The 62,510-nt window shown below is 38.4% G+C and overlaps 2 protein-coding genes and 1 long non-coding RNA gene across 5 annotated transcripts in view; 1 reads left to right on the forward strand and 2 right to left on the reverse strand.

Annotated features, from left to right (window-relative positions):
* Positions 1 to 302: 302 nt before the first annotated feature.
* On the reverse strand, positions 303 to 27,721 carry LOC133872951 (protein EMBRYO SAC DEVELOPMENT ARREST 30). Of its 3 annotated transcripts, XM_062310635.1 has the most exons (11): positions 27,470 to 27,721; positions 26,826 to 27,080; positions 26,603 to 26,684; positions 24,220 to 24,290; positions 24,054 to 24,142; positions 23,710 to 23,953; positions 11,644 to 11,756; positions 11,155 to 11,245; positions 9,128 to 9,256; positions 2,039 to 2,592; positions 303 to 1,240 (listed from the first exon to the last, which is right to left on the reverse strand). In XM_062310635.1, the coding sequence occupies exons 2-11, from the start codon at positions 26,991 to 26,993 to the stop codon at positions 787 to 789; spliced, it is 1,995 nt and encodes a 664-aa protein (XP_062166619.1). In that variant the 5' UTR covers positions 26,994 to 27,080; positions 27,470 to 27,721; the 3' UTR covers positions 303 to 786. The 3 variants fall into 3 exon arrangements, with proteins under 3 accessions (XP_062166619.1, XP_062166620.1, XP_062166621.1); XM_062310636.1 differs by lacking the exons at positions 26,826 to 27,080; positions 27,470 to 27,721 and having other exon boundaries at positions 24,246 to 24,290; positions 26,603 to 26,685; XM_062310637.1 differs by lacking the exons at positions 26,603 to 26,684; positions 26,826 to 27,080; positions 27,470 to 27,721 and having other exon boundaries at positions 24,054 to 24,116; positions 24,220 to 24,287.
* Positions 27,722 to 36,120: 8,399 nt separating this feature from the next.
* Positions 36,121 to 42,156, reverse strand: LOC133874373 (probable glycosyltransferase At5g03795). The gene is made up of 3 exons (XM_062312275.1): positions 41,728 to 42,156; positions 39,028 to 39,595; positions 36,121 to 36,707 (listed from the first exon to the last, which is right to left on the reverse strand). The coding sequence occupies exons 1-3, from the start codon at positions 42,077 to 42,079 to the stop codon at positions 36,182 to 36,184; spliced, it is 1,446 nt and encodes a 481-aa protein (XP_062168259.1). The 5' UTR covers positions 42,080 to 42,156; the 3' UTR covers positions 36,121 to 36,181.
* Positions 42,157 to 61,665: 19,509 nt separating this feature from the next.
* LOC133872477 (uncharacterized) overlaps positions 61,666 to 62,510 on the forward strand; it is a 33,296-nt gene continuing 32,451 nt past the window's right edge. The window contains exon 1 of the long non-coding RNA XR_009901040.1: positions 61,666 to 61,758. This is a non-coding gene — a long non-coding RNA (uncharacterized LOC133872477). The remainder of the gene's footprint in view (positions 61,759 to 62,510) is intronic.

Genomic DNA, 62,510 nt, shown 5'->3' on the forward strand with positions numbered 1-62,510 from the left:
GGGGTCATGTTTTTAGGAATTTTGACATGTTACCCTACCCCGACCCGCTAAAAAGTGTTTCAGTAATCTCAAACATCAATTTCAGTGATAATCAGTTAATTGAAAAGAAAATAATCCCTTTTTGACATAATTTTCTTAATCATTTAATATTTTTACCTTATTAATATTTTTTGCATGCATTGGATTTAGAATCGATTATATCCATATGGAACTGGCTGCACACAGTCCCATCAATACAACTCTGTGTGTGTGTGTGTGTGTGTGTGTGTGTGAGAGAGAGAGAGAGAGAGAGAGAGAGAAACTGGAATCAAAATTTCAGTATGTAACTAATTTCGTTGGTTGCTGTTCTGTATTGCAAAATTACAAGAACGTGACCCGAGAACTTGGAATAAAATTGCAGTATGTAGTTTTTTCTTGTCAGTTTTGCACTAGGAAAAAATATAACGTACCCCAAAAACCTTTGAACTTTCCCCACGAGGAATCTTCAACTTGTTGTCAGCTTGCCTTAACTATATATGTCGATCTTTCTCCCAGTAATCACGTTAGAAAAATGTTTGATGTATGACGGGTTACATATATTTCTGTTTTCCTTTTGTAGGAGGATCCAATGAATATGCATAAAGAACAAATCTGAGTGCTGACATCCCTCGAGAGGCTTAGTTGGAACTGTGAAATGAAAAAATATCCCTCTACCTCCAAAATTTTTCACTCCAGAAGAAATTGTTGGAAAATGAATGCCGCTTTAAATGGTAAGAAGGAAGCAGTGTATTATCTGCAGACCCAATTCTAATCATTTGGGTCCATTTCCTCATCCTGATCCCAGACCAGAGTCACGTTAGTTTTACCACCACTGTCCAAAGATTCTGGTAGTTGTACTATATCATTTTCATATTCCTGGAATTCATTTTCATCCACTTTACCCCCTTCTTCTCCAGTTGACTCGAAGGCAACAGCTTTTTCACCATGTTGCATCCACTCAGGGCACTCATCTTCCCCTCCATATACGGTACGGCCATCGTTGCCTTTTACCTGAGTAGGAGGCTCAGCAGAAGATACTCTACAAGAGCATTCAGGGAGTGGGTGTGAAAGGAATGAAGATGGTTTAGAAAAGAGGGACTGCCGTATGAGGCCTTCCTCTCCCAAGCTTTTGTTAAGATGTTCCTGCACTAAGAGTGTCCAATTATGCTTGGGATGGAACATATTGTCACGGGTAATGTTGGAAAGTTCTGCAAGAATTTTCCTGTTTGAAAAAACCAGATAGTGTCAGAAAATAAATATCGATAAAAGCATGCACAAATTTAAGCACTTTTCTGGTAGTGAAATATACAAGTCATTAAAAGAAAGATACGAAAGCAATAGCAAAAATGGTTTACTCAAAAGTAGTAACTAAAGATTGGTCAAAGGGAAACACAACTCTTTCATATTTATAGAAAGTTTAGGTTAAAAATGCTAAGCCTTTTCTTTGAGAAGGCAGATACCTAATACTTCTGCTCAGACAAAAAAAAAAAATGATAGCAATACTATCTCCATTCCAATCTGAAGAGAAAAATCGATTAACAGAGAAGTCCAACAGATGGAGAGCCAAACACTTAGTATCATGATTGGATAAAATAGTAAGCGCAGATAGCCATGAAATTTGATGCCAACAAAAAATTCAATGTCCATGTCTATGTGCGCACACAAATGTAGATGTGGATACAGTACAAATGCTACAAATAGAAGCACAAGCTTTGGCAATAACTTTATTATCACATAATAAAAACATATTGTAAAAGAGGTTCCATATATGCAAACAGAAAAACACAATTGCCGTTTTTTCTTGTTAAAATTGGTGGCCCCAAAGCATTGAAGACCAAGAAAAAGCAACCTATAGAGTATTTCATTGTCCCTTAAATTTTAAACAAGTCAATTTTGTTTCATTAGCTTGGGCTTATTTTTTTTTTCTTTTCAGATGCTATTTAGAATACACTATTGACTATTTTAGTTCCCACGGAACATCTTTAACCACTTCATGATATTACTTGCATGCACATCTTACCTGTCTGGTCTGTATGTTCTAGAAGAAGCAGTCTCGTACAAACGCTGTCCCATGACCAAGTTTGAGAAATCTGGCCATCCACTGCCATCATTGTTAAAACCGGAAAAGAATGCATCTGCTTCCACAGAGACAATATAATCTAGAGCATCCCATAGTAACCTGTGTGCTTGCATCCTCAAATCCAGGGGTGAAGGGTCTGGTTCTGTGTCAGTCTCTGTAATCCAACCATACCAGCCTTCTTTTTCATGTCGATAGATAGGTCTATCAGGAGGTGGAGGAAGAGGCCGAGGCCGAGGACCAGCTTTTTTCCATTCTTCTTTAAGTTGTTCATCTCTTTTGGCAGGAGGCATTTGGAAAAGATCTAGAGGAAGTGGTGTTTCAGGTCCAACCAAGTCGGAAAACTCTTTGTTGCTGCACAGGGAAGTGCGATCCACCAAGTTGGCAAACATGCCACGCAGAGGGATCAGAACACGCTGACCACCAAAAGTTTCAGAACCTGCTAGGTATATTATTGTCTTAGGAGGATAGCCCATTGCTCGAAGGAGAACTCCAACCTGCAAAGGTTTTGTCAACAACAAATTAATGCACTTCAAACTAACCGTGCTAAAATTGTGATCAGCATAGAAAAGAGGCATGTTTTCAATAACATTGGGAGAATTGTTCCACAAATACTCCATTATTTTCACAAAAGTGAATACCAATGAAAAGCCACAATGTATGCATAATAAAGATTTGTTGTACCACACCAATAGGCATAACCCAGGCCAACCCAATAGGGCTGAAGAAGGCATTTCATAGGGCACTAGCCATCTCACAATTTAGTAAAAGGTGGTCCACAAACTCCCCACTCTTCTCATATAGCACCAATCAACCACAATGACATGCCACTTTCTAAGATTATCCATGGTTAAAATCTTCTCTAAGGCAGCCAACTAAGCAAAGAATGCCACTTTCAAGGGAACCTTATTCCGCCAAATACTCCAAGGGAAAGGAGTGCTAGCATGGGGAACAAGGAAATTGTAGTTAAGAGTGATGAAGGTGGCATTGAAGCTTCTTTCGAACAAACCTCTAGCGTGAAAACGGAAAACACTCATGATATCTACTTTAAGAAGATCCCAATAAGTTTGGAAGAACGTCATAGTAAAATCGCCAGGGCCTGGCGCCTTATAACCATTCAAGGCTTTCACCACCTCAAATACCTCATCTTCCTCAAAAGGTCTCTCCAACCACATGGCCTCATCCTCCCCAATGGAAACAAAAGAAAGGCCAACCAACCTAGGCCTCCAATTGTGTCCTCGATGAACAAGCTATCATAGAACTACAATGTGATTACTTATCTCATATTGATCTGAAGAGACTGTACCATTTACCTCCAATTGATCAATAGGGTTATTCCTCCTTCGAGCTGTCCACTCGATGGAAGGACTTTGTGCACTGTCTCCCTCTCTTACAGACAACACCCTCGATTTCTGCCTCCACCCACCTCCCCCAAAAGAGGATTCCTCTCCAAATCATTAATCCATGTAAACTTCCTCATTTTCTCCTTCCTCGCTTGGACCTCTCCCTTCTTCCAAGCCCTCAAGAACCCGTAAATCCTCCATAAGAAGCTTTTTCTCTCTCTACATTACCAAACACTTCCTCATTCCAGGCATTTAAGTAAACTTTCAAAGCCTTAAATTTGCGGGCTAAAATATAAATCAGAGAACCTTGAAAATGATAGGAAGTCCACCACTGTTTCACCCTAACTACGAAACCCTCTAATTTTAACCACATGTTCTCAAACTTGGAATATCTTCTACCTCCATGAAGACCTCCGCAATCAAGGAGGATGGAGAAATAATTTGAACGCTGTCTTGGTAACCTCTTCTGGGCCAAGTAGGGAAACCGGGATCTAACTCGGGGGAAACAAGAAATCTATCAATTCTAGACCAAGGGATTTGACCACGTAAAAGAACCTCCTACCAGAGGAATATCTATAAGCTCCTGCTCAAAAATGAAGTCTAAAAGCTCCATAGCTGGACTAAAGCCGGCATCACCTGATCTCTTAATAGGAAAGCGAGAAAGAAATGTTGAAGTCCCCCCCCCCCCCCACCCCCCCCCCCCCCAAAAAAAAAAAAAAACACCTGGACAAGTTTCACCAATTAATAAAACCAACCAATTTATCCCAAAAAAGCCTTCTATTACTATCATTATTAGGGCCATAAACACTCGGGAAAGCCCAAGAAAATTAATCATCGACGTTTCTGAAAGAACAACCAAGAACTTCCCCACACACTCTTCGCCGTATTCCACCACCCTCCAATCCCACATGATCAAAATACCTCTGGAAGCCCCCTTTGAGCTCAAACAACACCGATATACATTAATGCAACCCCATATAATACTACACGGCATAAACTCCAATTTAGTCTCCTCTAGACAAATGCCTTCCATTCTTTGAGAAATTTTTTAACTTTAAGGCGCTTCTCCCCCTCATTTAACCCTCTAACATTCCAGGATAACAACAGAGGCACCCCCTTGACCCTGCTTTTGCTAGAACTTCCACCCACTGAATCATAATTAATGGAACAAGCCAATCTTTTTAATTCCCTTTGTCCTTTGTTGGCTGATTTGGAGATGGAAGCCCACTTCCCCCAGTAATGACTCATTTCAATAGTTGTTAACAACGCCATGAATTCCCCTTCAAAACTATCACAAGATAATCCTACACAGTGACCAATATCCTCCACCTTCTACCAGACCCAACTAAAGGTTATTGACCGTGAACAATCAGGACTGACAAACACACTAGGAGGACAGCAATACAAGGGCTCACGCACAACAGGTTCCTAACGAGAGCATAACATCAATTCTGAGCAAGGACTACTACTTTCTACACAACATCCAGCAAACGCAGCCAACGAACCAGACTCTTTATCACCCACAAGCTCAATTTCCATATAGAATTGGAGCTTACCTTCTCAACGGACTGATCCTCAAAAGCTAACTCACTGCCCACACTCAATAAGTTTCCCAGACCTGGAAAATCAGCAACAAAAACCATGCCCAAAGGCCAGGAGCTACGATCTGGCTTCACTATATGACCGCCAGCAAGTTCTGAGATTGGGGATGGGACAGAAGATTGCGCCTGAGTATCCACTGACGAAGACAAAACACCATCAGATACAAGGTTGCCACCATTGACCTCCGACGAAGGCAAAATGTCGTTGGCAACAATATTGCCACCAACATCCTCCGAGAACCCCATCAACTGCTCCTTGGCTGGTTCAGAACCTATCAGAAAAATCCTCAAAGACCCATCAGTATGACTGCGGCTCGGGCCTGCACCTGCACAGCCCACGCTAGTGCCCAAGCCCATCCCCATAGTAACACTAGCCCTCGCCCATGACTTCAGCCCTCCACTTAAGGATGGGTTTGAACCTGGCCCGCGTTGACCAAAAAACCCGAGCTACCATCTGAGCCCTTGCCTAAGACTCCCCACATCTTTTTTTCAACCCAACCTCAAAGACTTGGGTTTAAGGGCATCAGATGGGCCCAATTTCGGCCCCAACTCACCATTATCCACTGGACTAATTGTACGCCCTACAACGGGAAACCCAAGACTGTCCTCCCTTGTACCTTCCCCACTGCTAACCTACTGAACCAGCGACCCGGTAAAGTCATGGTTGGCTTTCCTCGACCGAATCAATGCCTCCTTGTACAAATTTCTACGCACCTCTACCCCTGATACGAGCTTTTTCTAATTTGGCAGTTGCACCACCATGCTTGACAAAGCATGGCCACAAGAAACCGAGTGAGATACTCCATACCCACCGCCGAATGATGGCTAGGCAAAATTAACACCTCTTCAACCACCACCGGAGGACTCCTCAAAAAAAGTTGCAACCTTTCACAGCTCAAGGACACATCTTTTCTATCCCTGCCCTTCTTGGCCCTCTGGTAGAACAATGAAGCCACGCCATTGACCACCACCATACTCCGCCAACCTCAAGTACCAACCATGTCAGTTCGAACACCTCTGCACTATGAAACCAGTACTGCCAACCCTCCAAGACTTCACAAACTACCCCAGCCCTCCTACGCGAATCAAAGCCTCAACCATCTCCGACAACCAAGCCACACTAGCCTTTCCCAAATGCACAGCATGAGAGACACCCAACTCCATTCGACGAAACTTAACACCGAACGTCCTTCCTATGCCGAAAGCACATACATCTTGGATTTAACAAAAAAATGACTCGAGTACCCCATCACACAACAATCAAAACTGAGAGTTGGAGATAGCGCCAGAACCGGCAACCCAACTTACACGACAATACACACGGGCACACCTAACGTGATGGAGAGAGAGAGAGAGAGAGAGAGAGAGAGAGTATGATTATTCCTACTAGCAAAGAGGGGGGGAGGGGGGGGGGGGGGGGGGTAGAGAGAAAATTAAGAACTCCTTTCTCTATGCTTTCAATTGTAAAAATCATATGATGACTATAACTCTACTCCCAAAATTGATGGAACACAATGAAATGCACCTAAGTCTGGTTAGATCGTGAAGGGGTTTTGGTTGGCGGGTTTTGTGACCGGGTGATTTTCTTCTCTGGCAATGGTACAAGTTTCTTATGGGTTGGCCGTCTGAGTTTGGGTATGGAGAAGGCGAAATCTTTCACCTTATTTGTGGATACAGGTACGACGAAGCTCCGGCTACAAGAAAGGAGGAAAAGCTATGTTGGAGCTGTCTCTTCGGGCCCGAGGTGTGTGGCTTGGCTGATAGAGACGATGGAAGAGGTGCTGAGGCATATCGGTGTCGAGGAATTCGTGAGATCTACTCGAGAGGCTTCAAATGTCGTCACAGTCAAGAGGGGAGGTAATAGGGCCGGTCATTTTTTGGAGGTGGTGGTACAAGGTGAGGGGGGGACGGAGAGGGTTTATCATGCTACCGAAAGGTCGTGAAGGGCGAGGAAGGGGTAGATTCTCCGGGGAGCTGAGCAAGGTTTTGGCTTTTTTTGGAAGTCATGAAAGGTTCTCCCTTTTTCGGCCCTGGTCCTAGGGTGGAGCTGTCTTCTGAACCTCCGGCCTCCTTCACATAACACGCCTCAACAGTTGGGTGTAGTCGACTGAGAGGGAAACAGCCATGCTGCAGCTATTCCTTCAGCTATTGAGGAAGGGGGTAGGGTGGTTCAAAGCAAGAAGAAGACACTGCTTCCTCTCATGTGGGTGTGGAAGGGAAAATTCAAGAAGGTTTTAGGGGAATTGGACCGGACCATGGCTTCATTTTGGCCTGGCCTGGCCTGGTTTGGGTTGCAGTTTGGGCTAGGTCGCACGGGCAGGCCCGTTACCATCCGCAAGCCTTGTTGGACTGTTTCCAAACGGACTTGTATGCCCAATCCCAACTTTAGGGATGGGTCTGAGCCGAAAGAGTTGTCGGAGTCACCAGAGCTTTCAGATCAGGTTCTGAGAACAGCGAAGACGGTAACAGAGGATCTTCTGGAGGTGTCTCTAATGATAGGTGTAGCTCCAGTAAATCTAGAGGAGACTTCGAATGGGTCTGGTCCGTTGAGGTTAGATGGTGTCAATGGAGCCACCTCGTCGGCGGTTTTCATCCAAACAACGCCAAAACTCAAAACTCGGTCTATCCTTCCATAGTGACGGCGAGACTCAGTGACGGGGGAGATACACAAACCGGTTGTAAGTACTTTCCAATGAGGCTTTCATAATTCTTGAAAGCTGATAGTTTTGGGTAAAGCTCCAATTATGGCTTCTTCCCCCTCTATCCACTCAAACGTTTCTAGGTTGGTTCCAGAAGGTACGGACCCAAGCAAGTCTATAAAAACAGCTTCCATCTGTAGTTGGGAACACAGTGCAAGCGGAGGCTGTGTACCCCTCGAAAGGTAAAGGGTAAACCGGAGATTCAAAACTTGGAGTCTCCATTAACTATGATACAAAGGGCGCATCCAATAGGCAGGGGAAAGGTAAATTTCAAGCTGTTTAGCATTGAGGGCTTTGGGGGTTTATTCGTTTCATGGGGTTTGGGTTTGAGGGTTTGTCGGGTTTTAGGTTTGTGGGCCTTGGGTGGGAGGGCTTGGGTTTTCTACTCGTTTTGAAGCCTCCTGTGTATATTGCTTGTGTATTCACTATTCAAGGCACCTTTTGCTTTTAATAAATTATTATTCATCAAAAAAAAAATGCACCTAAATTAACAACTCCACGAAATTTAACATAATACTATTATATATAGAAAATGTTTTTGTCCAAAATGTGGAGAAAGATTGAGAACCAACTCCCATAACATCAGTACCTCCTCAATCTTGCCACATGTTGACATTCTCTCTTTCATTTTCCAATGCTTTTTGGGGCAATGATGAGGCAAAAAGGTGATATAATAAAGATCGAATCTCTATTTGTCAAGTTCTTTTAGGTAAATTACTTCTCCACAAGTTTCTTAGTTCCACTGGATGCATGCAAGCACAACGACATTGTAACATAAATTTTCTCAAGGTTTGTCATTACTTGAAGGGACATATGGACCTTCCATCGAAATATAAGTGTTGAAATACATTTTATATAACATTTAATAGATAATGTTTGTTAATCTCAACATAAATGAGGACATTAAGTACTTCAACAAGTAACTCATACCAGCTTAACTACTTTAAAATTTTGATTATGGGGTTGATTACTCGATTCTACTCTTTTATTTCCCTTCATGTCAAAATGCTTTGTGAAGTGCCTTTGGATTATTTCATTTTCATAAACATCCAAACACCCTTAATTGGTTACCATAAATGAATGTCTAAAAGCTGATCCATTGCATTTTGCATATAAAACACCTATTGTTTCAAGTTTTCAACTATGGAATTTTCTTCGGTTAGTATACTAAAGGATACTGATACTTGGGAACAACTTAAGTCCAGTTACTAATTTAAAACGAATGAAACATTGTGTGTGGTACCAGGAATCCTCAATAAAGACAAAAAAAAATGATATTTCTGGAATTTACCACCGCAATCAAGACAAACTTAACACCAATCTGGGGTAAATGAAGTACAACGCTTATGTTAACATAATTTGGAAGTGAACTTTTAATATTGAGCATACCTCTTCAGGCATGAGGGGGCACGAACCATTTTCTCTACGCAAGTGAGAGTCCACACTTAGTTCCTCACTAACAATTCCTCGCTTGATCATCTGTGCCCTCCGATATTGTATGAGTTCAGTGTGAACATCCTACCAAAGTAACAGAATTAACAAGATAACTGAGGAAAAATAGACAAGTGAATAAATAAATTGTTTAGTTTTTCTGAGTTATAATTGAGGTAGAGATGCATGGCAAATACATAAAAAAAAAAAATTTTTTTTTTTTTTTTGGATGAATGAAACACTTTATAAAGCTCAAACACAACAATACAACCTCTCCAGTAAACACTGGAACCAACAACTACAAAGGGACATATCCCCTAAGCAGACAAACCCAACCTACCCCTGCTGAACAGATTGAAACAGCAAAAAGAAACACAGGAACACACAGAACAACCAAAGACAGGAACAGCCTCAACTTGGAACAACAAACCAACCAAAACAACACAACCACAGCCAGCTGGAAACTTCAAACAAAAGCCATTAAACCCGGATCAGAGTTTGGAGATTCCAGAGATGAACAAGACCAATTTTATCCCCTATCAGTTTCACAGATCCTTTAGCAAGCAACCTTGCTCGGACTTGCCATTTAATCTGCAGAACTATAGTGTCTTCTGATCTAGCAGGATTGCCATGGAGAAGATCGTTTCTCTGCTTCCAGAGATGATACACTGCCGCCCCTAAACTCAGCCTACAAAGAACTGATTTCAAGCTTTTGTTATTCATTCCCCCTTTAAACCAGTTAACCACATCATTCCAGGAGACAGGAGGATCAACAACTCCACAATCTGTCAAAATCACCCTCCAAATTCTTCGGCCGAAACTGCAGCTAAAGAAAAGATGATCCCTGGTCTCTATGTGTCCATGACAGAAAAGACAGACCATAGAACCAGTATATCCCCACAAGCTCATCCTATACTTGGTAGTTAAACCATCCCTAAAAGCCAGCCAAAGAATAAAAGAGTGCCTTGGAATGGCTAAGGGAAACCAAACAAGATTGTACCAATCCACCTTCGGGAACTTCACCCTCAACTGGTTCCAAGTTTCAGAGCAAGAATACTTACCAGTACTGGACTTCCAAATAGGTGTATCCTCATTTCCAATAGAAATATCAGGAAGCCTGCACTGAATTTCCACCAAACTTTCCGAACGAGCAGATTTCCAATGCCATTCTCCATTTTTTATAATAGAAGATAGCATGGGTCCAATGTTATGTCCTGCAGCATAAGTAGTTCTTAATCCATATTTCTCAATTAGACAACCAGCAGGGTGCCAAGAGTCATACCACATGAAGATCCGACTGTCAGTGCCAATCTTGAAACTAAGAAAATAACTAGCAAGGGGCCTAAGCTTCAAGATCTTCCTCCAACTCCAAGAGCAAGTTTGTGGTATAGGGACTTGCCAAAAGCTTTTCCCTCTCAACCACATTGTTTCCACCCAAGCAACCCAAATGGAACCGGCCTTGGCAAACAAATTCCAGATATGAACCATCATTGAAGCTTGGTTCCAAATTTCCAACTTCTTGATACCTAACCCCCCTTCTCTCTTAGGAGCACAAACCCTCTCCCAAGCCACTTTAGCCCTAGCTTTAACATCTAGCCCACACCAAAGAAACCGATTGAATTTTTGTTCAATCAATTTGATAACCTTCTTTGGAAGTATAAAGATACGGGACCAATACACTTGAAGGCTATAGAGGACTGAAGAAATGAGCTGAAGACAACCAGCAAAAGATAATTTTCTAACAAGCCAAGAGTCAATACGAGCTGTGATCTTAGAAACCAGCATCTCACAATTTTTTTTTTTCCTTTAAAGAAAGTCCAAACAATGGATTTTTTATTAAATTTAGAGGCAACAACAACAAAGAATAATTTAAACAACACATGACAGGCTTTGACTTAGGAGTACTTAGATGGACACCTTGATTCTCGACAATGATACATAAAAGAAGACCCAATAGACAAGAGAAATGGGCTCAAACAGCTTACCTGAAATAGTTCTGCACAACCATGATATGCCAAGGTATCTCTCAATAAGCCAGGATGAAAAGCAAGGAAAGGTTGGCCCCACCCTTGTAACCTGTGGAGAAGTACAAAACTCATACTCATGAAGTGCGGGAAAGTTTCTGAGACTTGTGGACTTATAAGGATAGATAACAGTAATTTATTTTAGCAAATGATTTTTTTATTATTATTTTAGCAACCTTTCATTGAAAACCCTCTGTTGGCAAGCTAATGCTCTTTCCACACTCAAAACATTATCATGTTATTGCCCCCACGAAAGCAAAGGCTAGCACAAATTTTAATGCAGAACAAAAAAAAAATTGCAGTCTTCTTTTTCTTTCTTAAAAAAAAAAAATCGAAATATCATTAAAAAGTGAAAGGCGCAACCCGGGTACCAATTGCAGTCTTCTATACATCAATATTTGATCCATTGTATAAAAGTCATTGCAGTACGGAAGGTGGCGTGATTCATACCTCTCCACCATCCGGCGCCCAAGAATCTGAATATCTGTCCGGAATTGAAGTGCATGGAAGGCAACCCTGCATCTAAGCCTCTGAAACTCAGCCATGCTAGGTGGAAGGATGGACTGAAAAGAAGATGATAATTGCTTGAAGTGGATTATTACAGTTTAATACGGTAGAGATTTAAATAAATGACAACATAGCAATGTAACTCAATGGAAGCATGCTCTTAGAAACCCAAGAAAAAAAAAACAAAAAAAGGCATGCATACTTGACCTCCCAACCACAAATTGGCTGACATATTACAAATTGAAACCAGTGCAAATGATGGAAATGATAACTTTGAGAACTAAAATAAATGGAACTTGAGGGCCACTAGCGCCTAAACAGCAAATAGAGGTAAAATGATAAATCATTGAAACATGATTATGATGAAGCATTTAATCCAACATCCCCAAAATCCACTAAAGTAGACTGTTCCTGCACATTATTTTTCACACATAACATATATCTTTCTTTTTCACCCAGAGCTGTATGCAACAGAGTGATTATAACTAATAAAGTTGATTACTGGCAATTGCCCAAAAATGATGTGTGTGTGTGTGTGTGTGTGTGTGTGTGAGAGAGAGAGAGAGAGAGAGAGAGAGAGAGAGAGGAAAGTGTTGAAACTTATGATGATCAATTTCATCTTAAATAATGAAATAATTCCATAGTCTATCCTTTCCATAATATCAACCAAGAGGAGCATATAAAGATCTAAAAAAACATTCGTACAAAAGCCTATTGTATAAGCAAAAAGAAGAGAAAGGCCAAGAAAAGTCGATTTTTCTGTTTTCCTCCTTTCACAATCCATAGCAAAGACTAAATCATTATGCTCCTTTGAAATGTTTGTTCCCTATCTATGCAAAAACATATGAACGATTGTCATTAAATGCTGGAAAATTGACACAGTAAAGAGTCATCCAAAAGTCTGGGAGGAGTCCAAAAGTGATCTGACAATTAGTATCGATGGAAGCAACTCAAGCAATCCAAAAAAAAAAAAAAAAAGATTTTATGATGACCACAAGATAGAAATAGCATCTACAGAGGAACCACCAATTCAGAAGCACCCAATCATAGTTATTAAGCAATTGAATAACATGATCAAATCACCCGGGGAGCCAGGGTAATATACCATGTTCCTTTTTATAATACTGATTTTGGAAATATTTAGCCAAAATATTAAAGCAGTTATTGCTTTGTTTAATTTAGTAATCAACGAAGACTTAAGGAAACTAACAATAACAAGGAGGCGTGGAAATTTAAACTTCCGCACAGACGCAAATTTTTATCAGGGAAGTAACGTAACAGAATAAATCAGCAACACAAGACTATCTATCAAAAAAATTCTGCAATGGTCAAACCTAGGCCCAAATTGAACTGGAGGCTCTATTTTAGGCCAAATTTCATTCTCATGCTTTAAAGAAAATATTTCGCCTTTTGGTTCTCCCTATAAAAACCATCCTTAAAAAAGGAGCTTAAAGAGCACGTAGGAAAACCGTCCTTTTAGACTATTAAAGACACATCAAAGTGGAGAAAACTGCCAACTCACAGGCAACCCCTTTTTTATCAGAGCCATTAGGCAAACCTGTAAACAAATCCAGGATTGGGAGTTGGATATGGTCCTTTCTTTCTTCGATCGTATATACTCCAGTTCGGCTCGACATGGGGAGGGTGATAGGTTAGTGTGGAATCCTTCTAAAAAAGGTTTATTTGAGGTGAGATCCTTCTATAAAGAGCTTATTAGGAAAGATGGCCCTTTTGTCCCATGTTTCCCTTGGAAGAATATTTGGCGTGTTAAGGCTCCAACTAGGGTGGCCTTCTTCGTTTGGTCAGCTGCTTTGGGTAAAATATTGACGCATGATAACTTACATAAGAGGAAAGTGATAGTAATTGAGTGGTGTTGTTTATGTAAGAAGAGTGGGGAGTCTATTGATCACTTGTTGCTTCACTGCGAGGTCGCTCAGGCTTTTTGGAGCTATGTCCTTACTTTATTTGGGGTTGAGTGGGTTATGCCACGTACGGTGTTGGAGTTGCTGAATAGTTGGGGAGCGACACTTGGGGGTGGTCATGCTATAGAGGCTTGGCGGTTAGCTCCTTTATGCTTGCTGTGGTGTATTTGGAGGGAGCGGAATGCTAGGCTGTTTGAAGATGTAGAGACATCCATGGTAGAACTACGGAAGCGGTTGCTCAATACTTTATATTTTTGGATAGCGCCCCATCATTGTTTGAGCTCTTTTACTTATGTTGAATTTTTAAATTTATTTTCTGTTCGTCCCTGTTAGGGGTTCTCTTGTATACTTCCCGTGTATAAGGGTTGCGCCCCTTTGCGCTTTTTTATATTATTGCAATTACTTATCAAAAAAAAAAACCTGTAAACTTCACACTATGGAGACTTGAGTCTTTAAATATGCAGAATTTGTTTGAAGTTATCTTAATTGCTTTCGCATCATCAAATCCAATTTTGATATCCTTGACTCATTGGTGGATAGGAGAAAAAGATAAATGCCAAACAAGAGGGCTCCTCTCAGGATTCACCAAGAAAAGCTATGAGCTGCACAACTCATCAAAGCTAACTAATTTTTTTTTTTTTGATAAGTAAGAACTTTATTAAAGAAAACGTAAAGCGCCCCTAAGTACACAGGAAGTATACACAAGGAAAACCAAAGGTAACCCAAAAAAACCCACAACACCAAGGCCCAGAACACAAAAGAACCAAAACAAGCTACAAAAGAACCCAACTAAGAACAATACTACCCACTACCCGTCAAGGCACAACAAACCTACAACATGTGTGCCTTGCCTTTCCTATGCCTAGAGGGGTAGTTCGCGTCACCATAGTTGATGGAACTATGCAAATTTAGAAGCTCCCCTTTCCCTTTAGACTTCTGGCGCGCAAAAAACTGGAACTCCTCTTCCATGGCATCGCGAATAGCCAAAGCCTCCTCCCCAAAATCCCCATCCATCGCCCAATCTAAGGGCAAACCATCCCAATAATCATCTCCATCCTCCTCCCACACCACAATCTCCCCATTATGATCAAAACCAACTGACCAATTCTGAGATTGGGAGACACCATTAAAGCAACCACTCGAAGGGGACGAAGGACCTACCACCCCGCCATTGTTGACCTCCTGAAGCGCCACGGGAGGGACTGAAATCGGGGGAAGGTTAAGAAACCCCTTCCTAAAAAGGCCCTGATGCACTGGCGTCACTGACTTCTTCATTACAGGAGGCTTTGCCGCCTTCTCAGCTGGCGGCTCTGCACCTGTAACCCTCTTATCAACGTAGCCAATTGACATCTTCACGGCTTCCAAAGAATCAGAAAGTAGCCCATCATTCCACTTCACAGACTGCCCTTCCCTCAATTTTTTCGCCCTCCTGTAGTAACACTGAAAAGGCTTAGAAACCACCACAGGGAGGGGAGAACGCAGCTCATCAAAGCTAACTAATTGCCAGACCTTTGTCCTAATACTCTTAACCGTTTTGAAATTAGTAAGCCTGTGAAGAAATTTCCATCTCATTGTTAAATGAAGTCCCTTTTAAACCATTACTCTAGCATATTACCATTTTATTCTTCACCACCTTTGTACCACAGAAATTAATGGGGTTTTGTGGTATTACAAATTTGTATCTTCCTTCTTCTCTTCCTCCTCCGGCACTGTAATGATATCTTTAACTATTATTCACAATTGTTATTGTAGAAAACAACAATTTTATTTTTTTGATAAGTAATAAGCCAATCTCATTAAAAGCAAAAGGCGCCTCTTAGTACACTGAGAGTATACTAAAGGAAATGCCTAGCTAGAGAAACGAGTAAGGAAATCAAGAAAGCTAAAAGATAAGGGGAACACATAAGCCGTAGTCCAAAGATACAAAGTGTGATAGAAGGAGGATAAAAGTTCCTCGAGGGTCTTCTCCATGTCCTCGAAGCTCCAATTATTTCTTTCCCTCCATAAGCACCAAAATAGGCAAGTGGGCGCCATTTTCCAGCACTCCTCGACTGGCCCAAAGACCACCAACAAGCAAGCAGATCGATAACCCATCATGGCATAATCCAAGACAACCCAAAGCGACTGAAAAGAGAATACCACAAGGCAGAAGCCACATCGCAATGGAGAAGAAGATGGTCAACGGACTCCTCCGTCTTCTTGCACATGTAGCATCTGTTTAGCACAATAACATGACGCTTCATGAAATTGTCCAAGGTGAGGATCTTCCCAAGAGCCGCCGACCACGAAAAGAAGGCCGCCCTTGAGGGGGATTGGGTCCGCCACACACACTTGCAAGGAAAGCGAGTACTTATAGGACAAGTCAAGGAGCAGAAGAAAGACTTGACCTTGAAAGGGCCTTTTTTGGAAGGGATCCACCAAAGTTTGTCTTCGATACCTCTTCTAACTATAACTGAATGCAGCATCTGGAAGAAAGAAGCAAAAATATTCACCTCCCAACTATGCGCTTCTCTAGCAAAGCTCACGTTCCACTGATTGGAACCACCCGATAACTCTAGGTTATTTGCAACAGAGGCATCCTTCGCAGTGGCTTTACCAAAAAGAGATGGAAAAGCTGCCTTGAGAGTCATATTCCCAGCCCACAGATCGTGCCAAAAGCTAATCACGGTCCCATCCCCAACTTCGAATCTGGTGTAGCCTGAAAAAGTCTTCCAACCTTTTCTAACATTCTTCCATAATCCCACCCCGAAAGCTCCTGTGGGAACATGGGAGCACCATCTGCCCCGTAACTAGCCAAATTTGGATTTCACCACAGTTCTCCACTAAGCATCTCTCTCAATACCAAACTGCCACAGCCATTTACCTAGAAGAGCGTGGTTGAACATTCTTAAGTTACGGATACCCAACCCTCCCTCAGAGATCAAGGAGCAAACCTTAGCCCAGCTAACAAGGTGATATTTAAATTCTTCACCAATCCCTCCCCATAGAAAGTCTCGTTGGAGCTTCTCAATGTGATTAGCCACGCTAGCACGGTTGGGGAGGAAGGACAAAAAGTACATAGGTAGGTTGGAAAGTGTGCTCTTAATAAGGATGATCCTGCCGCCTTTGGAAAGATACATTTGTTTCCAACTGGCCAACCGAGGCTCCATCTTTTACACAATGACATCCCAAATAGACTTTGCCTTGTAAGAAGCCCTTAGCAGAAGGCCAAGATACTTCAGGGGTAGAGAGGAGGTCCCACAACCTAAAATGCCAGTCAACTCACCCATGTTGTCCACATTACCCACAGGAACCAAAACAGACTTAGCCAGAATAACCTTTAAACCAGAAACAGCTTTGAAAAATAAGAGAACTCAAAGATGACGGAGATGATTAGTGTTGGCCCCACAAAAAACCAAAGTATCATCTGCGAACAAGTGTGAGATATTTACGGCTGGAGGCCTAGAACCCACAAAGAAGCCTGAGAGAAAACCTCTATCAACAATAGCAATGATCATTTTGCTCAAAGCCTCCATGACTATAACAAAGAGAAAATGAGATAGTGGGTCACCCTACATCAACCCACGAGAGCTACTGAAAAAGCCAGCTGGAGAGCCATTTACCAAAACGGAGAAGCAAACCGAAGATATGCAATGCACTATCCAAGAGCACCATTTCTCCCTGAAACCACACCTCCTCATCATGTACAAGAGGAAATTCCAATTGACATGGTTAAAAGCCTTTGCAATATCCAGCTTGCAAAGTAACCTAGGATTGTCAGACTTGAAACGACTGTCCAAACATTCGCTAGCTATGAGGACCAAATCCAGAATTCGACTACCTTTAACAAAAGCGTTACGAGGCTTAGATATAATCTTTTCCATAATTAAACTCATTCTATTAGCAAGGACTTTAGCGATGATCTTATAAGCCCCACTAATAAGACTAATAGGCCGAAAGTCAGAGATACTGATCACCCCAGCTTTCTTTAGAATTAAAGCAATGAAGGAGACATTAAGGCTTTTCTCGAAATAGCTATGAGCATGGAAATCTAGGAAAACCTTCATGAGACCAGATTTGTTTACATCCCAGCAGTCTTAAAAAAAAGCCATAAAGAAGCCATCAGGGCTTGGGGCCTTATCTTTATTCATACTTTCACCACCTTTAAAACCTCCCTCTCGACAAACGGGAGCTCTAGCCCAGAGGTCTCCACCTCTAGAGAGTCGAAAGCAAAATTATCCAATCTAGGCCTCCAGTTGTGATATTCAGAAAATAAAGAGTCATAAAACTAAACAATGTGATCTTTGATAACTGAAGGATCGAAAGTAGCTAAGCCGTTGACAGAAAGCGACTCTATAGAATTGAATCTCCGATTCGAGTTAGCAAGCCGATGGAAAAACTTTGTGCATTTATCGCCTTCTTTAAGCCAAAGAACCCTTGATTTTTGCCTCCAACTAATTTATTCTTGAAGAGTAATTTTTCCAGGTCACTGGAGATCAAACTTTTACTCAACTTCTCTTCGGGGTCTAGTGCTCTTTCTGTCTCCAGTCTATCAAAAGTGTGCAGTTCCTCATGGCAAGCTTGTTTAAGGGAATCGATATTACCAAAAACCTGAGTGTTCCACCTTATAAGATCAAACTTTAAAGCCTTCAGTTTCTAAGCCAGAATGAAGCTAGGAGAGCCTTAAAAACTATAAGACGACCACCATTGCCTAACCCTATCCACAAAACCAGTTTTTTTCAGCCACATATTCTCATATTTGAAAGGTTTTTTGCCCTCTTAAATACCACCGCAGTCAAGGAGAATAGGAAAATGATCCAAGCACAGTCTGGGAACCCTTTTCTGAAGGAGCCTAGGATAATTAGTTTCCCAATCCGGAGAGACAAGAAACCAATCAAGTCTGGACCAAGAAGAATTGTTGGACCACGTAGACAGCCCCCCAGAAAGGGAAGATCCATGAGACCAGCTCAGAAATAAAGTCTGAAAATTCCATCATCACGGGGCGAAAACGAGCTTCCCTCGATCTTTCGCAAGGGAAACGAGGGACATTGAAGTCGCCTCCAATGCACCAAGGCAAATCCCACCAACTAAGAAGTCCAGCCAACTCCTCCCAAAGAGACCTGATGAGTGCCAAATATTGTATATTTTGACCCCTTGATTTACACTAGTTAGACCTTTGGCCTTGTTATTTTCTGATGTTTTGACTAGTTTTTGTGTTTTTGTGTTTTGTAGGACATTAAGAGAAATGGCAAATTTCAAGTAAAAATACATGGAATTTGGAAATTTTAGAAAGTCGATCGATCGCAAATAAAGTCGATCGAGCGCATTTCGCTCGGAGCGCATTTTTGCCCGAGTTCGATCAATCGACCTTTAAATCGATTGATCGAATTTTTCCAGAACTAACATTCGCAGACGCGCACCAGAACACCCAATCAAGGGCTTCTCCATGACAAAAAGCATTTCTCCCTCTGATTTTCGCAGTAGAACACGCTGGTTTCGTGACTTTGGTTATTTCTTGCTAAAGAGGAACCCTAGAGAAGGATAGAGGTGTCATTTTACATGGGTTTCTAACCCTAATTTCCTTCTATAAAGCCATAGTCATGCCTCCTTGTTGGAGAGCGATTTTAGAGCAGCAGCTAGGTTTATTTTCGTGCATTTTACAGCTTAGTTCAGTAGCTCTTTTCCTTTAGATACTTCTCTTTTGTAAAGCTTTCTTCTAATTTCATGATTGTTCTTCAAATTCTTGTGGTGTTTTTAGTCATGGGAGGATAGAACTCTCAACTAAGGTTGAGGATGAAACCTCACCATTGATAACACTCACACTTTTGTTATACTATTTGTACATTTAATGCTCTATCTTTATATTATTCAAGTTACATTCACTTTAATGCTTTATCTTTTGGAATGAATGTGTTTGGTAGAAGTAGAACATTTAATGTGTTTCAACCGATGGATACATCGATTTATCGGTTTGAAAGAGAATATCCATTGTGATTTGTTCTTTGAATGGGTACAATGGATGATTTGATTTCAAATGAGTATTCTTTGTGATTTATCTTTGAGTTGGATTCATTAAATGGTTCTAACATTTGTAGTTAAGAACTTGAATGACAATTTAAGCTTAAATGTTCTTTGGGTGTTTGAATAGAAAACAAGTGTGTTGTTGGATTTGGTTTGATGGATTCTTTAGCCTTAGTTCTTTTTACATATTTTGTTTCATCATCTTTAACTTAGTGTTGTTTTGCATGTTTAAACCTCAATATTTGGAACTAGGTTAAAATAAGGTTAGTTAAACAAAACACTAATTTTTGATCATTTCCCTGTGGATTCGACCTCGCACTTGCACACACTATATTGCAAATGACTCGTGCACTTATAAGTACTCTTTTAAACTCACAACAAGACCTTTTACGACTGTAGATATTTGGACCATAGACCCCCGCAAAAACCCAAGTGAAATCATCTGCAATATTTCTAAAGGAGCAGGCCACAACATACTCCCCCACATACACTTCAATCTTCTCTACAACCCTCTTGTCCCATAAAAGAAGAATACCACTGGACGCCCCGCTAGAAGGAAGCACCAGCCTGCATGAAGACAACCCCACAAGTTTCGCACAGTGTTGATGGAAATAAACCCAAGTTTAGTTTCCTATAAGCAAATAATCTCTGCCTTCCACTACTTAAAAGATTTCTGACTTTCAGCCACTTGCCAACTTCGTTTAGCTCTCTCACGTTCCATGAAAGCAGTTTATGCTTCATAAAAATCTATTTGGGCCCTCACCTTTTTCCTACCATGTGAAGCATTGCCTCTATGTGTATCATAATTTATAAAGCAGAACAAATTATTCACTTCTCCCGAAATTCTTTTTCCCGCCTTCGAGGAAGAGCCCATTCCTTGTTTAGCATTACTGGCAATAATGGCCGTAAACAAGGCCGATAACTGTTCCTCAAAACCATCGCACGAGAGTCCCACGATGTGCCCGAGCTATTCTACTAACTGAAGAATCCATTTAGAGTGCGGCAGCCCAATATACCCCTTAAGATTGACTACTGGGTAACATAATAATGGGGTGGGCTCCGCCTCCACGTAGATATCCACCTCCAAGCCAGGACAAACTAAACCTAGCTCCTTTCCATTCCCTCCAAGAGGCTAGGGAGAAGTGAAGACAACCATCCTGGACAGAGAATGATTCAGAGCTAAGGAGATTGAGTTGTCAACCACAACAGATTGTTGTGGACAAGTCTCTAGCTGGGTAGGAGAAGAAGGCTCAGTGGTGCACTCAGCCCCCGCGATGAAGACAAGGGAGGCTAGTTGTGGATCTGGATCCATGCCCTCAAGAGACAGCAACTCCAGTGTCGTCTGAAAAGAAGCTGTGGGAACCCACCCCAAGCGTGTACTCTAGCTCCGGCTCTGGTGTGGTCAGATTCATAGGAGGAAGATCCATCCCAGGGCTAGGAAAAGAAGGGCTCACTGAAGGAGAGCACATCGGCATGACCCATGGAAGCGTAGCAACGCTGGAGACTTCAGAAGTCACTGGAGGGCACTGGGAGGGGCTTATCAACATGGAATCCAGAGGGGGCCCAAGGATGCGAGACTATGAAGAGGGGCTCAGTGGTCACCGGAGCAGACTAGACCACGCTCAATGACGGCATCGGGTTAGACGGGGTAGGGTTCCAGTGAAAACGAGCGGAAAGTGGTTTTCGGGTTAGGGGAGTCAGGCCCTAACTGATGAGGGTTTGGGTTCAGCCTAGAGAAGGATTGGGTCGGGTAGGAGCAAACTTTGGCTTTCCCTTTCTCAGCACGCGAGAAATGCCTCTTGGGCAGGACCTTGGGCTGGACTGCTAGGCGTTGAAGAGGCCTGGGTTTGCAACCTAAGGGCTTGTTCGTACAAGAAAAGCAGAGGCCTTAGCTCTAATTCTTCAGGCAATTTTCAACATCTATTTTGATGCATTCAAACGACTCTCTAAGAGATGCCACCTCAGAGTTTTCACCAAAGAGGAAAGACGTGCAACCACCATTCCCTGATACTGTGTTAGAGAGAACTTGTCCAATCGGAGCAGAGTTAGCTGGACGTTGTTGGAAGGGGAAGTTCTCTACTAGAGCCATCGCTTGAGCTGTCAACGTCCGAGGCGCCTTTGCCTAAACGACCGTCTTCACCAGTATCTTCTGTTTCTTCGAGCCCATCACCAGAGGATTTTGTGCTGCTGGCTTCTTCGAAGCCATGGAGGATTTGGCCAGAGCTTAGGACGAGTTGCTGTGGGATTTTGCTAGAACTCAGGACGTGATCTTAGAGGAGTCTCGCAACCAGCTCGGAATTCTTACGAACGGCGCCAAATGAGTCCCAAAAAGCTCCTCCAACGAAGGAAGCATCTCCGCTAGGACCGCTGCATAGGATCCTTTCCGTCACTGATATAGCCTTGGGCTCTTTCCTGCAATCTCCAACCTGTCAGAACGGAGGAAATTCTTGGTTGAATGAAGCTCATAGGCAAAACGAGTCCAACCTTCACCATGTCTCCCTTCCGGCACGAGTACCGAACCAATCCTTCTCCCACCTTCAAATTCCTCGAACACCAGAAAGTGATCGTGTCTGTTTGAGCGTCTCTAGGCTAGGATCCTGGGAAAACCAAGAATGGATTAGTTCCAGAAGACCCTCGAGTCTCTGACTACCATCAGATTCTCAAAGGAGTCATGCAGCCATATTTTTTCGTCTCTCTTGAGGAGAATGGACCTCGTCGAGCCGTGACATTTTTCACGAATCCTCAAGCCTGCAGCGCATACAAGCATATGACTTGGCTAGTCTGGTAGAATCCTCTTGAGGAGAATGGACCTCCCCCTACCTCCATTTCGAAATCCTTTGACTCTACAGACCACCTACGCAAAAACCTCCTGTTCGCCTCCATGTCCGTGAGAGACAACAATTAGTGCCATTATAGCCTTGGTCCCTCCTCTAAACACAAACACACAAGCACAAATATGTTTTAAGGTGTTTTCTCTTGCATACTTCATATTTACCTGGATGCACATTATGCTTTAATGATATTTCAATTACTTATCTAAAAAAAAAAAAAAAACCTCAAAGTGATTCAAATAGTTGACCTGCTTTAGCCTTCTTTCTCTGTTCCTTTTCATTGGTGAATCAAGTTGCCAAATGAAAAGGCAGGCTCCACTCTAACCTCCCTGCAGTTTATCATCATACCAAACAAGAAATGGCAAGAAAACAAAGTTTACCCTATTTAGCTGTCAATTAACAGTTATACTTGCACATCAAGCATACAAGCATACAAGCATATGACTTGTCTGGTCTGGTACACATATCTTGGCAGATCAAGACAACTAAAGAAAGGTGGGAAGAAAGAACGGTAAAGATAAAATCAAGTTTAGGTTCAATAAATGATATTCAAACCTCAAGGTAGGCTCATGATATTATAGAAACCGCAAGTGAGGTTAGCTATATTCAAAACCTTCGGGTCAAAGTCTCTGGTATCTAACCATGACATAAAAACATGAAATAACTATCACTTTTTCAACAAATTAACCCAATACTAAAAGCAACACAACTGCAAAACTGGAATCCCAAACTAACAGAGCGTCAAGATATGTCAGTTCCCAAAATCAGAAGAAATGAATTAGAATTTTTTTGATAAGGATTTCCTCCGTTCTGGAGATCATTCAGCCAAGGATTTTTTACCAAACTAGAATGATTCGACCATATACTTAAGGGAAAAAAAATCGAGAACAAGAAAAAAGACCCTGAATAATAGAACAGGCAGACCCTTAAGAGGAGCTTCTTGACCACTTTTTCTTATGATGGCCATGTTTCCCAATAAAAATGGACCCATCGTATCTCCATACTTAGCAAGCACAATGACGAAGAAAAAGTTAGCAGTTCATTCTTCTTCTTTTTTTCTGAGCAAGTTAGTAGTTCATTCCATCAGTATAAAAGCAATGACAGATCAAAAAGTGATAGAAGAAGTGAAATCAACAATACAAGCACCAAGGAATTTCCATGGAGATTCATTCATGGAACTAACCAACGTAACTAGATATAAATTTTCTAGAGATCTTTTTTGTAGAAAACTGGTTTCCACATAAGAAAATATTCACCTGCAGGCATCCACCATCAGTAAGAATCAACCCAATAACCTTGGCTTTCTTTAACTTTGGTAGAATTTCTTCAATATAATATTTAGGAGAAGCTGAACTTTTGGGCCTAAAGGTAGGAAATTCACTCCTCCTCCTTCCTGCCTTCAGATTTTCAGGCAGGCTCTTCACAATGATGACATCATTTTTTAGTGACACTATAAACTGTTCCTCTTCGTAGAGATAGGAAAAACTCTTGAATTTAAAACTGAAGGACAAATAAAAAGTGTTAGAGCAAAAACCTACATGATGAATTGCATAAAAAATCCATTTCAAAATAACTGATCAAGAAAGAGAGCAAAAAATACCTAATTCCTTTTGAACGAGTACTTTCTTGAATCTCTGGAATGACAAGAGTAGCATTTAGAAGCCTGGATATGGCAACCAGATCACATATCTAGAAAATAACAAAACTGTTATGAACTCCTTATAGAAGATTAAATTAGATGAATTTTACACATTGATGAATCATACCGAAGATCTAATATTTGCAAACCCACCAAAAATTTTTGCATAAATGAAACCATTGCTCTGTTCATTTGGAACTGCAACGAAAGAAAGATGGTTGAAGCTCATGAAATCCTCGATAAACAAAAGAAGAGAAGATTGAATAAAGGGGAAATATCAAATCCAATTAAAAGCCAGTTTGCAAAAGATTAATCTCTATTTAACATAATCTGTTAAAAATAAGATCTTAATCAACTTATGATATTTTAGTTCAAAGAATTTGTACATATGATAGATAGAAGCCTCAAAACTAGCATTTCTATAGCTAAAAGAAACAAACCCACCAGAGCTGTTCATTTCACTTTTTCTATATATACGGCTAAGTAAAAGTACGAAAAGAAAATGAATAAAAATAGATATGCTATAAGGCCAAAATTTACTTATTTAATGATCCACAAAAGACAGTATGTCAAGCTCAACCATTTCTTAGTATGAGTTTTTATGAAACCCTCACTTCCACCCTTCCAAACTCAACGTTGTTACCTAGTGCTGGTTCCACCTAAACATAGAACCCCACTCTTCTGCACTTTTTGCATGAAGTGGCCACTCTCAAGACTAATGAATAAAAGCAAACTCGCAACTTGGCCAAAATGCTTTGAAATAAAACATAATGTTTGTCCATGTGATTTCAGAACTCCTTTTTCAATCTCAAACAAGGGTTTTAGGTGGCAGTACAGGGAAAAAAAATCACAAAAGTAATAATTATGTAGGAAAGAGGAGCACAAGGTTAATTGGAGCAATTTAGAGGCATAAATTATATATAGAAAAACAAACAACAAAAAATCATGATATCAGAACTCTGCTCAACACCATGTGCCTAATACTTGGGCAACAACACATTTCCTTGTGGAGCATATAGCTCAATACAGACTGCAGCATGTCATTAAGAACACAATCTTACGATTTTATATGGTCTCTTGCAGAGCAAAGCAAAGAAATACTCTATAATCTTAAACAAGAAACTCAGAACTAAACAACCAAAAGACTCAGAACCAATATGTTAAAATAAAATATCTTTACAACTATCTTAGATTTCAATTAGGGAAAAAAAAGAATCAATTATCTTCAATTCAAAAGAATCCAAATTCTTCTTTCCAAATACATTTAAGCATTTCAGCTCATTTAAAACCCATTTGATATGTAGGGATTCTAAAGCTAACATACATTTCCAGTCTCATCCAAGAAAGCTTGGGAAAGGGGAGATGAAAACTTTTTTTTTATAAGTAATTTAATCTCACAAAGAAGTTAAGGGTCCAACCTAAGTACACAAAGAGTATACAAGAGAAACACCCAATTAAGAAAAATAAGGGCACATGACAAGAAAATCCAAGAGATTAGAAAAGTGATAACAATTGTAAGCAGTCATCCAAGCATAAAGGGATTTGAACATAATCCTTTCAACACTATCACCGTCCTCTCGAAATCTTCGAAGTTTCAAGCATTGTGTTCTCTCCGAGTACACCACATTAATCACAGAGGAATAATCTTCAAGACTTTTATATTGCAATGGCTTTCAAACTGACTTATCCAACAAGCCAACAACTCCACCACCCAATGGGGCATGACCCACTCTATCCCAAAAAGACGGAAAATTGATTCCCACTAATTTCTGGCAACTTTGCAATGGAGCCAAAGATGATAAGGGCAGACAAAAATTTCATAATCCTATGTCTGTTCTTATTTTGATTTGTGCTTTTGACATTAAATGTGCATAGATTCTAAATACATGTAACTAAACAGGCCATCCATGGCCTTTGAAGTATCCGACTTTGTTTTTTACAACAAAATTTCAATCGTATAGACATTGTAAGCTGTTTTTATCTCATATGCATTTCAAATTACCAAAAACAGTCCCAAGTCCCAACATGAAGCAATCCTGTTTGTCTTAACCATCAAAGTCCAAAGCTATACTACTGTGATTTAAGGAACAAAATCTCCATAGAGAACCCAACAGGACAGTACATCATTTTAAACAAAGATGAATTAAGAAACATAAAGGTCAAAGTGGGAGACGAGCATGCACTACCACTTCAAATACTTAAGATAAGGTACTTTGAATTGGCAACTAAAATGCCAGTATCATCATCCTATCACCAGCATTAACAAGGAGTAACTTATTTGGTCGTAGCAAGTTAAAACATGTCATATAGCATAGTTGCTCGATTCTATAATAAATTCGGTCATTTGAAGACTACCCATCTTTATGAAACTAAAGGTAGCTATTTACATATCACATAAACAAGGTGAATTGAATGGTAGTTTTAGAAAAGTGCATTCCGGCATACCTCCTCAACAGTATATATGTGAAATGAATAATAATAAATAAATAAAAGAGGAACATAATTATTACCAGGATAGCTGCTTCTGGGGTTGGCGTAAGGTTGCAATAGCTCTAACGACTGTACAACCCCCCATATCTTCTTATTCCTAAACTGTAACATAGCCAAAAAAAAAAAAAAAAAAAAAAGGAAGCTAACACATCAAACACATTGATCAATACCCAAAAATACATGCATATACATATAAATGTGTATGAGTAAGACACTGTCATAAAGCAACTGATCAAAGCCTACCCTTTTCTCTACCACATTAGGAAAATCGGCATGCAACCCGGACATTGCACTGTACTGCATTAAATCGACAGTCGAAAACTTTGTGACAGAAAGGTGGGCCACCAGAGATAGCAAAGATAAGGTGAGGAGGGAAAGAGTAACCCATTTTATCTTAGATTTGATTATCATCTTGGCTCATCAAAGATGGAAATGCATTCCCAACGACCCTATAGTCCAATTCCAATTTCCAAGTGAGAATTGAATCCACATCAACCTCTGCATTTAAAAGAAATATCACAAAAAGGTGTCAACACCAAGTGTGATTCATACAACAGAATTCAACGATCAAGAATAAATCACACAAAAACCCTTAACTACGATACGCCATGTTTGGTTACTGGGAAAATGTAAGGAAAAACAAAAACAAAATCGAATCCAAGATTAAACTAAATCTCCGAGAGAATAACATTTCAATTACAACTCAAAGCTTCCAGAAGAAAGATTAACAGTAAAAGAAGATAACAATAACTATGCACTGATTGTTGCTGGCTAAAGAAAAAGAACCAGAAAGAAACCAGAGAGTGAATTTAATTTCCCGGCGCACTGACATTCAAATTCAAATTCAAATGGCGAAGAAACGCTAAATCTAAAGATTCGGAATTTACTTTCTTCTCCAAGTCTGGAATGAAGGAGGAAATGGGTTCAAGAAAGAAACTTGATTTCTGTGGAATTGGGAAAAGGTTGGGAGACACGCAGAGAGTGAAGAAAGCGGGTGTGAGAAGACGGAAACTGAGGGGGGATACGGGATAGTGGGATCCCTGAAATCAGATCGTGTTGTTCCCTTATTTTGTCTTTGGTGCGATAGGACTGAATAAAGTTCTTTGAAAGAGAGTTGTGACGGAGGAAGTACTTGTTCAGGATCTTAGATTTGTACGCCTTCGCCCCAATTTTCTGATTTCCTTTTTCTTTTTCTCTTCCTTTTTTTTTCTTTTATTTTTTATTGGAGCAAGTAGGAAAACAAAGAAAAGAAAATAATGAAGAAAAAAAACAAATGTATTATCCCTTTGCATTGTGCATTGTGCGTGTACTAATTCAATCATTGGCTTTTGCCCAGTTTGTGTGACCGACTCCTTGTTCATGTAAAGGTGTATGTCAACGCAGAGACACCATTCTGTTGGTTGGATTTTTTTAGTTGCAACTGTCTGTATTTATTTGAGTCTTTGGACTCAAATTGTTTGTACACCTAGGGTGGATGAATGCTGCAATGTATGTATTCTGAAATGTTTGTTGTAATGTTTGGTTATATCAATGAAAGTTTCAACTTTCCTTCAAAAAAACTAGTTTTAAGAAGAGAGAAACAGAACCACGTGTTACTCATTTCAAAAACGTTATTATCAATGGGAACCCTACCAAAAGAACACATTCAAACACATTTAAACTTTAAAGGTCGTGGTGTCCTTATCACTATCAAGATTGATATAGAGAAATATTCAAAAAAAAAAAAAAAAAAAAGATTGATATAGAGAAAGCTTTTGATCATATGGAATGGTCATTTTTTTTTAGGGTGCGTTTGGGATTACGATTCCGTAAACAATAAATGCAATTTTAAACCAAATTGCATAACATAAATCGTTTAGGAACTGTGTTTTTAAAAATTGCAATTTGAAAACGCAAAAAATCTACTTTTTCAAATCGCAGGGAAAATGGTACTTTTTTGAAAACGCATAATTTTAAAGGCTAATTTACAATTTTAAATGCTAAACTGGCATTTTGCCAAACGCTTAACTGTGTTTTTAAAAATCACTTTTTTCAAATCACACATTTTAAAATCGTGATTTTAAATCGCACTTTTTGAAATCGCATACCTAAATGGACTCTTAGCCATCTTGAATAAACTGGGCTTCCACCCTACATGGATTAACTGGATTTGGGTTTGTGTCACCTCTCCGTCTTTCTCCATTTTAATTAATGGCAGCCCTTTCGGGTTATTCACTCCAGCTAGAGGACTTCACCAATGAGACCCTTTGTTTCCTTTCTTATTTATTCTTGCACAAAGGTTATATCTCAACTTCTTCATCAACATGAATAAATTGAACTTCTAAAGGATATTAAGATTGTAGGAATTGTTCTCCAATTACACATCTTCTCTTTGCTAATGATCTTATTATTTTTGCAAAAGCCACCTCTACTGAAGCTTCTGCAATTAAGTCATGTTTGGGCTCCTACTGCAGCTGGTCTGGGCAAGCAATGAATGACTCACAATCCTCTATACTCTTTAGCAAAAATACCTCCCCAACCATCTCAAGCATCAAATGTATTATCCCTTTTAAACCATCATCTTCTGCTCCTTACTATCTTGGACTTCCTCTTATTATTGGTAGATCAAAAAAAGAAGCATTCTAGCCTATTTTAAATAAGGTTCTTGGAAAATTGATGGTTAGCGAGCAAAAACTCTCTCAAGTTGGAATAACGGTATTTATCAAAGCCATTGCTGTCAACATTCCCTCTTACACTATAAGTTCCTTCCTTCTTCCAAATATAATTTGCATTGCATTGGATAAATTATTGAAAGACTTTTGGTGGGGTTTCCCCAAAGGTAAATCAAGGAATTTATGTCTCAAATCCTAGAGCTCAATGTGTATTCCTCGCAGCCTAGGGGGGGTTGGGTTTTCATGTTATAAAAGAAACAAATCTGGCCCTTATCGCAAAGCTAGGATGAAAGATTATCTCAAATGTGGATTGTCTATGGGTTCACCATCTCCGAGGGAAATATATTAACTATGGTGATTTTTTCTCAACCTTTGCATCCCCAACTGCATCTATGATATGGAGTGGTATTCAAAAGAGTAAGTCACTTCTTCCCGCCAATGCTTGTCTCCAAGTCTCGGTGACCTCACATCTCCCAATTTGGTCAACCTCTTGGATTCCATCTATCCCTTCCTTCAAACTTTCCCCTAAATTCCCAAACAATCTCACTCAACCTTCCTTGCTTATCTTTGATTTGATGGCCCCAAATACCTTGCAATGGATCCCTTCGGCTATTAACTCCATTTTTTATAATACCAGTGCTAAAGAGATTTTTAGAATGCACATATTGAATGATCTAAGTCCTCACTACATCTGGACTCCCTCTAGCTCAAGTAAGTTCTCAATCAATTCGGCATATATTACAGTCATTCAATCTCACATGCCATTATATAGCCCTACTATCTCATTGGCCTTTTGGAAATCTTTACGGAAGCTTAATCTCAATGATCAGCTTAGGAATTTCCTATTGAAAATTACTTGGAATATTCTTCCTACTATGGCCCGATTAAATGCCATCTTTCCATCCTCTATCTTGAATGAATGCCCAATTTGTAAGTCAACGGTGGATTCTCTTCAGCATTTGTTCTTCAATTGTACATTTGCCCGGATAGTATGGCGGAACTCCTTTTGACCTTTGGATTCTACGACTCTCAATTTCTCTAATATGGTAGAATGGGTCAAACTAATTATCTTCCTAACTTCTCTTGGCATTCCTACAACTGATCATCATAGGTTTCAAATATTTGCAACTATGGCGTGTGATCTTTTGTGGCATTATCACAATAAGGCCTTTCATGATACTTTTTCTTTTGATGCTATTCAAGTCTCTCAGCATATCAACAACATTTCTATGGACCATTTCACTGCTTGGCATCAAGTTCCATCCTCAGTGGAACATTGGCTACCTCCTACAAGTCTTAGCTACAGAATCAACTTCAACACAGCAATCCGATATACTTTTTCAACATAAGCAGTGGTTTGTCGCAATCACTGGGGTCATATCATCAGTACGATCTCCCAGATTAATCCTCCTTGTTTGCCAAATTATGGCGAAGCCTTAGCTGCGCGGCTAGCTGTTTCTCTTGCCACTTATATTAACCTTGAGAATTTTATCATTGAAGGTGACTCTCAAGTTGTTATTTTATCTTTGCAGCATCCCCATAATCCTCTGGATTGGTGTCTCTCATTTGTTATTTTCGATATCATTGACTCACTTCCAGTCTCCATCTCCTGGAGTGTTAGAAAAACCAATAGAAGTACAAACTTATATGCTCACTCAATGCCACATTAGGCCGAAGCCAATTTTTTTTTCTAGTCGCATTCCCACTACTTCCCCTCCCCCTCCCTCAATCTCTATTGTAAGTGAGAAAGACCCTCCCCCTATTAGGTTGTTAAATTGTTAGTTGTTTGTATGTTTTATTTCTACACGTAAGCTTGTTAGTTGTTGATTTTCTTTGTTTCAATGTACTTACAAAAAAAGAAAAAGAAAAAAGAGAACACATTTGTAAACACTCAAAATCTCGAAGGAGAAGCTCATAGCTTTACCACATCAAACAACCAACTTAACATCTTTCAACCATTTTTCTCTGTTAGTGATAGAAGTTCTTCTTCTCTTTAGGTAGAGAACTCATTCCTCCTTGTAAGGCCTTTTACCATTGGTGGTGTGGTTGTTTGCGGAAGGAGAGCTGATACACAGGGGACGGTAAACCGTCTTCTGTCAGCCTCTTTTTATTAAAAAAACAAATTTTAATACAAAAATGCCCTTTGATGTGACATCAAAAGGCATTTTTGCATTAAAAATTATTTTTTTAATACAAATGGTCTGCTGTCCCCCACAGGTCATTTCCCTTGGGAAAGAGGGAAGGATCTTCCTCCCACCCTCCTCCCTCTTTCCCTCCCTCACTCCTCCCTTTTTTTTTTTTTTTTTTTTTTCGACTTGTGTTCTTTCAATGGCTTTTCTTTCTTTTTTTCACCCTTTTACACATAGTTCCTTCACCACCTACCACTAACCACCACTCCGTTGGCCCTTGACACTCGCCTCCTTCCCCTTTCAGCTCCCTATCGCTCATCGTATCCTGTTCGCCCCTCAGCAACTCGGATTTGCCAAGGTTCATAGATGGGTTTTCTTTAAAGTTCGATCTACCTTCCTCTAACTGATCCAAGTCTCCACACACCAATCAACTATTGTAACGCCCACAAAATTAAATAATTATATTTACTTAACTTTGAGTGTTACTCGCAATGTCGTCAACCAATTAACTCATAATTGATTGAATTCATTACGCTATACAATAATCAGAGTATACTAAAGGGAAAAATGAAATAAATTGATCTGAGATTTCTAACGATAAACATTTAAAAACATAATCAAGTATCATCAATTATAGACTCGGGACCTCCAAACAGACTTTACAATTGCAACTAATCCAACCTTTCAAAACAAGCAATTCACTCAGCATCTTCATCCCAATGAACTTCTCACTCTACTTCCCGGAAACCTGCTAATTTGCAAAACACCGATGTGTTTCACAGTGGAAGAAAAATATCAGCGTAATTCCACAACTTAGTAAACAAATTATTACAAAACCAATAACACACTGAACCTTAGTTGACACAACATAACCATAGAATATTATATATGATTTTTCACAAGTACAACCTGTATTGTCTCCGTTATTATGCCATTAAAAATGTAGTTTATTTTAAAGAAGTGATAAGCCATAATTCCGATAACATTCATTGATATTTTAATGCAGGAAAATCATGCTATATATGTTTATTTAAACATAGTTATCATTCATATAATCTACCCAGGATATTAACTCATTTTCGGTAAGATTGGCACTGTCTCGAGGGACTTGTAGATAATACTGGTGCCTCGGATATTTTCGCATACAGCATGACCGAGTCTGACCTTGGGTGACCTTGGGTAACCCATGCTACTAGCAAAATTGTAATCGTGACCCCATTCGTACATAGTGCGCCTGTCACAAAATAACCATCGAATGCAAGGTCAAACATAAAATTAAAATCTCTGTGATCAAAGGGTCAAGCCTGTATAATAGTAAGTCCATGGCCATAATATCGCACGTACCAATGTACCATGTCATACGATGCAAATATGATTAATTTACTTTAAGAAAATCATATATAGACATTTATCCATTTGAAACAGTCTAAGCATGTTATACAATCAGTAGGCTCAAGACCCATCATTTAAAAAGTAAAGCATGCTCAGTCCCCTGACATATCGCACATTAAAGTGAAACCAATTTCGTAAAAGCATTTACTTACCTCAAACGCTCTTCCACAACACATTGAAACCGATATCCAACTTAAGTGTACAGTGAATGGCTCTCTTTGAGATCGGAGGTTTGAGGCTTCACAAGGTCTTTGAGATCGGAGGTTTGAGGCTTCACAAGGTCATTTTTCATCCTTCTTCCTCTGCCTCATTGACTCCCTACGAAGAAGGCGAGTGAATGTCTGAAAATCTCTCTCTCATGCTTACTGATTTATTTTTACGTTTTTTTTTTTTTTTTTTGGCATTTCTGATATTTTGCTTCAATTATTTTGATTGATATTTTGATCTGCGTTTTTTCTCCATGTCCTTTTCTGGATTCATCACTATAATCTAGTACTATAGAAGAAATTGATTTGAAGATTCGATTGAGAATTTCAAAACTTTTTATGCTTTTTCAAAATGATGGGACTCAGGTAAAAATAATTCTAGGTGGATGGAAGACTCCTTTAGAATACTTCTCAGCAACCATTAGAATGCCTCGTCTTCTTGAGATTTGAAGGCATTAGAGATAATTTAACTTACTTGGATAAATTCAATTATTTTCCTTGAAAACCGAAAACCCTTGAATATTCATGAAATAGGCTGGCTGTTGATACTAGTTGTTGGGGATCATGCGCGTACGGAGTAAGCGCAGTGAAAATTGATCTCAAGAAAAAAAAATTCCTTCAAGATAAATAAGGCTAGATAAATCAAACACAAAAGTTCAAAGTACTTTAAATCAAATTCGGGCTCTCCTAAACATGTAGAGCTATTTAACTTTGGCTGAAATTCTCCTTGCATGTTGAATGATCAAGAACACGTTCTTGATGTTCTTCGTGTTGTTGATTAAACATTCAGATCTTCTCTTTAATGACTGAATATGACTGTGAGTGTACACTCATAAACTATTAATACAGTTAATTGATAAATTATGCTTCATTATGATTTTCTATTTACAAACTTGAATTTACAATAATAATAGAGTTAGGAAATAAAATGAAGTTGTAGCATAGATAGGAATTAATTTCAAAAGCCCAATGCTTCTTTAAATCCACTTAAGACTTTTGGAATTAATTCCAAGAACCCAAAGTTCTTTAATTGCTTAATCCCTTAAGAAATAAATTCATAAACCCAATCATCTCTAAGTAATAAGCCACTTCGGAATCATATTAATTTGGATCATGTTTTACCAAATAAAACAATCCAAATAAATAAATGTATAACCGAGACCAAAATCAAATGATTAATTTACATCAACTTAAAGAGGGATCTAAAAAAAAAAAAAATACAATTAGCTTCAATAGGTTTGTGACAATGTCACACAATACTATTAATCACAATTATTTTCACTAAATAAATGTGACTTTATTCTAATATGTATTTAACGATATTCTTAATTTAAGAAGACTAGTGTCATAAAAGTGGTTAAATAATAATAATAAAAAAAAAAACATATTAATAAATGACTAAAAATACCAACATCGGGTGGACCAATCGATCAATGCCTAATCCACAGCCATCGATTGATCGGTCCAAACAGTAATCGATCGATGTTAGACTTGCATGCAAAAACTAATGCATACAAAACTTAAAAATCCTAGAAGACCTATTCATTCGTTCAACCATGCACAGAGTAACAATCCCAATTTTTTGCTAGGGTAGATTTTAGACTTGGTCTAGATAGATAGGGTTAGAGTAAGTACAAGTTCATTTTAGGATGAAAAAATACTAGAGAATAGATCACATCATAGCTTAAGAATAAAAAAAATAATATTAATTTTAAGACTATATTAAATGATAGGGTTAGATTAATGGCATGATTAAAAATACTATTATCACGAGGACACAAGAATAAAACCTTTTTTTTTTTTTTTAAATAAAAATAAAATAAAATAAAATTACACTCATTTAAACCGAAGTCCCTAAAAGGGAATTTTGGTGCATTAACCTAAATTCAATTGACCTAGCCACACATGATTAGATGCAAGATTAACTAATTTATTAAAATCAAAATTTATTAGATAATAGAATTAATGATGAACATTAATTGGTAGAATAATTTTCGATTAAAATGTAAAATCAATTCCCGTAGTTACACTTATTTGTAATAACCTCAGTGTGGTATGCAAAAATAACAAATAAGTTCCTACTATCAAATTCCGTTCAAAATTTTGATGATTTCTGTTGATGTGCCATGTCAGATCCAATATATAGCGACACTCATAATAAAAATATATATAAATCTTGAAATTATAAATATTAAAAAAAAAAAAAACTAAAAAAAAAACTAAAAAATTTAAAATTTAAAACTAAAAACTATTTTTTTTCCTGAAATTTTAGTCTTAAGTTTTTATATATTTTATATATAATTAGATTTGACGTGACACATTAATGGAATTCATAAAGATTTGGGATAGAATTTTATAATAGACTTATTTGTTATTTTTGCATATCACAAAGAGCTCTTAGAACATTTTGTACCACAATGAGCTTATTGCATAGCAATGTAACAATAGGGAATGATTTTGCGTTTCTCCCTTAATTTTTTTTTTTTTAAAAAAAAAAAAAGAAAAGAAAAGAAGATCACATTTCTTGGCTGGCCATATGAAACCATAAGACAACTTTTTTTTCAACTGCCGCAACGTGACTGTTACACTTCATTTCTCTCGTGACTTAAGGGTTCGTTTGGGTTTGTAATTTTAAAATGTTAAAATTTAAATACACAATTAAGCTTTTAGTAAAATCGTAATTTGACTTTTAAAATCGTAGTTTAACATTTAAAATCGTGCATTTTTAAAAACGCAGTCCCTTGCCTACGATTTGAAAACACAAATTTTTCTACATTCTCAAATCGCAATTTATTAAAACGCACTTCCAAACGATACGTTTTATGCGATTTTGTTTAAAATATCACTTTTTATTTCAAACACACTCTTAGTAGATTGCTATACAAATGCTATACAAGCATAGGTCAACTTTGTGGTGGGGTTGTTCCACAAAACGAAGAAAAAGAAGTGGAGTACCATGTTTACATGCAACGAAAATGCTGCAATAAGCATGATACTTAGTATTATTCTTTTGTTTTCTCTGCTGGGAATAACTTGAAATCTAACAAAATAAATCTTCGTGGTTTGTCAGCCTTGTGAAGAACTCAATCTCCCTATAAAAAAACGTAGTATAGATTTTCTGGATTTACTGATATGGCATGCTAACCTAAGTTGTTTACAGTAAAATAAAATATAGGAAAAATTTATACAAAAGGCTACCGCTAGGGCAACACAAGGAATTATCACTTGAGAATAATTTGGTCATCGATGGGATCAACAAAAGCACTAGAGGGAACCCTCATAGAACTCCGTCTAAGCCACAACTCATACATAACCATGTAAAATGCATCGTAATCAATAGGGGAAAGATGCCACTGGAAATGTTTGCGCACCTTCAACACATTGCTTCGTAGCATTAGATATTCTTCAAGGCTGATCCTCTTGAGGATTCTTTTAAGCAATGGGATGTCTAAAGTAGCAACAATGATTGAGAAGCTTTTCCAGTTTAATATGTCTTCAAATGGGAGATCATAGTAGTTGGCAATGATCACAGGAACACAGCCATAATATAGTGAGTCTGCAATACGAGCTGTATTTACTTCAAAGCCTTTCACATGGAGGCAGAACTTGCTTCCAAGCAACTCGTCGGCGTAAGGAGTTGTGAGCCGGCCATGGTGCGCAAAGATCTCGGTGTCGTTTCTCCATACTTGAAGAAGTTTTTGTCGAACTGGGGAGTTCATTTCTCCAGCAAAGAATGCAAGCTTCTTTCTGGAATTTCATTTGTGATGGAAAAAAGATGAGTTCCAGTTGATTTAGATATCAGAACAACAAAAAAATTATGCTGACATATTTAGTAACAATATATCAAACAAGAAATTCTGGTCTCCTTTAGTGACTGTCGAAAAGAAAATTCCAAGAAAAAATAAGAGAGACGAAAGTCGAATGTTGTCTTTTAACCCTTTGAAACGGTGACGAAAAAGGTAAAAGCAGAGAGTGGAAAGACATCCTGTTGGTCTAACATTTGCTCAACCTAACCACCTCCTCAACATAAATGAACTCAAAGGGCTAAAAGGATAAATAGATAAACAATTTGGGGTCAGTTTGGGAGAACAGAGATACAAAGGTTTAAATTTTATTAAAGATGTAACAGCACATACTGACATTTTCAGCATTTTGCTTGGGGAAATAACTGAGAAAGCAAGTTAGAATGGAGGGCAAAGTAACTTGAATCGCACAATCAGATTTTCGATGAAGTACATAAGGTTCAAATAAACTATTTAAAAGAAATGGCTCTACAAATACACACCGTTAAAAGAAATGTAATGACAGATATACTACAAGCAGATGCATTCAACCCACTGATGTAGGAGAATTCTTATGTGGATCTACCTCCTCAAACCATAAGTAGAGTATCGCTTATAACTATGTGTACATAAATAGACTAAAAAGCAAGCAAAGTCAAACTTTTTCCTATTGACTAGAACGATCATGTCTACATGGATATGACACTACTAGCAGATATGTACAACCTACAAATCTGAGAGAATTATTTAGTGGTTCTACCTCCTCTACATAAGTAGAGGATTGTATATAACAATGCATACAGAAATAGACAAAAGCAAGCAAAGCAAACTTTCCCTATTCATTCATGTTTACACGGACATGATCACTCAAGGAGAATAGAAAAACAGTGCTTAACCACATGACAGATCCAGCAAAATGCAGGTGCCATTCTTGGATATGCCCCAATAGCTGTGTGGTCAATTAAGATAACTCATTTTTTTTTTCAAGATAACTCCTTTTAGTTTGGGTTAAATACACTTAAGCCCTTTGAACTACCAACCATTTTTAAAAAAACCTACAAATTGACAGGTGTGATAGTTGGATACATCAAACTACTATTTTGTGGCAATAAGGCCAATCCATTAGGGTTGACCGTTAGAATGGATGGAAAAATCAATTTTGACCAAGATGTTCCGAAAATACCCTCACTTTTTTTTCTTTTTAATATCAGTTTTCTTTTTTTACTGTAACTGTCTTGGCTCTGCCGTATATTTTGTTTCATATCTTCTGGAACAATTACAAACACTTTTTTTATTATGGATCTACTACCAGAAACTCAATGCTTAATCTTAGAATTCAATGCGTATTCCTGAATAATCTCATTTTTCAATTATCAATCATTTCATTTAACCAAGTTCAATGTTGGTCAGATTGGTCAACATTTATATGTTTTGATGAAACAACAAGATATTATTTGTAACAAGTAGTTTTGTTGGTTGGTTAATTGGTCACATTTTTATTCATGAAATGGGTTGGATTGGTAGTAGTCTTGATACAACAAAATAATTCTATTAGATTTAATGGGTTTGAATCCCTCCTTACCCACAACCGGCCAAAAAGGGAAGGACCTTCCCCCCTAGGGATAGGAAAATCATGATTGGGATAGCGGACCCAAAGCTATGGAACTTGGGTGTGTGTCTTTTGTCGAAATGTAATGGCCTTACCTTTTCTTTTTATTTATTGTTAATTTAATAATTTAATGGTGGATAAATGAAATACTAAATAGAGTACTATAATTATAAAGGCAAATTTGGTTTTTCAATGGTCAAAGTGAGGGTATTTTCAGAAGATTTTGGATAAATTTGGTTTTTCCATCTATTCTAACGGTCAACCCTAACAGAGTGACATTTTTAACACAATATGGTAGTTTAATGTATCCAAGTGTTACACTGGTCAGTTTGTGGTGCTTTTTTAAAAATGACTAGTAGTTCATGGGGCTTAAGTGTATTTAACTCTCCCTCCCTCCCTCCATCTCAAGGGAGATGGGGAGTGCATGTGTATAATAACTAATAACTGATATAAAACATAATGTATTAAAAGCTATCATCTAACCATATTCATTTTTTTAAAACTAAATAAATAAAGTATAAAGCATGAAGACACGAGGAGAAAGAATAACTTTTTCATAACTGCTTCTTGAGATTGTAAAATATCCACACCTTAGTTAAACCTTGGCGTAGAGGATAAGTATAAATTTGCGATTTCAGAAAATTCCCGCATAAATAAATGAGAAACAGAAATTCACCTCTTTGACGAAGCAAGATTAGGAGGGTCTCCTTGTCTTGGCCAAATTTGTGGCAGGCATGCATCTTTATGAGCAATGTACCCATATTGGAAATAGCTTGAAGAACACACAACTTGAATGGAATTGAATTTCACGTCATGTGCTTTATCCATTGCTGAACGACCAATGGAATGACAAGCAACATAAAAATGATCAGCTCCACCAGTCCAGTTCCAATATGGGTACTTCTGACTAATATTGAAGATGTAATCTCTAATAAAATCTTGGATACCTCCTACACCAACCCTGGGATCATGCCGCAACCTTGCAATTGAGAAAGGCAGAAAGAAAAGATCTGCCTTGGTTGAATCCTTTGTGATGAAATGGCTTTTCATAAGGACCTTCTTGAAGTAACTTTCACTAGCATAATTACCCCCAGGTTCAGAATCCACTGGCAACAGCACATTTGCAAAAGGATCATCTCGCCTGTGAGGATAAACATATATCTTAAAGCTCCGATTCATTTCCTTATAGTCTTCCAGAAAGACATCTCTATCAAGGAACACCTCGTTCTTATTCACATAGTTTCCTGAACCATAAGAAAAACAGTTTCCAGATTTTCGGTTTAAAAAATAAAAGTTCATACACAATAATCAAAGTTTCCTCAACCTCCACAGCCACCCAACCCACACCAAAAGTTGGTCACAGTTCACATACTCAGGTAAACCCATGTGAAGGGCCCCATTATAGTAACACAAATGCAAATATCCATCAAATTGGACATAATTACACTAAATCTCCGATACAGCCATAGGATAAAAGTCAAGTGTCTCTAGAGTGCTTTTCAGTCCTGACAACTTGGAACTTTTCATATGTACTGCTAACATGCGAAGTCCAATTGAAGCACAGAGTCATATGGTTTGAAAAATATAGTGATTAGTATTCTAGGTTTAAATCAGTCTTCAACTTGGGTTTTACTTCAAAAATTATGGTTAGTTTTGTAATAAATGAGCAGTTCATTAATTTTTGCAACTCTTGTGAATTGAGGGTATTTTAGTATTTGAGTCTTGAGTATAAATTTTTTTTGGAGATTATGAATATTTAGGTTTATTTTCTTTGAGTCTAAAGTTACTTTTTATCTGGGTTTATTAGGGTTTTAGTTTATTACTCAAATTATGAGGCCCAATGCTACTAGTACAAGAAAGACTCCAATATATTTGTGCTCAACGTATTCAAACAATTCAGAGATATTAATTTGGTGGCACATCTCCCTATAAAATAGACGAGTTGTGAGTCACCCACAAGTAAGACGAGAAAACGTTTTACCTATCCCAAAAGAAAGAATCCAGAAAGGCAGGGCCACTTTGTTATCCACCCTTGTCGGATAAATCTTGGACCTGTGCAAAGGGCCCCCCACATAGATCAGGTAATACTCTGGCTTTGCCTCGGGTTGGCCCCAATGAATTGTTTGCACTTAAGGGGATTCGAATTTTAGACATGATATGAATGCCACCAAGACCAAGGCCTTTACCACTTAAGCCAACCCCTTGGATTTAATCACCTGAACAAACTAACAAGCAAGTGCGATATTAATTCGGCGGTACATCTCCCAAAGTAAGAAATGATGAAGTGCTCAGTAAGATTACTCAATTCGAAGTGAAATAGGGGGCAATTGGTGTACCCAAAAACAGTCCCCCAGGGAGTGGGCTTCCCCGGCCCATGGTTAGCCCAACAAGGCTTGCTCCAAACCGACACTACGGACAAGCCAAACCCAGCCAAGCCCAAAGAAGCGAGTGCAATAGCCTTGGGAAGGAAACACTTGTTGAGCATTCCAACTATGCCACACGCAATCCTTACGCCCCCAAATTCTTTGGGACAAAGGAAACATTCACTTAACAGAGTGGGGCCAGGGAATCAATTTGGTTATTCCATGGACCCTCCTCCCTAAACAACTAAGAGCAGGAAAAACACTCCAGCAAAGGAAGGTGAAGGGCTCAATTGAGAGGTACACACCATTCTTACTCAACCACTCTCTGTAAATCCCTTAAGCTCATTACCTCCCTCAGCCCAATACTGACTTAAGCATTAGAGTGTCCCGCCAGAACACCAGCAAGCTCGTTTCTTGCTCGATCTTTTTCTTTTCTTGCAGGCCCATTCAATTTGGGGCTCAGTGTGCGACCAACTGGTTCTTCACTAAGTATTATCTAATCTCATCACACAGATGGATGGAATTGACATCCAACAACCAATGCAATAACTACAGAAAAAAGAATTAGCTCACTTCCAAGGGTAGTCATGGGAATTTAAATGTGACATAGAAAATGTTAACTCTCATAGAAATGAAAGTCGCAGTTGGAATTAGACTTACCACACACAAACTTCATCTTTTTATAGGATCTCTAGAGAAAGCAAGGAGAACAAAACCTATTATTACTAATGTTTCTTTGGTCCAAAAAAAACTGAAGGACAAACCTCAACAATGCCAAAAGTCGTACTAGGCAGATTTGATAGAGATTCTAATTCTAATTCCCATTTCCAGATAATGAAAATCCTTATTTCTTTATTCTCTAGTAACCAACCAAGACCAAGAAATAGCTTTCATAATTAACCATTACTATATAATTACAAAACAATAAAACAATAATCCCAACACCCATTAAAACATTAAAAAAATTCAAAGAAAAGCAAGACCCAGATTCAGAAAAACCAGAATTGACATACCAACTGAGTCCAATCGAGGTCCTAGAGGCCGTTGACTCCCAATTCCTCCTTCACCACTACGCTCTCCAAAATGAGCAATTTTGGGCGATTCTAAGGATCTCCGAGAAGCATTCTGAAATGAAATTGAAATGGTTTGGCGGCCTAGGGGAGATATTGTTGAAGACCGAGGCGGAGGCTTAAGGAGAAGAGTAATTTGGTGCGGATGGGTGAAGAGGTTAGAGGTGGTGGATATGTAGAAGAGAATGAAGATAGATGTTATGAGAGCTAAGCCTGTGGGGATGAAGAAGAGGCTTCTGAATGAGCCTGAGAGACGGCGATTGGAGTAGTAGAGCAGCAAGGAAGAGTCAGCCATGGGAGAGAGAGTAGCGTTGGGACTTTTACATTGGAGTCGTTGGGATGAACCTACGGACAAGTTTTAAAGCAAAATTGTTGTGATGCTGAAATTTGCCACGGCCAGCAGCCAACAAAAACTAATATAGTACTCCTTTTTCTTTTCTTTTCTTTTATATGATAATAATTATTTAAAGAAACTAGTTAAAAAATTAGTGTTAAATATTTTGACCCTTATGGTTTAACAATTTTATTATTTTTAACTAGATTTTATTTTGTATCATTGTTGGTACAGTTTCCGGTATGGTGACGTGTCGCCTAAGGATTCGCTGCCTGATTTTCTACTGAACACTTCAACCCTGCAAAGAGGAACAACAACTCGTCGGGGGTGCCGACCACGCCCACTCCGATGCCTAAGTCAGTCTAAAAAGTTTTCTGTAGAGAATTCTTAATCTTAATCTCAAGAGCTTAGAGGTGTCCTTCATACCTGGTATGACGGTCTTTATTTATAGGCCGGACCCTCTTGACATTGAGTTGGATTAGGAGTTTGAGTCCTAGCCTGGTTTGAGTTTTCATCATATCTTCTGGGAATTTGAATAGGAGTGTTGAATCCGCAGTTGATCGCGTTTGTACTTCTTTAAATTCGGTTCCATGTCAATAACCATCTTATCCCATAAATCATGGATCTGTAGTTTATCCCTGATCTCCTGGGATTCTATCCTTATCGAACTCTGAGACGGGTGTGGCGCATGGCACCTTCTTAGGAAACTGTAGCACATTTCAGCTGACCTCCGAGGTGATGATATCCGAGACGTTTCTGCTTTTACCTGGAGATCTCGGGATATATCCGCACCATAACAGGGTTGTGTAAGTCCGAGATGTTTATACTCTGAGATGTTGACTCATCCAATGGATATCACCCCGAGAAGATACCGCACCGACTCGATATCATACCGAGGTGTTATTACTCCGAGGCACAAATATCCGAGATATGTTCACTCCATCTTGGCTGGGAGATCTCGGGATATTTTACATACCGTAACCTGGAATTTTAAGACCGAGACATCGTCATATCTCCGAGATGTCTTCGGACCTAAACGTCCTTCCCTTCACTGGATAGAACCATGCGGAACAAGTAGCCGAGACATAACTCCGAGATGTCATTGGATCCACGTGTCTCTAGGGTTGATTTTATCCCTAACAATCATGATAAGTCATTTGTAGCTAGAAGAGGAGATAATATATCTGTTTATAAATTGACGGAAGTCCATATTATTGGTTTTAAAAAATAAACACGTATCCCTACGCCTCATTAAAAACTCAAAAAAAAATTTAAAAAAACTAAAACTAAAAAAAACATTTAAAAAAGCTTTTTGAAAAATGAAATTTAGGTGAAAAAAAATAAAATTATTAAACCAAATGGACAAAAATATTTAACCCTAAAAGTTATTAGTAATATCTCTGACAAAGTCTAGATGTACCAATAATAATATATAAGATAAACTATGAAACTGTTTAATGGAGTTGAATTATTTATCCTCTTCTTGTATTTGAATAATAGACAATAACCCGGCCATATATATATATATATATAATAGAGGAATCAGTAGGAGAAATGCATTATATTGTGACAAGTGGCGTCCTAAAATGCTGCCAAATATTCATTTTAAGTTAAATGGTGAGTTTAGGTTTATGTTAAAATGTGATAGTAAATTCAATCCCTATTTGCATGCTAAAATAAAAAACTGAATCCCTATTTTTTCTCTCTAAAAAAAATAAAACCCTTATTTTTGTGTTAAACATGGATAACCCACCTCTTTAAAACGTTAACCCACCTCATCATGCGTGTAGTTTTATTCTATAAAACAAAATAACTGTATTTGAAATCAAATACAAAGGAAAAGATGCGACCAGTTTTTTTTTATACCTACTAATAACTGTATCTAAAAAATGTGACAAGTGTCCTTAAGTTAAAAACAACAGAAACTCTCTCTTCCCAAGACGTCAGTTTCGAATTTGGCTTAATACACCATACTCCACACTTTCACTTTCACTGAAACATCGCTTCCCTTCCCATTAAACGTAATCTAGAGATTGAACGTCATTTTTTTTTGCATTTCGCATATATTGGCAAGAAGAAATATTGATTACCCTACTCAAGAACTGCAGTGAAGAAAAGTCAAACAGTAAAGGAAGGTAACCTCTTTGGAAACATTGGCTATATTATATTTAATTTTTGTTCTAAAAGTAGTTTCTTTATGTTATCATCGCCTATCAAACGGTACTCTCCCTCTGTTTGTTGATTGTGAGTTTTCTTTGTTTGTAGATTGTGAGGATCATACATATTTCAAAATATTTGTTTTTTTTTTTTTTTTTTAATTTGTAATTTGTTGTGTTCTTGCATATGATTTTCTGTTGTTGTCTTTGTTACCAAACCAAGTATTCTAGCGAATTCATAACCATTCGTTCATCTTCTTCCTATTGCCTTTTTAAAAAAAAATAAAATAAAATTATCCTCTTCATTGGGCCAGGACTACAAACAACCGCTGCACTAATTGAGTCAGATTTATTTGAAGGGTATTTCTCGCCAAAATTTGATTCTTATAGCAGAAAACAATTCAATGAACCAAAAACTTTCGGCCTTTTCCGATGAAATTATGTTAAAAGAAGGTATTCCCTCTCTCTCCATTCCCTCTCATGAACATGAATATGTCTTCATTTTGTTTATGAAATATTTGGTTGAGGTGTTCTTTATTTAAAATGTTGTCTTCTTCTTTTTTTTCATTTGTGTGATTGGACAGATTTTTAGGCATTTTTTGTAAGTACTTTTTATACTTTTAAAAGCAACAGAAGGAACAAAATTATTTCATTATTATGCAGAAAAGGAACATAAATACTTTCTAAACACCAAATGAGATGTTAAGTGAAATATTTTATTTTATTTTATTTTGTATCCATTAAAAAAAATACTTTGTTTATTTTGCTTTGTATTTTTTAAATGTTCGAAATTATATTGGTTTTATTTATATTGAAATATAATATGTATCACACCAACAATATCAAATATTCAAACTAATTGTCTATTAATATTTGATAATCATAATTCAGGTTTTATTCTTGCTATTCATTTAATTTAAAACCAATAATGTTAACATGTTTTAATTTATATTGGTTAAGGGTCCGTTTGGGTTTGCGATTTCAAAAAGTGCGATTTAAAATAATGATTTTAAAATGTGCGATTTGAAAAAAGTGATTTTTAAAAACGCAGTTAAGCGTTTGGCAAAATCGCAGTTTAGCCTTTAAAATCGCGAATTTACCTTTAAATTTCTGCGTTTTCAAAAAAGCATCATCTTATCTGCGATTTGAAAAAGCAGATTTTCTGCGTTTTCAAATCGCAATTTTTAAAAACGCAGTTCCCAAACAATCTATGTTCTGCGATTTGGTTTAAAATCGCACTTATTGTCTATGAAATCGTAATCCCAAACGCAACCTAAACTGAAATTAAGGGTCTTATATTTTAATTCATTTGAATGTTTTATGGGATTCTTTTTTTCTTTTAAGTGATGCACTTGATTTCCAGGTTTTCTTCTTGCTTTCTTCTTCTTTTTTTTTTTTTTTTTTTTTTTTTTTTTTTTTTTTTTCCTCTATACAGCGTTTCATGTTAAACTACTCCTATAGGGACTATGATTTTAACGTATTTTAAATTATATGGATTAAACTAAAATCAAGGGTCTTATATTTTAATTCATTTGAATATTTTATGGAATTTTTACCAATTGGTATGATTTACACAAATTTTTAGGCATTAATTTTTGGATTTTTTTTTTTTAAATTTTTTTTATTGAGAAAGCAAATGCCATACGTTATTTCATGGTGCCATATGTCAAGCATTTCTTTTTAAGTATAAAACATTTCATTAGAATTGTTGCTAGTTAACGGTTAACTGTCTATTAAGTTTTTAAACCAATTAAATATTTAAACATCGCATTTGTTTGTCTATTTCTTTCTTTTGCTTAAATTATATAAAACTAGATAAAGTGAAAACAAACTTTGTTTCTATCTTTAATTGAACAGTTTATTTTTTTCTTTGTGTTTTTTTTTTTCCCAATGACCTTTGGGCTTCTTCTTCTGCAAAGTTGTAATGGCCGGTCTCTACTTAAGAACAAACTTTATATCAATTTCAAGATAAAATTTACATTATAAAATCACATTTCCTATTTATGGCTCTCTTATTATGCATTTAAACTTTTTATTTTTGAATTCAATATTGTAATCAGAATTACACATTGCGGTGATCCAAGCTTTATTTTGTAATTTTTTTTTTTTTTAAATTCCCTGATTTTCAATCTGATGCTTCCTTTCAAGCTTTGATCACAATGCAATTTATGCAGATCCAGATTGAAAGACTTTGTCTTATTTTGTATTGATTTTTCTTTGTATTGTCATTTTCCGAATGTTCTTATATATATGGGTTTTAATTGTTTTGGAATGTAATAGGTATAACACCAACAATATTATAGATTCATATTCGTTGTCTATCAATGTTTTAATAAATGTATTTTTTTTTATTATTATTTTTAATTCATTTTTAAATTGTGAAAGCAAATGCCAAATGCCATACATCACTTCATGGTGCAAAATGTCAAGCTTCTCTTTTTAAATATAAAACATTTCATTAGAATTGTTGCTAATTAATGGTTAACTGTCTATTCAGTTTTTAAACCAATTGAATGTTTAAACATCGCATTTGTCTGTCTATTCCTTTCTGTTACTATTACGGGAATAAATATTTTAACATGTTTAAATTTATATGAATTAATTTTTATTGGATAGATAGAAAATGACTATCATTAGTTGAACTGATTATTTATTATTTGATTACGGTTAGTATGCGATTTTGGTTATTGTGCGATTTTCTTTAGTTGAAATGATTTTCTTTTGGGTTCCTTGAATCTATATTTTGGACTGCAGCATAGTAGACAAACATCATAAGAAAGATGAACGAGATCCCAACGGACGCTTACTCAATCTGGTACGCTGGGCATGTCGCGAGAAATATGAAGTCCTCCGTTTGCGTCCTTTCATGGTGAGGACTCCTAGCGTTAGTCGTGGGAGGGGACGACGTGTTCAGGTACATCGAGAGGGGATATCAGACAGGGAACTCTCTCATGCGTGCGCCTCTGATCCTAAGAGGACAACATCACTAAGTCGCTACCAACACTTGCATCAAACGCTTGAAGTTATTAATTTTCACCACATGATTGATTTGGAGTGTCAGGAAGAGACAAATGTACCACCGCCTGAGTACTCCGACAATGAGGACGATCATGCTTGACATATTTTAATTTCTCTACTATAAATTCTCAAATTTCATGTTTATAGACTTGATAAATTTTATGTAGCATTTTAATACAGGTTATCCAATTTGTAAATATTGAATACAAGTTATTCTAACGATGTGAGTGTACAATTTTGTTCTTTGCATTTGTGAATTCCTATATATATGTGTAAATGGTCTCTTGAATTAACATCTATATATGTTTACGTATTTTCATTCTAATTTTTTATTTTAAAAAAACTACTTTGAATATTATTTATTACTTTCTAATTTTATTCTTATACAGTTTTAAGTAGTAAAAACCCGCGCATGACGCGGGTTACATGCTAGTATATATAAAGCACTAGACAACTTGCCTTCACCGGAAAAGCCGTTTTCTTTCTTCTTCTTCTTTCTTTTTTTACTTTATTTTTTTAACAAGGAATTAACTGGTAAAAGAAAAAGAATAGATAAAATCCATTAAACTGCCAAACGCATTATCATTTTCGTTCACTTTTTTTTCATAACGAAACTCATATAGTGTCTAGCAATGAAAATGAAAATACCAAAAAAAGAAAAGAAAAAGAATTTTCACTTCAAGTTCTTGTAATTTGACATGTGCCCTAACTGTATGTAGGCATATGCAGTTAGGTGATCAAGAAAAAATAAAGATGAGGTCGAAAAAGTTTAGATTAATCATTAAAAGAGTAGTAGGATCTTTTTATGGTAGTGTGGTGATCATAAGTTGGAACTCAATAAAATTTTATGGGAAAATGCATTTTTGACTCTTGGGTTTGGGGTTGTGATGATCATTGGAGTTTCAAAACAACAAAGTGGTTTGTACCCTTAAAAAAAGTGAATTTGTACCAATTATATAACGACAAGTGTTCATTATGCTTAATCACTACAAAAAATACACATTTAACTTGACAGGTCACTCATACTCTTCATGTCATATGGTAAAGTAAATCAAGTAAAACTAAAGAGTAAAGTTAAAACGTAACTATGGTTTTTGTTGGGAATAAATTCTACTCAACCCGATCCGAGAAGGAGATAGACATTTAGCAACTACCTCAGAGAAATCAGTTTGATCAGTAGTCCTATCCCTGGTGGAATTGAGATACGACTCATGGTCCAATCAGATAAGAAAAATGATTAGATCAGAAGTCTAAGAAATTATACATGAGTTTGGACTACAATATCATTATTGTTGAATTTCTTCAAATAAATTTTAGATTTTATTAATTAATATAACAAAGGATTTTCTTTTTTGTAGATATGCGATTGATGGTCCAGTTCCTGTCGGTTTTGTTCGGCTTTGTATCGGTGATGTGCTTTTGTCTTTTGAAAATATTTTATGTTGTGTAGAGTATATTTATGTGGTCAAAATGTTCACTACTAGTGCCTTAAAAAGTTTCTTAGTTTTTTTGTTTTTTTTTTTTTTTTATAAAAAAAAAAAATTAAAAAGACAGAGGGGAAGACCAATTATGGTTAATCTACTTGGACGTTACCATGCATGTTAGTACTTACTTGCTAAGAATTGCTCATGAAGAGCTTAGACGACGAAAAACTGCAAGTACTCATTCAAGACCAATTGATTTATATATAGCCTAATTAAGTCCTATTAGGACATCAATGACACTCGAGATGAATAACACTAATTAGGATTGAGTGATTCCTATTACAAGATTCGAACTCGTTCTCTAGTGCATGGCTAACCACGTGAAAATTGCCTTAAGACCATTGAACCATCTTCACTGCATGGTGGTAAAAAGTTTCATAATTGACTCGCTTTTGATTAAGATCAAAATTTGCTTGGTTTACCAGAAAATAAGGACAAATTTTGAACGAACAGCAGATTTAGGAAATAAGAATCAATATTTGACATGGTCAATTTGAAAGACTGGTTCAAAGTAGCATGCATATAAAAGAAATTGGATGAGTTGATTAAGCTATGAAAGGGAATCAAAGATAATTAAGTGATAGCTCAGTAAGCATCGAGAATGAACTTCTTCTTCTTCTTTTTTCTTCATACATGTGCTTAATTAATACTTCGTTTGTTTCGATGTAAAATGGTTTTCGTTGTAAAATGATTTCAGGAAAGTCATTTTTCTAGAAAATATTTTTCGCCGAAAGTATTTTTTGGTGTTTGGCACGTACAGAAAATTACAAATATTTTTTATATTTTCATTCAATCATATTAATCTATAAAAATCAATTTTTATTCAAAACATATAAATATTAATGTAAAATAATATAAAAATCGCCGGTGACGAGATTCCGTCACTGACCGACAAGATTCCAGCCACTTTTACCGGATTCCGACTATTATAGCCAGAATCCAAAATAAAGGCCGGAATTCGGACAGTTTCGTCGAAATCTAGATTGGCCGGATTCCGGCGAAAGTGGCCAAATTCCAACAATTTTTTTTGCCAGATTCCGACCTACTAGCTGAAATACTGCCAAAATCGCTGGAATCCAACACTTCCGGCCAGCCAGCCTTTTTGGCAAGGATGTTCTGGCCAGATCTGCCAGCCGGCTAGGATCCGGCCTTTCTGGCCGGAATCCGGCCGTTCTGACCAGATGGCCAGAATACGACCAGTTTGGTCACCGAAATCCGGGCTGACTAGATTCCGCCGACATTGACCGGATGTTGTCAGATTCCGGTACCGGCAAGATTTCGATGGTGGTCAACTACGTCGTTTAAAAGGGGTCGAATGCGTCTGGCGTCTTCGGAAAATGATTTATACTTTTAAAAAGCATAAATCATTTTTCGAAATTTATTAAGCATTTTTGGTCAAATAGAAATAATTTTTCGGTTAACTATTATTTTAACCCCTACCAAATACCGGAAAATGCCAAAATCATTTTTCAGAAATCATTTTACGCCGAAACAAACAGAGCATAAAGCACAGGAAGTTTGTGATAAGATCCATTCAGAGTAGCTTTTTAAAATGGGATAATTGCACCACTGGTCTGTAGAGTTGGCTTAAATTACAAATCACTCCCTGCGGTACAAAAATTTCATGAAGGGTCATTATGGTAAACTATAATTACAAATCACTTTCTGAACACGTTTTCCGTCCACCATTAACAGAGTCCGTTAGTCAGCCACATCATACCAAATAGAAAATCGACACTTGTCCATTACAATAAAAAAATATAAACCTATTAACAAAATAAATAAAGAAAACTTAAATATTATTATTTTTAAATAATTTTTAGGATTAAATACACTTCCAGTCTCTGAGTTTTGGAAACTTTATTTTTTAATACCTGAGTTTCAATTTGCATTACAGATGGTACATTCGTTTTGAGAAAAGACCAACTTAGCACATTAGTCAAGTTTTCCGTCCAAAAACTAGAGGCCCGCCAAGTGTCAACCCCAGAGGGTTGACACGTGTTTTAGTATAGCATTTTTTTTTTAAAAAAAAATCTTTAAAAATTAATTAAATATTAAAAACATTAAAAAAAATTAAAAAAAAAAAGAAGAAAAAAGAATGGGATGGTTCGGCCACCCCATGGCAAAAAGAAAAAAAGAAAAATAAAAAATGGTCAAGGGTTTTGGCCCTTAGGGGTGGTTCGGCCACCCCCATGGGCAAACCCTCAAATATTTTTTGCTGAGTTTTGGCCCTTGGGGGTGGTTCAGCCACCCTCAAGGGCCAAAACCCTTGACCAATTTTTTTTTTTTTGGCCATGGGGTGGCTCCTTCGCCAAAATGAGCCACCCCTCTTTTTTTTCTTCTTCTTTTTTCATTTTTTTTTAAATTTTAATATTTTTTTTATACTAAAACACGTGTCAACCCTCGGGAGTTAAAGCCTGGCAGGCCGTTAGTTTTTGGACGGAAAACTTGACTCAGATATTAATTTGGTCTTTTTCCAAAACTTTCTTTTCGTGATACAAATTGAAACTCAGGTACTAAAAAATAATGTTTCCATAACTCAGGGACCAGAAGTATATTTAACCCTAATTTTTAAGTTTTATTTATTTAGTTTAAGTAACAATAAGATAGGCAAGATTGCCAAAAAAATACCAATACAGATTGAAATCACGGAAAGGTTCGCCATCATGAGGAATGAGACAAATGTTGAGCTCAGCTGGCATGTCGGCAATCTTATAGTCTATAAGATTGGCTTGCAAAAGCAGATCAGATATATACTTAGCCTATGTCAAATAGTAACCATCAGAAGAAGATAAAATCTCAAAACCAAGAAAATAGATGAAAGTGCCAAATCCTTCATCTTAAAATGCTGGCTGAGAAACTGTTTGAGCTCATGAATACCGGTGAGGTCATCTCATGTAATAATAATGTCATCAACATATAGCAGAAGAAGAATGGTGCATCAGTTTGTGCGACGAAAAAATAAGGTTGAATCATAGGAGTTGATGGAGTAGCCAAGACTGGAGACAGTGATGCTAAATTCAGCAAACCATGCCCGAAGAGATTGCTTAAGTCCATAAAGAGCTCAACGGAGACGACAAACCTTATTTGGAGGAGAAGGGAGTTTAGAAGGTTTGAAAAATTGAAATGACTTCTAAAAGTAAAGTGTGTGCAACAAGTGTCAACAAAAATTAAAGCACAGCGGAAAGTAAATGACACAGAGATTTTTGTTGACGAAGTGGAAACTCAGTTAAGAGAAAAACCACTCCGGGGCAACCAAACCCAGGAATTCCACTATTCAGAAGACAAAGCTAGATACAAGACAGTAACACTCACATGTACCGATGCAGTGGTCGTACCTTGATCTTTGACGTGTAACCCAACACGAATGCTTCCCAACCAGGTTCACCTACCTGAAGGGGTCTTCAATGGAACTCCTTACCTTAGAGCCGACATCTAAGATAAGCTTCGGTTTACAGCATAGCACACTTGAAAAACGGCTTCAAAAGAAATATCACGTCTCTGAGCTCTAATGGAATTCACACCGAATTCTTGCAGCTCTAAGTGCCCAAGGACTCCTATTTATAGGCTGGGGGTCAGAATGGACGTCAGGCAAATTTTGCATGGGAGCCGTCCAGACGGTGGACCATGGCCGTCCGGACGGACAACTGTGCGACAGGATTTTTCGAAATTTTTGCGAAGAAATCTTTCCTGTATAAGAACATTGTCCGGACGGGATGGCTCGATCGTCCGGACGGACGCACATCCGCTGCAAGTAATTTCCATAACAGGCTTCGCACGTCCGGACGGTTGAACTTCAACACGCAATTTCCATATCTGATACGCGTGTGTCCGGACCATGAGAGGGATACATCCGGACGGTTGAAGTCGAATTGTCAGTTACCATATACAATGCACCAGCGTCCGGACCACAGCTGTTAGATGTCCGGACGGTTCATTTTGAACTGCGATTCTTGCCTTACGGAGATACGCGTCCGGACGGGATACCACATCGTCTGGACGGTTTATTGATCTTCCCTTTCTTGAAACTTGGAAAGAATCAGTGAACCGTTTGAGAACTGATAGGCGTCCGGACGTGCTGATGAAACGTCCGGACGGAGCAAGTTTGCACAGAAGCTTCTCGATACGAAGTAGGTGTCCCGACGGAAGAAGCACGTCGTCCGAACAGGTGATGCTTGTCTGTCTAATGTCCGGACGGAGTGACACGTCGTCAAGACGGATGGAACAGTAGACAGATGGGTGTCCGGACGGGATGACACATCGTCCGGACGGCTGACAGGGAACTTTGTAATTCTTCTTATTTCACTCTGAAAAGTGGAATCCCTGTTTGCCACATCATTTACACATAAGTGATTTTGTCCAAACACAGAATAAGGCCAAAATATTAACAAACTCCCTATTTGGCCATTCTGGGACAAAAATCACTTGACCGGTTTGGAAATACATTCCTGGTCCAAAATAAAAATTACTCCCCCTTTTTGTCACAAAGGGTAAACAGAGTAATAAAACAACCGACTGAAATAAAAATTACTCCCCCTAACGGTCTCAGAAGGACCCGGGAAACAGAGTAATATAAGTGCAATAGTTATAATAAGCAACAAATTGTGTCAGAATAACAAAACAAAATAAAAAAAATCAACAAATAAGCACGAGGGAATCAAACATCCTCTGCCATAGGTGTAGCTCCGGGAGTCCGACGGGCAGCCTTTGGTGCAGCAGCCTCATCATCACTGCTCTCTGGATGATGGACTTGGAGACACTCCTGAAGGTCCAAGTGGGTCTGCTCCACCCTCTTGCTGATGGACCGCATTTCCAGTCGCATGGAGGATACGGATTGCTGCATGGAGGACATCGATACCTGCATATTGCTCATCCCCCCTGAAGAGTAGCAAGAGCCTCCATAATCTGAGAAAAATTTACCTCTGGCTCAGATGGCGGGACAGTGTGAGAGGATGAAGCTACGTCCGAAAAAGCAACATGCATCGCAGCAAGTATATCCTCATCAGACTCCTCTCTCCGTAGCTGCGCATTTGACTTCAGCAAAGTCTGTTTGCTGAGGGGCTGTTGCATCTTCATCCTAGGCTCTCCATTTACATTGATACCGGACTGCAGGATGATCTGAGTAATGAGGCAGCCGAAAGGAAGACCGGCAATGCCCTCATCACAAGCCTCGAGCATGACTCCCAGAATATGCTTGCAGAGACAGAAATGAAGGCGAAAGTGAACATCATAGACAAACTGGGCCTTCTTCAATATCAGATTACTGTGCCTGGTAACCGGCCACAGATTGTGCAAAATAATTTTGGCCAACATACGATGAGCTGGACCTAGAGCACCAATCTTGATGGAGGTCGGATGCTCCTCACCTTGTGGAGTAGCATGGAAAAACTCTCGGAGCTCATCCATAGAGGGAGGAAGCACCACCTCGTTGAATGGACTGGCAGGTAGATCGAGAACAGGTACCCCGATAAACTGGCTGATGATCTGGGGATCAACAGTGATTATGTGTCCGTCAACAGTGGACTGCAGTACCGTCCCACGCTCATCATCCTGAGCAACCTCCAAGTTTGCATAGAAAAGTCGGACCAGCCTGGTGAGGACGATGCAGGCACAGGTATAGAGGTAGGTCCACTGATAATGCTGGATAGTCTCATGGATACTGTTCAACAGAGGCACCATGATATCTACACGGACCACGTTCTGTTCAGCAATGACATCCGGTCCATAATCTTTGCTTGTATTTCATTCTGTTCTGCTTTTGTCCTCTGACGGACCCGGCGCTGGGAACTGATGGCAGACATGATTCTGCAAAAAGAAAACCAACAAGAATATTCCAAAAAAATAATCCCAAAAAAAATCTTGTTAGGTTAGCAAAAATTTTGGCAGAATAACAGCAGTAAGAGGACTATCATAAATTCAGACACAAATTATCACAGTCCTACAAATAATCCCAACATGATATAAGCATCTCAAACTCTCAATAACACTTCTAATCAAATATAGAAATTCTAACAGTGTAAGAACTGAAAAGAATAGGACAAGAAAAATACCTGACGAGTGATTGAGAATGCAAGGAGACACAAAAGGGATGATTTACTACAAAAACACCAAAGGAAATTACTCACAAAAAGCCAAAAGGTGGATTTGGTGGGGTATGAGGGAGAGAATGGCCGATTCTGGGCAATTTATAGCCTCTGTGGGTGACCTGTCCGGACGGAGTTTTCAAGACGTCCGGACTCGTGGGCCTCGGTAACGTGCGTAACGGTCAAGATCGTCCGGACGAAATAAATTACCCGTCCGAACGATAGTGACAACGCACGTGAGTCCGGACGTACAACAAGACCTGTCCAGACGACGAGGCATTGCACATGTCCGGACTTCCAGAGAATACCGTCTGGACTACCATGCTACCCCCGTCCGGACTCCAAGGAATACCGTCCGGACGCTCCACATTGAAACACTAGAAAAATTGAGAAATATTTAAAGAGATCAATTTTTCTCAAGTCAGTGTCAGAATACGCATACATAATTAACTGATAACACAATCAGAACGCATCTCAAAAATAAACAGAGATATAAAAGGAAGTTGATATTTCAATTGGCACAAATAATTTTTCTTGATCATATAAAAATCAAATAGGCAACTCAACTCAAGCAATGCGTGTGTGTGTGGAGACTCTTTTCCCACCAAGTAAGACTTTCCAAAACATGACAAATAGCAACTAGATTTTCTAGACATGAGAGAAAATCAAAGACAAATTAGCCAAAAGTCAAACCTTATAACTTGCTAGGGCCTAGACACCCTCATCTGATACACTCCCCCTAAAATGCAGCACATATTTTGTTTTATTTGTACCATATAGGACAAGATAAAATTTTACTTGCTCATGGAGAACAAGGTGAATTTAAGCACATAAGCAGTGATTAAACAGATTTAAAGCACAAAAACTTTTTATGAAATACTGCTCGAATCTTATAGAACTGCAAACTGTAGGGAGTGCCAGAGTTTATAGATGTTAGGTTCAACTAGCCTATGGTCAATTTGGCCATCTTATCAAGGACTTCTTCTCTTATCCAAAATTTCTAAAAGCAAAGAGTCAAAGAAGGAAAGATGTACCTTTTAGGGGAGTCCGAGATAGTGCACTTTTTCATCGCATGAATAAAGAAGCTATCCTACTTTTGCATAAACAGGAAAAACACTTGGCCAACATAGTCAAAACTCTCAATTATATCTAAGCATATTTAATCAATGCAAACCGAATTGAGACGTCAGGCAAGAATGCAAGCAATATCTAATAAGCCAAGAGAGAAAAAAAATCCTGCAAATTCTCCCCAAAAATATATATATTTTTTATTATTAATAAAAAAACAAAAACAAGCAATATGGAAAAAACATCATATGCTAAGGCACAATCAAACCTGTGTACGCTCAATGATGCCATTACAGAAAAACAATCACTCGACCTGCTTTTTCTGTCTTCCCCAAAAATACCTGCAAAGTGTTCTCAAGAAAACACATGGGGGCAAACATAACTTGTTCCTAGATTGCATAAAATATAACAAATACAATGAGCAATCAAACCTGATGCCATAGGATTAGGAACAGAATCCTAGGCATGAACACCTGAACCTGCTAGGTGCGTCGGTTCCCCCTCCTGGGGTAACTATCATTCTCAGCCCAAGTCTGCCTTCCAGTAGGTGGTTCCTGACAAGACTGCATCATCCACTCCATCATGTTTTGCATCCAAACAGGAGGCTCACCGGAGTATTGCTCTGGAGGCCTTCTCAATTGCCTAGGTTTGCTCTTCTAAGTGCCACTCTGATTGGCTGGTACAAACCGCTGTTGAGGTCGCTGACGTTGAGGAGCATGAAACCAAGGGGCTTGGGACTGATGTCTTGGTGCTTGATAGGATGCCTGATGCCAAGGAGTCTGATGCTGAGCTGCAGGTACAGTGCCATACTGAGCTTGTCTAGGCACTTCTTTCTTGGCTTTGGCCTTTTGTGCTTTCAAGAGGGAGCACTGAGGCCGTATGTGCCCACTGAGACCGCAGTGATGGCAAACAGGAGGTCTTCTGATGGAATGAGGCTGCTGAGTGCCTGAAACTTCATCATTGACATTTTCCTTCTGTTTATCTTCAATAACTGGAGGGAGCTTTGGGACTGTAGGAGGCACAAACACAGTCTTTGAGGAAGAAGGAATATCAGAAAAGGAAGCTACATACACGAGACCAGTCTTGTCATGTGGGCTCTTCTGGATGGACAGCATACGAGTTAACTTCTCATCAGTGACTCTCTCTAGCTGGAGCTGTGCCTCAAGTAGCTTTTCCTCGAGCTCCTATATCTTGAGCAGCAGTGAGCTCTTCTTAGTATACAGACTGTTCAGATCATTAACTTGCTGCTTTCGGCCTTCCCTCAGCTTCTCAAACTCTTTGTAGAGAGTTTTGTATGCTTCCTTGAGCTCTACCTCATTCTCACTATGCTCCGAATAATAAGAGTCTTCTTCTTCAATATAAAGGGCCACAAAAGCCAGAAATTTGTCAAACTCTGGAGCATCTTCTTCGAACTCATCACTGAGAGTCACATTGTAAGCCTTCCCCTTGCCCTCCTTGAGATTCCCGCAATCGGCCCGGATATGCCCATAGCCTGAGCATTCAAAACATCGGGGTCCTCTGGGATCTTTCTCATCCTCTGGTTCAGCTTCTCTGAGAGGTTTCTTGGCTTTTTCAGAAAACTTCTTCTTGAACCGATCATCTTTCATTAGTCTTTTGAAATTTTTGGCAAGCATCGCCACAGCCTTTTCTTCATCCTCAGATTCTTCTTCAGAGGAGGCTTCTACCTTCTTCTTGGAAGCCTTAAGAGCAATGGTCTTTAATTTCTTGACCGGGGGCAGAGACAGCTCGTATGTTTGAAGAGATCCAACCAGCTCTTCAATCTTCATTTCTTCAAGATCCTTGCTTTCCTCAATAGTCATTACCTTAATCCTGAAACGCTCGGGCAAAGATCTGAGAATTTTTCGGATGAGTTTTACATCCGAGATAGGTTTCCCAAGACTCACCATGGAGTTCCTTAGGTCACTTATTTTGGAGTAAAACTCTCCAAATGTCTCTTCCTCTAACATCTTAATTTCTTCAAATTTTGAAATCAACATCTGAAGTTTGGCAGATTTTACAAGTTTTGTGCCTTCATATGTTGTTTCCAAAATTTGCCATGCTGCTTTGGCCGATTCGCAATTTGAAATTTTGGCGAATTCAGATGGAGAAAGTGCTTGGCATAGAGCATGGAGGGCTTTGTCATTTGAAAGACGAGCGTTCTTTTGAGGGACTAGTTCAGGTGTTGTATCCTCTGGTTTAGTCCAACCAATCTCAACAGTACCCCAACAGTCAATAGATTTCAAAAAGAAACACATACGTGCCTTCCAATAGCCATAGTTCGAGCCATCAAAGGCAGGAACAGAATTAAGAGTTTGAGACATAATAAAGATAGAAGTCAAATATTAAAAACACTCAAGAAATTAATCTTCTCAGAGTGTACCAAGCTCTGATACCAATTGAAAAATTGAAATGACTTCTAAAAGTAAAGTGTGTGCAACAAGTGTCAACAAAAATTAAAGCACAGCGGAAAGTAAATGACACAGAGATTTTTGTTGACGAAGTGGAAACTCAATTAAGAGAAAAAACACTCCGGGGCAGCCAAACCCAGGAATTCCACTATTCAGAAGACAAAGCTAGATACAAGACAGTAACACTCACATGTACCGATGCAGTGGTCGTACCTTGATCTTTGACGTGTAACCCAACACGAACGCTTCCCAACCAGGTTCACCTACCTGAAGGGGTCTTCAATGGAACTCCTTACCTTAGAGCCGACATCTAAGATAGACTTCGGTTTACAGCACAGCACACTTGAAAAATGGCTTAAGAGGAAATATCACGTCTCTGAGCTCTAATGGAATTCACACCGAATTCTTGAAGCTCTAAGTGCCCAAGGACCCCTATTTATAGGCTGAGGGTCAGAATGGGCGTCATGCAAATTTTGCCTGGGAGCCGTCCGGACGATGGACCATGGCCGTCCGGACGGACAACTGTGCGACAGGATTTTTTGAAATTTTTGCGGAGAAATCTTTCCTGTATAAGAACATCGTCCAGACGGGATGGCTCGATCGTCCGGACGGATGCACGTCCGCTGCAAGTAATTTCCATAACAGGCTTCGTGCGTCCGGACCATGGGGCAGGAGTGTCCGGACGGCTGAACTTCAACACCCAATTTTCATATCTGATACGCGTGTGTCCGGACCATGAGAGGGATACGTCCGAACGGTTGAAGTCGAATCGTCAGTTACCATATACGATGCACCAGCGTCCGGACCGCAGCTGTCAGATGTCCGGACGGTTCATTTTGAACTGCGATTATTGCCTTACGGAGATACGCGTCCGGACGGGATACCACTTCGTCCGGACGGTTTATTGATCTTCCCTTTCTTGAAACTTGGAAAGAATCAGTGAACCGTTCGAGAACTGATAGGCATCCGGACGTGCTGCTGAAACGTCCGGACGGAGAAAGTTTGCACAGAAGCTTCTCGATACGAAGTAGGTGTCCGGACGGAAGAAGCACGTCGTCCGGACAGGTGATGCTTGTCTGTTTGATGTCCGGACGGAGTGACACGTCGTCCGGACGGATGGAACAGTAGACAGATGGGCGTCCGGACGGGATGACACATCGTCTGGACGGCTGACAGGGAACTTTATAATTCTTCTTATTTCACTCTGAAAAGTGGAATCCCTATTTGCCGCATCATTTACATATAAGTGATTTTGTCCAAACACAGAATAAGGCCAAAATACTAACAGTTGTATATAGACTTTCTCGCTTAAATCGCAATTAAGGAATGCATTTTTTTACATCCAATTGAAAAAGTGATTAAGGCCGAGAGGCTGTAACAGCCAACAAAGAACTCACAGAAGATAGGCGAGCAATAAAAGCAAATGTTTCCTCATAATTCACATTGTACTCCAGAGTACATTTGGCCACAAATCTAGACTTGTACCTGTCAACAATATCATCAGAATAAGTTTTAATTTTGTAAACCCACTTACGCTTGATAACAGACTTTCTTGGAGGCAAGTAAACTAGATCCCATATATTATTTTTGTGTAAAGCTTCAAATTCCTCTTTCATCGTTGCCTGCCAAAAAGGGTTAGTGGAAGTCTCACGATACAAGTGGGGTTCATGTATGAAAGTAATAAAAGTCCTGGAGATGGGATGGAAGAAATCTTACTTGAGTGGATCGACGAAAGCCAAGTGGTGAAGTATGAGCGAAAGCCTCAGATTGAATAGAGTATGGGGACTCGAGCAAAGCGGCTTCGTGAGCGTCATATGAGTGTTGTTCAGACGAAGAAGGCTCAAGAAAGATCAATAGAGAGAGAGAGAGAGAGAGAGAGAGAGTGAGAGAAGAGAGAACCTTTTGTTCTACCTCGTACCCAAGAAAGCAACACAACCAAAAACGAGGGTCGAGTTTGGTACGCTCATGCAGTTGGGGTAAAATAAAACAGGCAGAACCAAAGACTGGAAGATGATGATAAGTGAGAAATGTACCAAACAACCTCTCGCGGGGGTTGCAATTGGCAAAGACAAGTGTAGGAAACTTGTTGATAGTGTAGACAGCCATGAGAGTGTCTTCACCCCAAAAAATGAGTAGGAACCGAACAGAAAAAGGAGGAGAGCACGAACAATGTCTAGAATGTGCCTAAGTTTACGTTCAGCTCTCCTATTTTGCTGCGAGGTGCCCGAACACGACTAGCGAAGAATAATGCCATAGTGTTTTAAGATGTCTAAAATGAATGTTAAGTATATATTTTCTAAGACATTATCAGAACGAAACGCTTTGATGCATTTTGAAAATTGGGTTTCAATCATTTTCTCAAAATTGAGATAAATATCTAATAGTTCAAAACATGATTTCATTAAAAACAACAAGATGTAACATGAATAATCATCAACAAAAATCACAAAATAACGTAAGTCACTTATATCAAGAACAAGCTAGGGATGGCCCTCAAACATCATAATAAATTGAATCAAATTAAGTAGATGCAACAAACTCATTATTATTAAAAGATAAAGCTATTTGTTTCTCAAATTGACAAGATAAAAAAAAATAATAATAATAAATAAATGGTGTTCAACAGCATGCGGCCATATAATATGGTAACAATCCGTTAAGAATAGTGTACGTTGTTCGTCACTGACTCTTTCTGTCAAAAGCAGTCTATCATGTTGGCCTATTGAAATGAGGTTGGGTGACCCTTTTTTAGCTTTGTACGCAAATGCTTTATACATGTTTCAATAAATTCCAAATCCCTTTTTCGTCTTTGTATTATATGTACTTCAATGCCCGGCCCCGGCACCTTAATTGGTTAATTTTATTTTATTTTTTAAAATAATAATAATAATAAAAAGATGAATTCAGATTTCAACTAGGGTTAAAATGGTAACTCAATGTACAAAAAAGTAGCTAGGATTAATAGAAACAGATCAAAAAAGAAAAGGAAAAGATCGAGGCCGGCCGGGACACATGACTATATAAATGGAGCTAGACAACTACTTGTGTTGGTAAACTATATATATGAACCAACCGGAGTTCTTTTGGTTGAGCGAAAGTCTTCAATAGATGGGCAGCTGACGCTTTTCAAAAAAAGAAAAAGAAAAGAAAAGATGGAGTAGGTATATATAAGTCGTTGAAAAAGAAAGTTAGGTTTACAAAATGATCTGCGTTTCTCTTTTGGAATGTTTGGTTACTTGGCCAATAAGCACGTGCAGGACACTAACACCCACACATATATATATATATATATATATAAACACATGCACACACATCAACCGCGCGCCTAATATTCCATCTTCCACAACCTTCAGTAATTCGATCACTTCTAGTATGGACTTACGGCTTGCTTTGAGCTTCATGCATGTCTACGCCACCGGCCAGGTTAGCTGCTCTAAATTAACCTTCTTCAATTCTTCTACTTTAATTTATATCTCCTATATACTCATGCGTATATATCACTCGATCTAGAAATTAATTAACTTCAATTCTTGATGATCATGAATCTAATATGGTCCAGAGAACATGGTTTTTTTTTTTTTTTTTAATTCCTGTAAGTTTGTTGTCTTCGTTGGTCTGGGTTTCGAAATATATATAATCATTCGATCTTTAGAATTGTTGTGGTATTCCGTGGAAGTGTTTATTCCAATAACAGCATCAGAAAGGCTTTATATATTATATTAGTTAAGACAAGCTTAATTCATGCATGGAAACAATCTAATTTTGTATTCAAGAAGTGATCGATCAGACCAATATATAAAGAAAGGTTTACCATGACTTGTTTTTTCTTATATATTCTTTTGATTTTAGTAGAACTGAATGAATTGGGCATGCAGGTATTTTTCTGTACGCTCTTTTAATAAAAAGTCCGGGAAGAAAGGTTTCTTTTCTTTTTCTTTTTTTTTTTTATTATTATTATTTAGATTTTGGTGTGTAGTACTTTATAAATGTATATGTGTGCGCTGTGTGGTAAAATAAAAAAAAATAATAATAAAAAAAAAAGCTAGGATACTTTGAGTTTCACTTCTGCTCCGGTAAAGACACAGTCAAAGAATCTTTTTTAAAACCCAAGTACAGCCTTTTGATAAGCGGGCCGATTATTTATTTTGTTTTCTTCTGTCTTCTTTCCCGGTGAA

This window comes from Alnus glutinosa, chromosome 7 (genome assembly GCF_958979055.1).
Source record: "Alnus glutinosa chromosome 7, dhAlnGlut1.1, whole genome shotgun sequence".
NCBI classification, from domain to species: domain Eukaryota; kingdom Viridiplantae; phylum Streptophyta; class Magnoliopsida; order Fagales; family Betulaceae; genus Alnus; species Alnus glutinosa.

What these genes read in the sequence shown, in the direction of transcription:
- LOC133872951 (XM_062310635.1), bottom strand. Translation starts at nt 26,993, where the DNA reads ATGATAATCAAATCTAAGATAAAATGGGTTACTCTTTCCCTCCTCACC. An exon ending in ACTCGTTCAAAAGGAATTAG is followed by an intron (nt 23,954 to 24,053) that starts GTATTTTTTGCT and finishes TTTGTCCTTCAG; the next exon opens with TTTTAAATTCAAGAGTTTTT. An exon ending in AGAACATACAGACCAGACAG is followed by an intron (nt 1,241 to 2,038) that starts GTAAGATGTGCA and finishes TTTTTCAAACAG; the next exon opens with GAAAATTCTTGCAGAACTTT.
- LOC133874373 (XM_062312275.1), bottom strand. Translation starts at nt 42,079, where the DNA reads ATGGCTGACTCTTCCTTGCTGCTCTACTACTCCAATCGCCGTCTCTCA. An exon ending in ACCTCGATTGGACTCAGTTG is followed by an intron (nt 39,596 to 41,727) that starts GTATGTCAATTC and finishes CTTATGGTTCAG; the next exon opens with GAAACTATGTGAATAAGAAC. An exon ending in AATCTTGCTTCGTCAAAGAG is followed by an intron (nt 36,708 to 39,027) that starts GTGAATTTCTGT and finishes ATGAAATTCCAG; the next exon opens with AAAGAAGCTTGCATTCTTTG.